Source organism: Balaenoptera musculus, chromosome 13, assembly GCF_009873245.2.
Source record: "Balaenoptera musculus isolate JJ_BM4_2016_0621 chromosome 13, mBalMus1.pri.v3, whole genome shotgun sequence".
NCBI lineage: Eukaryota > Metazoa > Chordata > Mammalia > Artiodactyla > Balaenopteridae > Balaenoptera > Balaenoptera musculus.
The window spans coordinates 75,316,601-75,386,019 of NC_045797.1; the positions used below are offsets into that span (position 1 = coordinate 75,316,601).

Here is a 69,419-nt window from a genome sequence, read left to right on the forward strand (position 1 = left end):
GCTGTTTAAAGTAAGGCCCCGCATTCCCAATACTGGCAGAAGGCGAGCGCATGTGGGAACCTGTGCTGGGGGGAGGGATGGGGGGCGCTGACAGCCCCATCCGCAGCCAGGGAAGGGTCCATCCGTTTAAGGCCCCATCACCTCGGGGCCCCGCACAGCCTCGAAGTGTTCCTGACCGGATCTGGGAGTCCCACGCACCTGGAGGGCGCTCGGTGTCCACTCCCAGAGGGCGCTGCAGACCGTCGCCCACAGTCGACAACCAACTGCCGCCCCTCCCGCCACTCTCCCGGGCAGAGCCTCAATACCCTGGGCCGGGGCGCAAAGGAGTGCGCTCGGCCCCCACCACCCGGGAACCTTGGAGCTGCTGAGCTGCAACGCCGGAACCGCGGCCAGCTGGGAAGGTGGCTCTGGAGGTAGGCGAGGCTCTGCCCACGCACCGCGGGCCGGGGGCGGGGCGCTCCTGAGGGGCCGGGCCACTCAGGGGGCGGGGTCCTAGGGGGTGGGGACTGGGGCTGGCTCCAGGACCTGGAGAGCTGGGGGTGGAGGGCTAGTTTTTGCAACGGCTAAGGGCCTACGGCTTTATTATAAGGCGGAGCTCGGCGGGAGAGGTGCAGGCGGGAGCCGAGCTGAGCGGGGAGGAATCCAGCCGTAGAAAGGATTGCAGCCGGCGGATCCCGCAGCCCTCACCTAGGACAGCCAGCCGCGCGCTGGACATCGCTCGAAGGAGCTGCGCGCAGCGCAACCCTCGGAGCCGACCCGGAGCCCCGTGCAGTCCGGGCAGCGCAGCGCAGCCCTGACCCGCGCAGCTCGCCGCGCTCCAGCCGCCGGTCCGGGCAGCATGAGGCGCCCGGCGCTCTGGCTCTGGCTCTGCGCGCTGGCGCTGCGCCTGCAGCCGGCCCTCCCGGTGAGTGCGGCCCGGGGCCGGGCTGGGAGGCGGCGGGAAGCCGGGGTTGGCAGAGCCGCCGATGTCGGCGGCTGCACGTGGAGGGGGAGGGGAAGCGGGGACTTGCCTTCTTCCCGCGCTAGCCCGGCGGGCCCCGGTACCCGGAGCCCCGAAATCAGGGCTCCCGCCCCAATTACCTCCGCCGTCGGGGGGCGCCGCACGGGTGCCGCCGCTCGGGGCGGGGACCCGGGGCCCGCGGCGCCCAGTGGAGCGGAACCTGCGCCGGGGCTCCGAGCTCAATTTGGTAAAACGGTTCCACAGGCGAAGGAGCCCGCCAGCCTGCGGCGGCGCCTGGGGTCGCCGGCTCCCACCCGGTCACCCCGGGCGCCGCGGCGGCCGGCTCCTCCGCCCGTGACCCGGGAGGATGCGGTGATCGCGGCAACTACGCCCCGTCCGCGGACCCTAATTCAAACCAGACTCGCCGAGCCCCGGCTCCTGGCCCCTCGGGCGGAGGCAAGTTTGGGCGCAGTGGTGTCGGCGCGGGAGCAGGCGGGCGTGTTCGCTAAGGAGCCCCAGCCAGGGCTGCGAGGGGGACTGGGGCGGGCGGGCGGGCGGAGGCGGGGTCCTCGGCTGTCCGTTGGCTGCCCGAGAGGAGCCGGGCCGAGCTGGTAGAGGGAGGTTCCGGGAAGTTGGCCCCGGAATGCTAGAGACCCGCAAGAACCCAACTTCTGGGCTGCTGAAGTTGTGCTGCCCGGGGAGGGACGCGAGCCGGCGCTGGGCACCGCCGCGGCGCGCGGGCTGCTTCCCCGAGAGTGGACCCGCGAATGGCTCTTCCCCTCCCCCGGCCTGGCTTTGTGCTGGAGCCGCGCCGAGGGAAGGCGGGTCCCTTGGCCCGCCCAGTGGAGCTGGAGGAAAAGGGGGACAAATGTGGAGCCCGAGGCTGGGGGGGAGGCCTTTGGGTAGGACTCCAGCATCCACCTTTGGCGAGGGGTGAGTCCTCTCTGAAGAGGGACCTGGCCGACAAAGAGCATCCCGAGGGTCCCCAGAAAGTGATCTCCCGCCTCAGCCGCAGTCCGCTGGCCCGCCTTCCCCAAAGGGGGCGCTTTGTTCTCGGCCCCTGTAACCCTTTCCTGGGAACCGCCCCGCAGCGCCGTCCCTAATATGGGCTGGGACCTGGGCTGCCGCCAGGTGTCACCCCTGGCCGCCGGGTGGTCATGTCCACCCCCGAGTCCCCACACCCATTGCTAGAGTCCCGGGGTCCTCCCCGCGGGCCGGGTCGGCCATCCCCCGGGATGGAGAGGGGAGGTGCGGACCGAGGGGCTCTTCCCGTGCCGGAAGTGGCAGTCTCTGGCCACCACATCTGGACGGCTCGACTTCCCTAGCTCTGGCAAAAGGAGGCACGTGGGAGGGGAAGGAGCGGCTGCCGGGAGTGGGTACTCCGGTCCTCCACTTATAATGTATTATCTGGACAAGTCCCTCAGCAACGCCAACCCTCTGAAAGCGGGTCCCTCCATAATAATAGTAGCTCCCAGTTATTGAGAGCCTTGCGGTATTTTGCAGGGTCTGGCTCAGGTGAGGTGCTTTTCAGGCTGATATGTGAAGTGCCCTCCTTGCTTCCCAGGTGACTGTTATGCTTGGAAACATTTTGGAGTCCAGGAAAGGGTCCCTAATGCCGCTTGAACTGCTGATGAGTTGGAGTGTTCATGTGGGGTGCCCTATCTGGGGGAGCCATGGGGAAGGACAGGATTTCTGAGCTGGGTCTCCATAGCACTCCTGGCTTTTAGGTCCCAGAAGTTGGCATCTGGCTTCTCCTTCACTCTTGAAGAGCATGGCTTCTGTGGGATTCAGACTGCACCTTGAACCAATAGTTAATACTCTGGAGAAGAGGGTGGAGGTGTTTGGCTTACCTCCCTGGCCCACCTGGCCTTTCCTGGCTGCCCCACTCTCTCCAGGCACAAGATGGGGCCTCAGCAGTACTCCACCTATTTCCAGCCAGAATCAGGAGTGCTGGTGGTGGTTCCTTTGCTTGCCTTAGGTGAGGCTGGCATTCCTGAGCGGGGATCCCAGAGCGCCTTTTAACACGGGGAGGCAGATGGGATTAGAGATTCTCTGTGGGCCACGTTTCCCGGACTTTTTCTGTGTGCTGGGAAGGAGCAGATGCTGCATTTTTTTTTTCTACCCTAGAAAATGTGATACATTATGGAAAGGCAGGGCAGTTGAGTTTCAAGGGGGAAACGAGGAAGGGAGGGAGGCTCTTTAGAGCTGCAGTGGTGGGAGGGCTTCCTGGAGGGGGTGGTTGAGCTGAGCCTGAAAGCACTAAGCTTTGGGGTCAGACACTGGCTCAGAACTTAGGTTTTTGTTTGTTTGATTGTTTGTTTATTAAGTGTAGTTTGTTTTCTCTTTCCCAGCCCTGTCCTCTCCCTTTTACAGTGGCTGTCTATATTTGGTTCAAAGTGGGGGCATAAAATACCTTCCCAGAGCCCTCTTCCTCTTCCTGCCTCTTCCTAAAAGAAATAAGGCAGTGGGATTTGCTGAAATAGGAGAAGGTGTCCACTGGTTGCAGAGATCTGGCTTCTCCCAGGGTTCACTTTGGCCCCAGTGGGAAGCAGGTCAGAATCCCCTGGGGATCAGTGAGGTAGGGTATGATCCTGGGCGCCTGACTTTGGACAAGGGAAGGCTGCTAGGGCAGGAGGTTGCTCAAAACCACTCCCAAGAGACGAGAACAGGTTTGTCTAAAGAAGTTTCCGTGTGGTTGTGTGTGTGTGAGATTCCCATGGTCTTTTGTTTTTGCCATGCAAGAAAAATTGCTTGTTCTGGAAAGTTATTTGCTGTTTCCTCTCTTTCTCTCTTCTCTTTCTTGAAAGGCAGAAAATCCCTTTTTGCCTTAATTATGGGGGCTAGTAGAGACATTTCCTGACGGCCTGGCGGAGTGGGTGGGGCTGGGGGAGGCATTAACTTCCTCCGCCTGGGCTCAGAGCCTTCTGGAGGTGATGTCACTCCTGGCTTGAGCTCCACAGGGAGGGTGGGGCTGGTTTAAGTCTCTACCTGTGGCTCATAGTGGGTTCCAATAAAACCTCATTAACCCAGATTGGTGGGGAGAGGGATAAGGAAGGGAGGGAGAGGAGCCTGGAAAGAATTAATGAAAAGCTTGAATTTTGGAGTAGTTTATAGAGGAATCTTTTTTTATTGCCGCAGAATTTTGGATTCTGAAGTCTCTTGAGAATGAGGTATCCTTGGTATCCAGGTTTTTTCAGGAAGCTAAGAATCCTTATTACCCTCAAAAATATTCTTACTTTGGGCGGGACTCTGAAATATTTCCCTTCCTTTATTAACAAAAGAGTACTAAGCATAGTTTAATCTCTGGATGCCAGGGTCCTCATAGCTGTCACCATGTTAGGTTATGGCGTTTGTCTCCCGGGTTTATTGAGCTGTGAAGAGCACTTTCCCCCTGGGCCTGGTGCCCTTCTGTTGGTGCACTTGGAATTCTGGTTTGCTCTTTTTCCCCTTCCATCCCTGTCTGATAGCAGCCAAAAGTGACATTTGTGGGCCTAAGTATAGCAAGTGGCTTTTCAGTTCAGTTCTAACTGGCACTTTTCTCCAGCTGTACTAAGAAACAAGTCAGATTTGTTAGAATTATTTCTAAGACAAGAGTTTTCAGCGCTGAGTAAGGGTCTCACCTGTGAGCAATGACCTCTGTGGTGTCCTGATAGTACCTAGAATAACAAAGAGGCTGTCAAGGGAGGTGCTTATGGGCTCCCTAGGGGAACAGATGTCAGTGACCTCTGGAGTAAGCACCTGATGATGACCCCATGTTCCAAGTTCTTCCACCTGGCTGAAGTTGTAAATGACTTGCCAGTCACGGGTAGCCTGGACCCAGTAAGGCTAACTCCGTCTAAATCCTGGTTGGCAAGGGCCCTCATTCCTTTTTTTTTTTTCTTAATTTATTTAATTAATTAATTTATTTTTGACCACGTTGGGTCTTCGTTGCTGTGCGCGGGCTTTCTCTAGTTGTGGCGAGCGGGGGCTACTCTTCGTTGTGGTGCACGGGCTTCTCATTGCAGTGGTTTCTCTTGTTGCGGAACACGGGCACTAGGCACGCAGGCTTCGTAGTTGTGGTATGTGGGCTCAGTAGTTGTGGCTCGTGGACTTTAGAGCGCAGGCTCAGTAGTTGTGGCGCATGGGCTTAGTTGCTCCACGGCATGTGGGATCTTCCCGGACCAGGGCTCGAACCCGTGTCCCCTGCATTGGCAGATGGATTCTCAACCACTGCGAAGGGCTCTCATTCTTAGCTTGGGCCCTGTCTCTAGTTTTCACACTGTGTTTTATTCGGGTGGCAGTGCACCCATACTGTTTGGCAGGCCAGAAACAGCTTTGGGTGAGGTAGAGCCCTGGTATTGGGTCTCTGCTCCACCACTAATTTACCACGTAGTCTCAGGCGAGTCACTTCACAGCCAAGTCTTGATGTCCTGTGTAAAGAGAACATCATACCTGTTCTCCTTGTCATTCTTATTTGCGTATTCATTTCATAATGAAGGTGTGAAAGTGTTTGCTAATGAAAACGCCAGAGGAATGTTAGCTGTCGATAGAATTAGGATCACCTTTTTTTTTTTTTTAAAGACACTTTAAAGCCTAGGTCTGACTTTTTTTTTTTTTTTAATTATTTATTTATTTATTTATTTAATTTTGGCTGTGTTGGGTCTCCGTTTCTGTGCGAGGGCTTTCTCCAGTTGCGGCAAGCGGGGGCCACTCTTCATCGCGGCGCGCGGGCCTCTCACTATCGGCGGCCTCTCTTGTTGAGGAGCACGGGCTCCAGACGCGCAGGCTCAGTAGTTGTGGCTCACGGACCTAGTTGCTCCGCGGCATGTGGGATCTTCCCAGACCAGGGCCGAACCCGTGTCCCCTGCATTGGCAGGCAGATTCTCAACCACTGCGCCACCAGGGAAGTCCAGGATCACCTTTAATTGAGTGCCTGCTATTGGGTGCTCGATGCTTTTCCTGCATCCCTATTTCATATTTACCCCAAACCTTTACCATGTATGTCATTGTCCCCATTTTGTGGATGAGGCCTGCAGAGGTGAGCCCCTACAAGGGGCCGACGTGGGAGAACCAGGATTTGTACATACGTGTGTGCATATGTGTATGGCGTGAAGAAATTGAAGGACTGGCAAGTCTCCCCCATGAACCCGGCATAGGAGACTGGCTGAAACCAGCAAGGTTTGCCCTTGTGCTTGTCCCCAGGGCAACAACCAGCCTGCACTGACTTTCATCATGGACACTGGGGAGACATTTGTGGAATTAGTAGATCTTTTTTTAAGCCTCGAAGCTGGGCACCGTGGCCCCAGTGGGGCGACCAGAACCCAGGACTCGTGGCTCCTGTACTGGGCTCACCTCCCGGCCCCTTCAATGCCAGGTCCCGCCGCCGCTGCAAGAGCAGCCATGAGGAATTGTCATTAAATGAGTTCTAGTCCTGGAACCCTGGGATTTTTACAGAACAAACGATTTCCTGATTTCCTCCTTCTTTTCAGCAACGAATTTTGGAGTCTTGGGTTGAAAGCCCCCCCCCTTGAGGGCCTGCGTAAGTGTGTCTAGAGAGAGGGAAGGGGATTAACAGAGTCTGTGGAAAGAGGGCTTTTGGCGCCAGGATCCTGCACCCTGGAACAGATTCAGTGCGGTGTCATTTCCCTCTCAGCTGTTCTGGCAGAGGTTGGACGTGCATTCTGGAACCTCCCTCTGAGCGGCCATGAGTGCCCCGGCAGTGCGGAGAGAGGGCAGGCGTGTGGGCATCCCCTCACCCACAGAGGCACGACCCTGCGCTCGGGGTCACTTCAGCAACTATGCAACTTCCAGCTCCAGGTGGACGTGGGGAGCCCCCTCCACTGCCCCCCCCAGAAGCGCTGGCTTTATCTGTGTGGTGTTACCACCTCTGCACCTCTGCCTGTCCTTGGGATGCTGACATTGGGTGGGGAGTCAGCCCTAGAAAGTCCCCTGCATTTCCAGGTCCAAGGCAGGGGCACCTGGTCAGCTCCCTGGGGCTTGGTACCCTGCAGGGGAGTGGTGCAGAGGAGGGGTGGCACGGGCCAGGGTGGGCTAAGCTTTTTCTGGAAAGGGTCCTGCTGCCTGTCATGCCGTTGTGGGTTTGGGGAGCCAGGGGGTCTGGCAGGGCCTCAAGGCTGTGGAGGCACTGGGCAGTCGTGGGGCTCGGGGCCGTCGGATCAGGAGGGGGGAGGCTTGAGGGTCTCTCTCCCGCGTTTATGGCTCTGTGGTGCTGCCTAATTATATGGAGAGGCTGCTCTTCCTCTGGCCTTCAGCCCTGGGAAGAAACTCCTCTGCCCCGTGACTCACCTGAGGGTTGCAGCCCCACGAGAGGCCGTGCGTGCGTGTGCACGCTGCATGGGTTGCAGCTATGGCTGGACTTTGCCTGGCCCGTCGATTTCCCCACTGGGCTTCCCCGCAGGTTAGGCTGCACTCTGGGATTTGGGGAAACCTGGTCACCACCTGTCTGCAACTTCCTCCTCAGAAACCAGGAAGCTGTCTTCCTCCCTCCCTCCCTTTTTAACTGCAGCTCTTCCTCTATCCCTGGCTTTAGAAGAGTGCGGAAGTTATTCCTACAGACAAGGGTGGCCAGGACCCCTGTCCCGCCTAGTCTCAGTTTAATTCTCCATGGTATGACTTGGGCAGGTCCGTGCCCCTCTGCGTCTCAGTTCCCCTGTGCACTCAAGGGGCCCCTCTTATCTGCTTCAGCTCTAACAGCCATGTGGTTGCAAAGAGACCTTGTCCTGGGGAGGGTGAACGTGGCCCTGGGGGGACCTAGCGGGGGCTCAGAATCCTCCAACATTATTCCTCTGGGGACTCGAGGGAAGCACTGCCTGCCCGAGGGCTCATCTGTGGGGTGGAAGTCGCGGCAGGCTGCTCTTGGAAGGGGTGGACTTAGGGCTCAGTGTGGGAACCAGAGGTGGATGGAGGCCCCTGGGCAAGGTCAGGCTGGGGGTGAGGGCCAGGTGGTGTTCCCTGCACACGCCCAGGCCTCCTGGCCACCTGCCCCAGGTCCGCTCATCCTCAGGAACGGAAGCCGCAGCGGGCAGGTTGTGGCAGCTGGGCGGGCAGGCGTGCTTATCGCTCCACTCCTCGGCTGAGTCATGGTGCCAGGCCCACAGATCCTCCCCTGAGACTCATCCAACCAGCTTGCCCCTGAGCGCACTGTGTGTGAGGCAAGACTAGGGCTCGGGGGCCTGGCTTCCAGCCCGACCCTTTTTACTGCTGAGTGACTCTGGGCACGGGCCTCTCTTGGGCTCAGTGAGTCCGCGTGTGCAATGGGAGTGCGGCTGAGAGGCAGAGGCGAGGTCACGCATTTGGATGTTGGTGACTGTCTCGTGGCTGTGTCACAGGGCTGGTGGCGTCTGGGTGGGGCCTGCCTCTGCTCCTGCTGCCTCAGGAGAGTTCTGCCGCAAGCGCGGGGGGTTGGGAAGCCTACCTGGCTTGACCAGATCTAAAGCCCAGAGCCTGGCTGCCTGCCGTGTGCACAGCCCTGAGCAGGTGGGGAAGGGTCCGCGCCTGGTCCGGGGCCGCGTGTAAGAGAGGGTGGCCGTCACTGGGACCAGACAGCAGGGTCGGTCTGTGCAGACAGGCCAGGGGGGCAGTGACCACCAACGGTCATTCAGCCTGAGAAAGGGTTCATCCCAGAGCCCCTCAAATCAGGAACTCAGGCCGTAAGGCAGGGCATTTTCTGTGTTAGGGCAGGGGGCCCCCCCGATGGAGGCAGCGGGAGGGCGGAGACTGCCCATGCTGCTCTGGGGCCCCTCTTGGGCTCCCTTCGTCTCCGGAGCAGTGCAGAGACTTGTCCCACCACGGAACGTTGAATTCACAACCTTTCCCGCTTGGGCTACCTGAGGCTTCCTGTGGCCATGCTGGGCCTCATTGGGTGCCTTCTGCCCCCCAGCAGGCTTAGGAGACGGGGTTCTGGGGCCTGGCCCAGGGTGGGTGGGGCGTGGGGAGGTGGGGGGGAACTTCTGGAGGGCCGAGGTGGCTCGTCCACCCCAGCTCCTAGCACGTGCTGGGTCCCAGGAGGCCTCAGGAGGACCTGAGGACTTGCACTGCTGTTTCCATGTCACGTCTGATGCCCTGGCCGCGTCTGACCTGTTTGGGGACTTGACTGTGTCAGTCCCGTGGCAGGGGCACAGAGTGCGTTGCCTCTTCTTTCTAGTAGCTTCTCAACATCCCTGCTGCCCACAACACTGTCCAGGGCCTTGGAGTCCCATCTCTGGGGAGTGTCCCGGATGGACATGTGGTCAAGTTTGGGCTCGCAGGGTGTTTCAGGAACCTCTGAGACTATAGTAGAGGCTGAGGTCACTCCAGCTTCTCCCGGAGAAAACCGCTGGGGGCCATACTGCTGTCCCTGGTGACCACACTCCTCCAGGATGCCGTGGGGGGAGGGCCTGGGCAGCACGACCTCCAGGCTGGCCAGGGCCTGCGGGCTGGGAGAATGGGCCCGCTGGGGCTGAGCTGAGATCCTCGGGTGCTGCCCCTGCCTCTCCTCCCTGCCCCCCACGGGCACTGGGGAGCAGGGGACAGGGGTCGGAGGGTGAGCATAGGTGCAGAGTTTCCCTGGGGCAGGCCTGGTTGTTGTAAAGTTCCGGGAGGGCTCAGGCCAGGAAGTCGGCCCTGAGGTCTTCATGGTGACTCTGAAGGAGTGGCTGAGGCCACCTGGGTTCTGGGAATCGTGTGAATAGCAGAAAGCCCCCAACCTAACCCCCTCTCCCTTCCACCCCTCTGTGGAACAAGATCATCCTTCCAGAGCCTCATCTAGGGGCTGGGCGTCCAGTGGATGCCCTGGTCCAGCTCTCCTCCCAGGGTAGTGGCGGCAGCCTGAGCCTGAATGTCTGAGTCTGCCTGCCTGTGGAGTGGATTTGGGGCCCCGTCTGGGGTCCTGAAACCTTGGACCTGGGCAGGCGAGGTGGGACCCAGAACTGACCGGTCAGTCTGCCTTGGTTAGTCCCACCTGGGGCTGGCGCAGAGAGAGGTGTTGTGCGGAGGCCGGAAGAGCACAGGACGTGGAGTCTGGGCGACCCACATCATTACCAGGCTCCACCGCTTCCTCCCTGGAGCATCCTGGGCAGGTTTCGTCACCTGCCTCGAAGCTTCAGTTTCTTTACACGTAAAATGGGATTTTTTAAGTCCTGCTTCGGAGGGCTTTTGAAAAGATCCTGTGGAATAACCTGTGTGGTGTGATTGGGAGCCTCTTCCTTGTCTGGGCTCAGAGGAGCAAGTCTGGGAGAGCTTTGGGGCTGACGCTGCTTAGGGAGTCCCCTGGGGAGAGCCCCCCGTGGCTGTGACTGGGGGGAGGGGCACAGTCTGACCTGACCTGTGTAGTCGTCACTCAGTGTGAATGGCCAGCTGGTCTTACCCCAGGGTGCTGATGTAGCAGGACCTACAAACACGGCTTTTGCCCCTTCTCAGAAATATGAGCCTTCCCTGTCAGGCCAGACTTTGCTCGCCTCTGCCTGAGCCTTTGCCAGGGGCCGGCTCCTGCCCCGAGGAGGTGTGGGCTAGGCTGGTAAAAAGTGGGAAGAGGCCCGGTGAAGCCAGATGCCGGGGCACCTGGCGGGGGGGGTCTCAGGCCAGCTGAGCAGGGCCCCCTGGCTGTAGGGGACCCATGGCCTGTGCCCAGAACTGCAGACTGAGGGGTGCCCTGGAGTGGGAGCGGGGCTAGGCTGCAGGGTGGAGGGGGGGCCCCACCCCACCCCAGGGTCCTCCTTCCTTCTGCACTTTCTCCTGTGCCACCTCCAGTGGAAATGATGGCTGTTTTCTCCCTGAGGGTCAGAGAGCCCGCAGTCCTCCCTGTGATGGAGTGGCTAACTGCATGCCTGCTGGAGCAAGACTTCCTGGCCCCAGACCCCCTCTCTAAGCACTTCAGTGGCTGTGTGCCCTGGGACAGATGACTCGTCCCCTTTGCCTCAATTTTCTCATCTGTAAGGTGGGTTTGGTACTGGAATCTAAGGTTATCATGAGGTGTAAATGAATTCATTCAGGTAAAGTGCCTAGACTAGTACCTGGCACATAGTACTCAAGACATATTAGCCGTGATTACTATTTTTCCCCCCAAGACCTAATTCCAATATTTCTAATTTTCAAGTGACCCCCACCCCACCCCCGCCCAGGTCAGATCCTTGGGTTCTTACTTCTGCCCCATGACTGTCCTGAGTCCTGGGCAGGTGTTAGGGCTTCTTCCCCTTTCTGGGGTTTCTCTGAGTTCATAAGACTGGGGCTGCATCCACAGTCCTCCTTTTAACTGCCTTAGCACCTACTGTGTGCAGAGGCTGCCAGGGCCTGGGAACTCAGTGCCGGACATTTGAAGCTGTGCGAACCTTCTAGCCATCAGGAAGCCACTGGAGGAGGGCAGGCTGACAGTGAAGGGGCCCAGGCTGCTTTGCTTCTTATTGGTGGGGGTCCCACCAGTAATCTGGGGAACAGGCCCAGCCTATTCAGACCTGGCCTTCACAGGAAATTCTGCCTTCCATCACTCAGGCCGGAAAGTACCAGCTCTGCTCTGCCGCTGGACCCCTTCAAGGACACTCTGACCTTCCTTTGTCTTTGTCTGGGCTCCAGCAGCCTCAGTGCCTACTTGGTCTGAATCGTACTTTATCCCAGAGGCAGGTTCCCAGACTAGCCCATTATTCTTCTGGACGTGGGAGGAGAAGCCATGTACACCTGTGGCTTAAGCAGGAGCAAAGGGAATTTCGTTGTTCTTTCTTGGGTATGGGGTTGGCTGGCAGCCACATTCTGACACAGGTTAAAAAATTTGCTCTTGGCATCTTTCAGCCTCCTTTTTGCAATCCTTTCCCATCTTCCAAAGCCCCTGCCCATCCCCAGTGCCCCAGTTCCGGAGCTTCCCTTCCCCCGTAGAGCTAGTTTCTGCTCTGGTGTCAGTGACTAGCACCCCTTAGCCCTCCCAGAGTCATTTTCATCTTAAAAGGGATGCTCTGTAATTTCACGGACACTGCTGGGGAGATCTGGAGGATAAAGTGCTCCCCTCCCTCCGCATACACACAGCTGGAGCCCTGACCAGCGGCTGCAGGTGTGTCAAAAGCTGCAAGTTTCTGCCTCCTTGAAACTTGAAGACACTTTATTTAGCCAGAGCAGGGGGAGGATGTCTCTAGAAGCCCCTATGCCAGACGTGTCAGGCCCCCAAGCCAGGAGGAGTTTGGGGATTAATCAGCTAGAGAGCAGCTCCAGGGGCCCTCGTGGGGTCCGACTGGGGGATCCTGCCATGAGCTTCTGGCCTTAGCTGTCTCGTTGGGACAGCCAGGGCGGGGGTGGGGGGGAAGAGGCTCTGGGGGCCTAGGCTGCTCATTCTGTCCCCGTGGGTTGACAGTTGCCACCTCCAGAGTCACTTTGATGTGGGACATCTCCAGCATCCTGCCTAGGCCATCATGCCCTTGGGAAGTGGAGAGTGGTGACTCCGAGTCACTGTGATCAAGTACCCCTCCCCCCACTTGCCACTGCGGGTCCTCCCCCTGCTGAGTGCCATGTTGGTGGTTGGCTGCCCTTCCCGGGCGGGCCGTGAGTCCCCACCCACAGACTTGGGACTCGGACCCCCCTTTCGACCTCTTGGCCAAGCCCCTGTCGTGCAGAAGGGCACCCTGAGGCAAGGTCTCTTCAAGATCATCCAGTAAGTTGGAAATAGAGCCCATGTTTTCCAGTACCAGGTCTGGTCACTCTCCCATGGCCAGCCCTTGTCTGGCTCCCAGGACAGTGCTGGGCACAGAGGCTGTATGGGCCGGGCCAGGCGGCTTTGCTCAGTGCCCAAGTGGAATCCTACCCTGCCTGGCCCAGGTTCTGGCAGGTGGGGAAAAGCAGAGGAACTGGTCTTCCAGCTCCTGGCCTCACACCCAGCCCTCAGCTGGGCCTGTTCTAAGACGAGCCTCGGCACGCGGGCAGTGAGGCAGGCGCCAGCTCTCCGGAGGGGTGGGTACGGGGGTGCTGGTGGCAGCTCTGACCTGGCTTGGGCATCGGGGCTGGAGCTGGCTGCCAGGATCACCCCTCCTTCAACACAAGCCTGACCCCTGGGGTACTCCAAGGGAGAAAGGCTCTATGACCTTGACCTCGGGTTTCCCTTGTGAAAGCCCTGACGTGCAGTGCCCTGGGAAATGCTACTGCAAAGGGTCTTTAAGCCAAGTGTGGATGGCGCCCTGCACCCCGGCCCTGCCCTGGAATCCCCCAGAGCAGTGAAGTCTGTCTCCTAGGGGCAGGGTGGGAACAGCTGAGGTTGGGTCGTGTGTGTGTGTGTGTGTGTGTGTGTGTGTGTGTGTGTGTGTGTGTGTGTGTGTGTATGGGGGGAAGGGTGCATGCCCAGGAGGTCCCCTGAAAGGTGCTCCTCCTCAGGGGCCCCTGTGGGTGCCCTCACTGATGCACGTTCTCAGGGCGAGGGCAGAGGAAGCCCCCTCTTCCCTGCCTGTCTGTTCCCGGGCCCCTCCCGCCTTGAGCTGTACCCATCACCCTTCTGCAGGTCCCAGCCTGACTTGGTTCTTGGTGAGCTGATAAATCACCATGCCTGTCAGGCCAGGAAATGCTGGTGCTGCCCCGAGGCACCGGTGGGGCCCCTCCCTCCCGGAAGTAGAGGGGGTGGGGGGAAGATTTCAGGGTCTTGAGGCCAAAGCCAGGAGATCCGGGCCTCCTCAGTGGCCTCGGCAGGCCTCCCTGGCAGCTCCCAAGTGAGGAAAGCAGCGTTCAGAGAGGAAGTGATTTCTCCGTGATCTCCTGGGCTAGGGGGAGCCCAGCGTCTTCCTGGGCCCTGGGCTGCGGTCCTGCCCTCCCACCCACCCCGCCATGACCATCTGTGGCCAGTTTATCACCCCCACGCCACTCTGGCCTCACTGGTAAGGAATTGGGGCCGCAGGGCCCAGCCTAGCCTGTCAGAACGCTGAGAGGGTTTAGGCTCTTCAGCCAAGCCTCTTGTGTCGTCCAGGCGGGAACCAGGTCCAGTGAGAGGCAGAGAGCTGCCCAGGTCCCCCAGCAAGGGAACAGTAGAGCAGGACCTCCGCCTGGGGTGGCCCCCCCTGGTCAGGACTCTCTTCCCCCGGCATCCTTAGCTCTGGTCCTTTCCCGGAGACCCTTGATCCAAGATGCTTTGGCCTGCTTGACCCCTCAGGTCCGTGCTTAGGCCGTGTTAGCAAGGGCTGAGGGAGGGAGTGCAAATGATCCCTCCGATGAGGGAAGGCAGAGTCACAAACCCCACTGCTGCCGGGCACCAGGGCGTTTGGTGGGCCACGGGAGGGGGCTGGGTATTTGTAACATTCTCTTCCCCCGCCACCCCTAGGCGGGCAGGCACCCCGGGACGATGGCACCGAGGCTCTGCAGCTCCCCATCCCCTCTCGGCTCCTTGGCCTCGTTGGTGGTGCCCCTCCCCACTCCCACCCCCGAGAGAGGGCATCAGCGGCTCTGCGCGGCTCCTGTTGGTTTCAGCCTGGTCACTGCATCAGGCCAGCTGACGGGATGAGAGTTGCCCGGAGAATCAAGGAGGTCCTGCTCAGCCCCGGGCAGGCAGGATGGAGGCTCAGCTCAGCTTCAGGACAGACGAGTGTTGCTTTTCTTTGTTTCCTGTTTCTAGCACTACTGGGAATTGAGGGGTTCTCCCAGCTCTGCGGTGAGGCCTCTTCCTCAGACCGGGCAGGCACTACGGTGTACTGACTATAGAGAATGGATGTATCAGAAATGTAGAGAGAATGTTCTAGAACTTTCTCGGATCACTTTGTCCCTAGGACTTGTTTTCGGGGCTACTTGGTACCTCTTCTTTGAACACTGGACTTGAGTGGGGCTGGGGGTGGGGTCTCGCCTCCCCCAGCCCCCAGGCCACTCTGGGTGAGGCCTTCTCCTGTCCAGACTGTCGTTCTCCACGTGCAGTCTGCAGACCACCTACAGGAGCTGGAGCTTGCAGCGTGCAGAGTCCTAGGCCTTTGCCCCAAACCCACTGAATCAGCCTCAGGGATGGAGCTTGGAAGACTTCATCTCCAACAGTCTCCTGGTGATGCTTAGGGACCCCAAAGAAGAGAGCCCCTGGCCTGGAGGCAGGTGATGGTGTGAATGTCACCTTGGCCAGTTTGGCATCTTGATACACAGGTCAGGGGCAAAGGCTGAGGTTCTGTAGCCCAGACACCTCAGCCCCCGAGAGTTGTGTGGGGTTGGGGGAATCAGCTCTTTTCCCTTAGATCCATACATCTGACCAGGAAACCGAGGGGGGTAAAAAAGATTTTAAAAAACCATGAATCTCATTTAAGCCTCCCGAGAATGCCTGCTGTTGGGTGGGATTTTGGTGGGATGGGAACGAGGAGTGTTTATCCTGGTGTGATTGTGCGGCCCACCTGCCTTTAGACTCCTCAGCCTGGGCTCATGGAACAACTTGGGCCCCTACCCTCCACCCGCTGTCTTCAGCCCCAGCGCGGGCACCAAGGCTGGCTGCTTGGGAAAGGCTGTGACCTGGGCACTGTGACAAGGGGCAGCTCTTTATCCTTGTGGATTCAGTGACTGAGCTCCCACCACGGCAGCCAGGGCTTCTGTCGCCACACCCAAGCCTTACAACCAACAGATACCTAAACCTCCCTTTCCCACTTTGCTGCAGAGGCTGCCACATCAGTGAGGCCCCAGTGTCACCGAAGTTGTGACTCAGGGCTGAACGTTGTCCTAACCTCTCCGGGGTCCGGCTGGAGGCTTCATCTGCTGGCCCTAGCGTCCCCAGTGGGGTGACCCTCTGTACCCCAGCCTGTGCAGCTCCCCCTTCCAGAAGCGTCCTGGAGTGGGGGCTATACCTGGGAGCTCACCAAGGCCAAGACGAGACCATTTCTTACCCTCTCTTCTCCCCAAAAACCCCTGGATGATGGTCCCCTGAGTTTTGAAGTTGAAGACTCTCTTTACTATCAAAGGACCTTGCGTGATATTGTACTTTTGGCATGTGACCTCAGTAATGCTTTTTTCTTTTTTTTTAATTTATTTATTTGGTTGTGCCAGGTCTTAGTTGCGGCAGGTGGTCTCCTTAGTTGTGGCATGTGAACTGTTAGTTGCGACATGCATGTGGGATCTAGTTCCCTGACCAGAGATCGAACCCAGGCCCCCCTGCATTGGAAGCGCGGACTGTTAACCACTTCGCCACCAGGGAAGTCCCTTCAGTAATGCTTTTTAAAGGATTTGTGTTTATCCATCACTTAGATCAAGCAGTGGGTAACACATTAGTGACTCAGGGTGTGGGTTGGAAACCACAGGTCTTTGGATCTGACGGCTGCGGGTGGATGGGGTGCTGGGGTCAGGGGTCAGACAGGCAACCTCTTCAGTCAGCCTGGAGTTAGAAGCCCTTCACCTGAACATCTCTGAGACGCCCACTTGGTATCCTGACTTGTGACCCTCCCAAGGAACTTTCATGCTTATGCCCAAGGTGTCTTGGAGGGATGCTGCAACACAGCCCCAGGCCTCCTGGGCCAGCCTGGGCAGAGGTCTGCTCAGATGGAGGTGGCCCTCCTATGGCCAGTGTGGGGTGAGCGATGGCAGGAGTGGGCTTGAGGCTGCCTTCTTGAAGCTTTCTCTGCCAGCCCTCTGCCCACAGACTCCCAACATGCTCTTGGGAATGGCTGACAACCTGGTGATGGAGACCCTTAGCCCCTAGTAGCCCTGACCCTGCTTGTCCATGCCATCCTCTCTCCACCTCTGAAGCTGGGCTGGCATCTTGGTCTCAGCTGCTGGCAGGGGTCAGGAACTCTTTTTTTTTTTTTTTTTTTTAATGGTTTGCCTTTTTAAAAAATTTATTTATTTTATTTATTTATTTTGGGCTTCATTGGGTCTTCGTTGCTGTGCACGGGCCTTTCTCGAGTTGCGCTGAGTGGGGACCACCCTTCGTTGTGGTGCGTGGGTGGCTTCTCATTGTAGAGCACGGGCTCTAGGCGCACGGGCTTCAGTAGTTGTGGCTCGCGGGCTCTAGAGCACAGGCTCAGTAGTTGTGGCGCATGGGCTTAGTTGCTCCGCGGCATGTGAGATCTTCCCGGACCAGGGCTCGAACCCGTGTCCCCTGCATTGGCAGGCGGATTCTTAACCACCGCGCCACCAGGGAAGCCCAGGAACTCTTACTTGTTGAGGATGACATGCTCATCCCATGGCTCCTGGGGCCTGCAGTGCATTGAGGAGATTTAGGCAAGTTTCCCTTAAAACAGCTGGACCATCAGGGAAGGTGGTCCTTCGGGGCAGGGGAGGGAGAGAAATGGCAGGTGAAGGGAGCAAACACTGCCTGCAAGTCTGCAGATACTTCACTGCCCGGTGACCATTGGCAAGACCTTCACCCTTATCTCCGGGAGATGCTGATCTCAGCCCTGCCTGCCTCAAATCAAAGGATAATGGTAGGAAAGGGATGGAAAATGTTTCCAGTGTCAGAGAAGGCCTCCCTCCTTTCACACTCCCTTTCCTGCTCCGCCAGACCCCTGACCCCAGGTCCTCTCTCGGGGTGTCCTCCTCACGCCGCCCCAGGTGTGGCCCGGAGACCAGTGTGGCTGAGATGAGATGGGCTGGCCGTTCCACTCGTGTTCCTTGTCCCCCAGGCTCCACGTGTCTGCCCCCCGACCTGAGCGAAAGATGCCGGCAAAACCAGGGAGACCCAGCCTCTCACCTACACAGAGAGGCCCCAACAGGTTAGCAGTTTCCCAAGAGAAGGGCTTCTCTCAGGACTAGATAAGACTTTGGATCTGCCCAGGCCCTAGAAACAATTTGGGACCATTTGGCTTTGGCCTTTCAGGCCCTGGGCTTCCAGGGTCTGTGCTGCGTGTGGGAAGGACCAAATTGGCCTTTGCCTTGAGCAGACCAAAGGTGTGAACATCTAGACCTTCTCATACGGCTTTTGATTTGTTGTACAAAAAACTGATTTTCCTGGGCCTTACAGAGGTTAAAGGGCCCCATTAAAGGCACAGCTGGCTCGCCTTTGTCTTCCCAGGCTGTTTGAAGTGGGTTCCAAACTGGGCCAACCCACCCCTGGCATCCCTGAGTTGTGGCCGTGTGGTCTCAGAACAGTGTCAGAGGCCGTGCCGAGGAGAGCCCCATATGGGGCTTTGGAGGCAGCTGACCACAGGCTCGTAGCACAGCAGGCCTGCTGGTGAAACCGGAAGTCTCACCCCAAACTCCAGAGTCAGCTGGCACCTGGTGATCCAAGTTCAACCTCAGCAGTTTCTGCGAACTTCCTCCCCAAGGAGCTGAGGCTGCCACTGGAGGTTCAAGCTGGAGGTCTGGGAGATCACTACAGCCTCTCCCCTTGGTGGAGACCCAGCCCCAAAGGGGAGAGGCTGCCCTGAGGCCTGGGAGCTGGTTTCAGGGGAGAAGGTGTTTGCTTAAGAGCTTGTTGTATAAACAAGACTGCGATAAGGTGAGGGAACAAATGGTTTCTAGGGCCTGGGCAGATCCAAAGTCTTATCTAGTCCTGAGAGAAGCCCTTCTCTCGGGAAACTGCTAACCTGTTGGGGCCTCTCTGTGTAGGTGAGAGGCTGGGCCTCCCTGGTTTTGCCTGCATCTTGGGCGGTGCCTCCAAGGTGGACGGGGTCCTGGTGCATTGTGTTCTCTGCAGGCCTCAGTGCCCCCGTCTGTGAAACAGGGCCTGGGCCCGGGGACCCTGGCTTCTGCTTCACAGTGTGCAGCCAAGGCTGATATGGCTGCGGCCCTGGCCCCCTGCTCCAGGTCCAGCTTTCTGCCCAAGGCTGGGAATTGGAGCACTGCTGCCTAGGGTCTCCTCCAGAGCTGCGAGGGTGTTGGGCGAAGTGAAGGGGGGTCTCGGTGAGTGTGGGTGGGGCGTGTCCCCTGAATGCTTGTCCCCCTCAAGCTGCCCTGTTGGGAGCATCTGCCGGGGCCTGGGGCGGGGGTATGTTAGGGTGCGGGTACCCACTCTGCGCCTGCCTGGGGGACGGTGTTCTTTGTTACTGGAGGGGGTAGGCTTTGGGGAGGCGAGGGTCAGCTTCGATCGAAGCTCCATGGAGGCAGGACAGGTGTTTGAAGTGCCACCTGGGGACAGTACAGACAGGATGTGGCCTGAGGCGCAGCTGGAGGCCAGGGGCTGTGACTGTGCATGGTGGATGGGCCGTGGCAGCTCATACAGGCCCTGCTGCGGCCAAAACTTTTCTCTTTCGGGGCGGGGGGGGGGGCGGTGGAGAGGGGAGGAGGTACAGTGTGCGTTTTGTACTTTCAAAGGAAGCTCAGTGGTATTTCAAGCCTCACGGTTTCTACACGTTTCTGAAGCTTCCCTCTGACCTGGGCCCTTGGGTGGAGCCTCCACCTGATCCAGCTCTGCCTCAGGAGACCAAAGGTCTTGCCTGTCCCTCCCTGCTCTGCTCCACTCAAGAGGGAGGCCCCGTGGCCCGTGGCCAGGACCTGGCAAGGCCTCTTGGGCTGAGGAGGCCCATTCCCTGGAGCCCAGCCTTGGGCAGGGCTTGCCCTCTGACAAGTCTGCACAGAGCTACCCATGAATTGGCTCCCTTCTGCCCCCTCTTCTCCTGAAACCCTACCAACCTCCACTCCCCCTCTTCCTAGACAGGCCCCAGAATCCTCTTCCCCAGGCTGAGTGGCTCTTGCTTCCCCAGCTTAGAGCAGCCACCACTGTTGGTGGGACCCTTACTGCGAACCAGGCTCTGTTAGGTTCTTTTCATGCATAACCTCATTAAACTTCTGCAACAGTCCTGGGATGTAGATATTACTGCCGTCCCCATTTTACAGATGGGAAGACTGAGGCCGTAAGAGGTTTAATGATGTCCTCAGGGCCATTCAGCTAGTAAGTGGCAGAGGTCAGGGGGGCTTGTGGAGCCCATGTGCTCTGAACTATGCTGTCCTGCTTCTTCATTCGTTCTTTGTTCTGGCCCTTGACATTGGGACTGCAGCACGGGGTCATTTGGGTCAAAGTCTTGTTGCTGAACAGGATACTTAGGGCTACTCTTCCTGCCACCTGGCTGCTGGGTCCTCCCTTCCCCATCTGCTGTCCTGGAGCCAGTGTTAGGGGTGGGGGTGGTCCCCCCGGCCGCCGGGTTTCCGCGCAGGCCAGCTCGGCTGTGTGTGGTGTGTGCTGCCTCCGCCTGGTCCCACTGCCTGGCCCTGCTGGCACAGCCCCTGCTTCAGGGCCTGGGTATATGTTTGCAGTCTGGCACCTGCAGCCTCTTAGGCTCGGCCAGGCAGGCAGCATCCCTGGGGCGGCTCTTTGCACACAGGGCCCATCCCAGGCTCACAGACCATTTGCCTCCTTAGTGCAGGGTCCCTTCTAGATCAGCCTCATCTATCCCCAGGCTGATGGATGTCCTGTCCTTCCTTCCCCAAGTGGGTCTGGACCCAGTTTTTCCAGTGGATGAGAAAACAGGCTGAGTGTGGGAAGGAGCATCGTGGCCAGGCCTGCCTCAGCACAGGCAACTCACCCTGCGCTCATCCCTGCCCCTCCCTGCCATGGGGCCCTCGGTGTCCCCGCACCCTGGTGCTCAGCATGCCTGGAGGTGGCCTCCCTGGAGCCAGGTGGTTGTGATGTTGTTCCGGGGTGCCCTTGAAAGCCCCACTCTTGGACCCTGAAGCTCCCTGGTCAGTGGCCCCCAGGACCTGATTCTCAGTGTAGGGTGGGCTTTGGTCCCAGGGGGGCCACAGTCTCTGTTCCCACCAGTGGTGTTGTCTGTCTGCTCCTCTGAGAGGTGTGGGGCGCCCTGAGCAGACTGAGCTTCTAGGGGGTGTGTGTGTGTTGGCAGGGAACCAAGGAGCAGCCCGGAACCGAGGGTTCCAGAGCCACACACGAGGGCTTCCTTCCTGTGCTGTGTGTAGTGGTGTGTGTGTTTGGGGAGCAGGGGGGGTGCATGATTTACTCAGCTACCTAGGATGGGGACCCCAGAATAGCAGGGCCCCAGCCAAACCTCCACTCATATTCTTTTCTGATCATTTTCCAGCAAACTGTGGCTATAAATGTGCCCCCCGAAGATCAGGATGGCTCTGGAGATGACTCGGACAACTTCTCTGGCTCGGGCGCAGGTGAGTGGGCATGAGGGCTCCGCCCCAAGACGGCAGCAGGCCGTGGGCTGGGGGTGGCGGTCAGACAGCGCCCATAGCTGGGCCAGAAGGGTGAGGCTAAGGAAGAGAATGGGCACCCTGCTGCAAGGAGAAAACGTGTGTGGGTTGAGGTGGGAAGGGTGTGGATTCCACGAGGTCCTGGGGGCTGCCTGCTGCAAACACACTTTGGCTCGTGTTCTCCTTTTTAACTCACTGGGCAATCTTTGGAAGGTGATTTGACTTCTCCAAGCCTCTGTTTCCTCATCTGTACAATGGGAATAACATCTTGACTTCATAAGGTTGTTGGGAGCTGTTAGGCTGCGTAGAGCCTAGTGGGGTATAAATGTTTCTTTATCTTCCCTATTTCCCCTTTCCCTGGGGGAATGAAATCCTTGAGCCTAGAGGTGGTCAGGGAGGCTCTCTGAGGAGGTGCTCTTGAACTAGACCTCAGAAGAGGGCTATGGTCATCCCTGGGGAAAGTGGCCTAGGCAGGGGCCTGGGAGCTAGGACATAAGACACAGGCCTCTGTACTTGGGAGGCTGGGGAGAGGGCAGGTGGATCAGGGAGGGGGCCAGAGAGGTGTGTGTACGGGGATATGGCGTTCAGGCCCCTAAGGATGCCCCCACCCAGGGAGCGGGCTTCGGCGGTCGCAGGAAAGATCCCTTCCCAGATGGCTCCAGAGACCAGGCTGTCCCCAGGCACGTGCAGCAGAAAAGGGCAGCTTTCCTAGTTCATTTTCCAAAGTTGAGTTTCGCCTTAGCCAGCTCTACCCCAGGAAACACAGCTTCTCACGGGAGGAGGGGTTTGCTGTGCTGGCCTGGAAGTCAGAGCCTCGGGTCCTTGGCCAGGCCTTCCTCATGGCCTGAGCTTGGCTGGTCTTGATGTTCAGGGGCCTCCCTCAGCTCACACGCTTTGCTTCTGGTCCTGCAGGTGCTCTGCCAGATATCACCTTGTCACAGCAGACCCCCTCCACCTGGAAGGACAAGGGGCTCCTGACGGCCATGCCCACGGCTCCAGAGCCCAGCCGCCCGGACACCACCGCCACCTCCACCTCCACCTCCACCTCCATCCTGCCGACTGGAGAACAGCCTGAGGAGGGAGGGGTGGTGCTCCTGGCAGAGGTGGAACCTGGCCTCACCGCCCAGGAGAAGGAGGCCACCCACCCACCCAGTGAGACCACGCTGCACCCAACCACCCACCGGGCATCAACAGCCAGAGCCACCACGGCCCAGGGGCCTGCCACCTCCCAGGGGCCTGCCACCTCCCATCCCCACAGGGACGTGCAGCCTGACCACCACGAGACCTCAGCTCCCACAGGTCACGGTCAGCCCGAGCCTCAGGCTCCCAGCGTGGAGGATGGAGGTTCTTCTGCCACTGAGAAGGCTGCTGAGGATGAAGCCTCCACCCAGCTCCCGGGAGGGGAGGACTCTGAGGAGCAGGTGGGTGTCGGCCCGCTGTCGTCCTCTGCATTTCCTGGGACGTTGGGTGGCCAGTGGGTAGGGTGGCCCTTAGTGCCTGGCGGGGCACAGTGCATTGGGTGGGGGGCACTGGCCTGGACACCTGGCACGGCCAACCCCCTACGCCCTGTGAGCACGTCGTAATCCCACAGTGAAGGCAGAGTCCTGAGGTCCCATCCTCCCCTGCCCCCAGGGCTGAGCCCAGGGCGGGACAGACTAAGTACGAGACCAGTGCAAAAGAGCCCTTCAAGATCCCCAAAGAGAGGGCTTCCTAAAACGTACGCCTCTGCGGCGAGTGTGAAAGTTCTACCAGGTCTTATTTTTCGTCTTATAGCATCATGGTAATGTTACACTTTACACTAAAATGAGCCTATTTATTTTCACATAAAAACGTGGGCTTTATATCACTTGATGGGATACCTTTGCCACAGTCCAGCAGGGTCCAGTGTGATGTGGCGAGAGGGACCTGGGTTTGGGTGTGTCTGAGCTGGTGGCAGAGGTGACCAGGGAAGCTGGAAGTGGACCTGGATGCAGCTTTAGCTGTGGTCGCCCAAACCTGATCCCATACCTGCCCTCCCCTAGGACTTCACCTTTGACGTGTCCGCGGAGAACTCAGCCGGGGCGACTGTGGAACCTGGCCAGCGGAATGGGCCCCCAGGGGATCCTGGGGCCACGGGAGCCTCGCAGGGCCTCCTGGACAGGAAGGAAGTGCTGGGAGGTGAGTTTTCTCTCCGGTGGGTAGGATGGGGGACAAACTGCTGCTCTGGGGGCGGGGGGCTGTCTTTAGCCCTGGCGGGGCCGCCACTCAGCCCAAGGAGCAGCCGAGCTCAGCTCTGTCCTCCCCGCCCGCCCCAGGGGTCATTGCCGGAGGCCTCGTGGGACTCATCTTTGCTGTGTGCCTGGTGGGTTTCATGCTGTACCGGATGAAGAAGAAGGACGAGGGCAGCTACTCCTTGGAGGAGCCGAAACAAGCCAATGGTGGGGCCTACCAGAAGCCCAGCAAGCAGGAGGAGTTCTACGCCTGATGGGGGGATGCCTCCCCCTCCCCCTGCCACTCGCTAGGCCCCCACTTGCCTTTTCTGTGAAGAACTGCAGACCCTGCGCTCCTCCACCACGCCACCCTCCTGGCGCACCCAGCCCCGCCGGCGGCTCCCTTCCCGCGGAGTCCTGGGCGTGCCGGGGAGAGGGCTCGTCTCCGCTTCTCTGACTTCTGCCTGGAGACTTGGGCACAAGGGCTTTCTTGCATATGACTGACCTTTCCATCACAGCCGGCACCTGGCAGCCCACCACGCTGACTCAGTTTCTCCAAACCGGAGCAGCCCGTCCCCAGGCCCAGCTCTGGAGAGAAGGGGACCCCGCTGCCCGGGACCCGGATGGCTGGAAGATGCTGTGGGAGGGCTGACATGTCTGTAGCACTTACTGGTAGAGACCAGCGGGCCTGGCTGGGGGTGTGTCCCGCTGAGTGGTGGGGACAGGAGGTCAGGGCTCTGTCGGAATTCACTTTGTTTTGTGGAGAGGTCTAATTTAGATGTCAAATTGTTTTTGCACATGTTTCCTCTAGTTTCTTTGTTTATAGCCCAGTAGACTTTGTTACTTCAGAGGTAAGTTAAGTAAGTTGATTTGGTTATCCCCCATCCTGCTTCCCTAATCTGTGGTCAGGAGATAGCATCAGGGTTAAGAAGACTTTTTTTTTTTTTTTTTGACTAGGAGAACCAAATCCAGAAGCCAACATATAGGCTTAGTTCGTGTGTTGTCTCTTGAGTTTGTCGCTCACGTGTGCAACAGGGTATGGAATGTCTGTTGGGTGGCCCTGTTGGTGGGCTGGCCCATCCCGGCTGCCGTGGGTGGTCACCTCTTTGAGCAGTCATGCCTGTGTCCATGAACTCGGGGCCAGGGCCATGGCCCAAGTGGCTGGGATGCTGGGAAGCCTGTGTGAGAATTGAATCCTGGAGCCTCAGGCTTGGGGATCGAGGAGAGAGGACCAAGCCCTTCCTTTGATGCCATCTCTGGGGGACACTTTCTCCTGGAAGGTGACGAGAGGGGTCTTGGCCCTACCTGCCACTGAGCTGCCCCACGAAGGACCAGGTTCACTTTGATTAGCTCCTGTGGCCCGACTCTGGGCTGGAATCAGGAATATTCCAAAGAGTTGATAGTCTTTTGCTTTTGGCAAAACTCTGCTTAATCCAATGGGTTTTTCCCTGTACAGTAGATTTTCCAGATGTAATAAACTTTAATATAAAGTAGTCATGTGAACTCTACCGCCTTTGCTTCTTTCTGTGCTGGTCTTGTGGCCGTGACCAGCCTTTTCTCTAAACGCCAATGATATTGGGAAACTTGGCTAAAAGCTCTGTGCCTTCATCTTTCCCGTGGGGAGGGATTCTGGGGCCAGAGTCCCTCTGGTTTGTTTGTTTTTTTGTTTTTTGTCTTTGCTGAAATTATTCTGGAGATTGGTAGGTTCATTCAAGGTCATACAAGGCCTGATGTACATTTCTGCGTTGCCAAGTTCGAAGGACAGTCTCCTAAATGGTGACGAAGCTGTGTCAGCCCCAGTCCAGTTTGATCCGAGGCCACGTGCCCCATGGAGGCCTGGAGCCAAGGCCTGCCTCTCAGACACCTTTGCTGGGACCAGAGACCCCCAGCCCTGGCTCCTGGGAACTCCTGTGGTTGCTTATTTAATTTGACAACGTTCCAGCTACTCTGTTGGCCGCTCCGAGAGGGGACCGTCTGTGATTCGGAGAGACGCCCTGCCCAACGAAGGGAACTTGTGCCCTGTGTTCCATACAGAGACTTTCTACCAGAGTGTATGACTGGACATGACTCCGGGGTGGAGAAGGGGCTGTGACCGTGCTCATCTCTGCTGGTCCATGGGACGGCGCTCAACCCATGGCTGGGCCCATTCATGTAGCTAATAAACGGTACTTGTCATTCGGGCTGTGGTGGTGGTTGAATCTCCTCTTGGCCTGGTGATGTCCTTGCCTGTCACCTTCTTGTGGGGAGCCTGGCTCTGTGCTGTGGCAGGATGGGAGCCAGTCCCGTTTGCTGTTAGGGAATCCGTGTCCACCCCTGCCCCCCTCCCCCAAGCCCTGTGTCAGATCTTCATCTCACCTCCTCCTAGGCCTTACTCTCTGCCTTACTCTGTCCTGCCCAGCCTCTCCTTCTAGATCATTCCCTTCCCCAAGGACACAAGGCTCCCTGCTGACTCAAAGTTTGCTACCTATTCTGTTTGCTCATTGTTGTACAACTCCTGGAAACTCACGAGCAAACGGTCTCAGTGCCAAAGGTCTAAAAAAGTCTGCATGTTAGGGGAAAACTATAATGAAAATTTGGGGGGTTGAAAAAACGCAGTGCGCTGCAGGAACCCTAGTGTTCTAAGGGCATCTAGCCACCCTCCCCTTGATTCTCGTCCAGACTGCTGACCCCCTCCCAGCCCCTCAGGTGCCCCTCCATGGCAGGTCCCCCCACCTGGGGCCCTTGGCACCAGACCTGCTCTCTGGCCCTGGGTGCAGGCCAGCCCCTGACACCAGAGCCCGAGTGTGTCCTGGGAACACAGAGCGGGAGGGACTATTGCTCCCAGGGCCCTGCACCTGCTGGTGGGGTGGGCACTGCGGGTTCAGGGCGGCTTTGCAGAGTGAGTTCTGTTCTCCCTGACACATTGTGCTTGAACCGACACATTGTGCTTGAAGGGTTCAGAGGCAGAGACGAAGTCCTCAGATCATTCATTCAACAAACACTGTCTATTTTCTGCCTGTCCCCAGACTGGACAGTAAGGGCACAGTTGCAGAACTGGCCACCTGGATATTAATACTTTCACTGTGGGCTGGACACTGCTAGACATAGCACCTGGGTGATTTCATTCACTAGGAAAAACTTCAGCCGTGTTGGAGACACACTTCTATGACTTATCCTCGCTTTGCAGGCAAAACCTGCAGTATGGAGGGTAAGTACCCTGCCCGTGATTGCATGCCAGAGAGCAGTGGAGCTCACAACGACCCCTGAGCCCGCAATGGTGACCCTGGGTGACAGTAGGACTGGGGAGGACGTCCCCGCAATGTGGGACCTGCACAGTCCCAAGACCCCAGCCTCCTGGGCCACTTGCTTTCCTCGTATTCAAATGGGCTAAACCGCGCCCCGCCTACCACTCTCCTCTCACTCACTCTGCTGATACCCCTACTGCTCTGTGCTTGCCCCGGATCCCCCCAATCCCAGGGCACCGCCAGCACAGCGTGGTGCCATAAAACAGGCTTTCCTGAGTGTTTGAGACGAACAGTGAAGAAATGAAAATGTGAAGGGGTTCCTCTAGCGTCCTGGCCTCAAGCAATTTCTCTCTGCCCATCTATCCTCAGATGTCAGCTTGCTGCCCTACTTCCCACGACCTTGACCCCCTTCTCCTTCTCTCTTTTCTGCTTTCCCAAGATTCTGCCCTCCCGCCCCGCCATGCCCAAGAATGGAGCAATTGAGCACTATTTCATTTTCCCCTCACCTTTAGATCACACCCATATGGCCTGTGTGTGTGTGTGTGTGTGTGTCCATGTCCGCGTATGCCAGTTTGTACATTGTATGGGGATGGGGGACTTGCTGCATTTCCACTGAGTTCTTTCAAGTTATTTTCTAAACTAATGAGCCATCTTCTCTTAGATTGATTGTGTTGCCTTCTTAATTTGCAGCCAGTTTCTGCTTGAAATTGCGTTTTCTGCCTTGCTTGCCTCTTGGGTTTTGCTCTGGAGAGCAAGCACTGTGTTTTCACTTATAGAACAAAGATGCGCAGCCCTGCTCTCAGGGAGGTTGCGGTCCAGGGGCAGACGGACACCGAGAGAGTGGCGTCAGTGATAGAGCTCGGTGCGGGCTGGAGGGGGAGTCAGGGCACCTCGGTTCCCAGAGGTGGCACTTGATCTGAGTCTTGAAGGACAGATTCAAATCAGCCTCTCAGACAAGGGGGAGAAGGCATTCCAGGCAGAAGGCACAGCTTCAGCAAAAATAAGGACTCGAGGTGCTTCGTGCTGGATGTGGATTGAAAGCAGGTGTGAGAAGAGAGGGGGCTGGAATGTGGTGAGAAGGTGGCAGTGACCTCTTTGAGGGCTGCAGGAGAGGCTCAGAGCGAGCGGATGCAGGAGAGATTAGGAATTGCAGAGGGATGGGGGTTGGGTGGGGACGGAAGCCCGGGGACCGAGGAGGGCTGAGGTGGGGAAGGCTGGGGAGGAGGGGCTGGACTGGAGAGCTTGTTAAGAGGTAAAACTGGCAGGACCTGCGAGGCGTGTCTCCACCTCACCGGGCGTCACCTTGCTCTTCCACTTTCACATGGAGCCCGAGGGAAAAGGCACCTGTGATGAGGTGGTCCTCGGAGCTGGCGGTCAAGGGTGGGGTCTAACAGGGGCAGAAGGGACAGTAGTCCTAGAGCTGGGCCTCGAGGAGGCTGGTCTCACCCCTCTTAGGTTAGACACTGCTGGTAGACCTCAAAACAGCATCTGGGAGAGAAGGCAGTTTTGAACAGATGCAGGGAACTCCTGCACGGAGAGGCGCCCCGGGGCCACGCTCCCACCTCTCTCCCCATCAACCCCACCCACCCCCTGTCCCTGGAGCCTGGCAGAGGAGAAAGTCAGACTGAGTTGACCTCGGGAGGAGGGGAGCTCCTGGTTCCTGGAGCTACAGGGGCTGGGGAGGCCCCAGCCCAGGGAGCCTAGAGGGGCTTGGGATTCTGCCAGCTCCGCCGGGCCGTGGGCACAGCCCTCGCCTCGCTTTCTGTCTTCCTCCCCCTCCCTAACAGCTGCACTCCCTCACCCCCAGTACTGATCCTTGAGCCATGCCAGCTTTGCACCCACTCATGGTGTGTAGGTGTGAGAGTGAGTGTGAGGGTGCCCCCAAATCAGGCCCTCGGCTGTGCTACCCCAGTGCCTGCACGACTTCAAGGCTCGGCTCAAAGCTCCTCCAGGGAGAGGCCTTGCATCCCCTGTGTCCCTGCATCCTCTGTGCCCCTGCATCCCCTGTGCCCCTGCATCCTCTGTGCCCCCATAACTTCTGGGTCACTGCTCTCGGCACCTCTCGCCCCATTACCGCAGGTGTCCGTTTCCATGCTGGCTGCCTGTTACCTCGGGTGCTTCTTAAGGGTAGATGCGTTATTATGAGCACAGCATGAGGCGTGGCATGGGGGAGCTCGCTGCAGATATGGGAGCCTCTGCTTTTGGGTTTTCCTTGTGGACGCCTGGTGCTGCTGTCCTGTTCTGCAAGTCAGGTGGTTGTTAGAAGCTTACTAACGGTGCAAGACACTACCACACACCCCCCAGAGAGGCTGACGTTAAAATTGGACGATTGTTGAAGGGCCCGTGGAGCCACCGGGAAGCTCCTGTGCTGCTGGAAAATGTGCCAATTGTATGAGCACTTGGGAAACTAAAGCCAAACCTATGCCTATGCTATGCTCCAGGCAGAAGGAGAGCACGTGTCTGCGGAAAGGGGTGTGTGAAAAGGTCCACAGCAGCCTCACGCCATCACAGCCCAAATGTGGAAACAACCCAAGTCTCCACCAACAGGAGAACAGATAAATAAATTGTGCTACGGCCCTACAATGGAGTACTACTCAGCGATGAAAAAGAACCAACGACTGCTACGCATCCAACATAGATGACATCGCAGGCTATATATTAAGCACAAGAAGCCAGACACAAAAGAGCCCAGACTGTGTGATTCCATTTATATAAAGTTCAGGAACAGGCAAAACTAATTGGTGATAGAAGCCTGTGGTACTTCTGCTGGGGGTGTGGTACTGACAAGGCGGGGGCATGAAGGACCCTTCTCTGAAAGGTTCCCTGGCTTGTTGTAGGTGGTGATTACAAGGGTGTATGTATCTATAAATAAATCATCAAACTATACACTTAAGATGCGTGTACTCTGTTTTATTCTGCAATAAGAAAGTTAAAGGGAGGGGGAAAACAGCTTATAAAAGGGCTTCTGAGATTCTAATTAGTTCCTTTAAACCCACTGTAGCTTTTTCAGCAAAAATGAGGGAGGCCCGCATGACCCACGTTTTCTTCAGGATCCCAGAGGATTCTAATTTATGGGCGGAGAGGCCCAGGACAAAAGCCTTCCAGGGCTGCTTCCCGACCAGGAGGGTGGGCACCGCCCAGAGGGCAGCCCTGATGACCCCCTCCTCCCCCAGCTGCAGCCAGACCCCGCTCTTCCTCTGGTTCCTGGAACCTGCCCGACCCAGCGGTGTTTCCAGCACTTAAGGCTGGGAGCTCAGCCGCTCCTCCACTCCAGGAAAATATTTGCTCAGGGACTTGGCACCCGTAGAGGAGGAAATAAAAGCCACCTTGGAGTCGAGCAGGCGGCCCTGCTGCGGTTGCTTTGTCTGCCCCTCCAGGTTGCCTCGCAGGCTCTCAGACCCGCCGTCCGGGGCCAGGCCCAGGAATCCCACTCCACAGACGGGCCTGCTTCAGGGGTGGGCCTGGGGTGCCAGCTTCTCCTGCCTTCCTCATTCCGTTCAGGCAGTCATCTGTCAGTCTCGTCAGCAGACGGTTATGAAACCTACTATGTGCCTGGCACAGTGCAGGGCCCTGGACGCTGTCGGTGAACCAGGCCCTGCCCTTGCCTCAAGGCTCTTGCAAGCTAGCGAGGCAGGCTGACCGGTGGGGAGGCCGTGACAGCCTAGGGGGAGCTGTGGAGTGATGGAGTTGGGGCCAGGGTAGGCAGGCAAGGCTGTCAGTCAGGGGAGGATGGGCGGGCACCTGGCGTCAGGCTGAGGGGTGAGGAAGCAAAGGTTAGGGGCGATCAGACGGAGTAGCATGGTCAGAGGCCCAGAAGCGGGAGAGAGCGAGGGGCTTTGGGGTGTGGACGGGGGATGGGGTTGGCCGTGGCCGAGACCCAGGAGTCAGGAGACCGAAGGCGGAAGCTGCCCCTGGCGCCGTGGGACCTCCCAGCGTGAGTTCAGGAGCGTGGACTTTATCCCAGGGCAGTGAAAGTTTTTGTTTGTTTTGCAACATTTAAACACATTGATTTCGATTCTTTTTGATATAGCAAAGTGTAAAGAAGAAACCGAAATTGGCCTCAAATCCCCCACCGCCCCAGATCTTTCCTGACGACATTTTAAACATTAAAATACTCTGTGCACACGATTCGAAATCCAAGAAGAACAGAAGAGTACACCATGTAAAGTTAAAGCCTCCTTCTCCCCACCTGTCTCTCTCTCCAAAGGCAATTTCACTTAACAGATTTTTGGTGTGTGCTTCCAGAAACTTTTTCCATGCATATACTTGTTAGGATAAGTCTACACTTTTGCAGAGCTACACCAAAGGGATGGTGCTATATGCCGAGACTGCAGCTCCCTTTTCTGACCTGGTTTCATTTCAGCACGTGCATTCGGTCCTACCCCGTTGTTCTCTTTTTTTTTTTTTTGGGCTGAGCCGCATGGCTCGGCCTGCAGGATCTTAGGTCCCCGACCAGGGATCGAACCCATGCTCCCTGCATTGGGAGCGCGGAGTCCTAACCACTGGACCGCCAGGGAAGTCTCTACCCCATTGTTCTTAACATCTGCGGAGCATTTGCTTGTACGGATGCAGTAGATGAACACTACCGACTCTTCCCCCTGGGTGGGCGTCTTATTTCCAGGCGTTTGCTGTTATAAACCTTGCTGGAGGAAACCTTCCCTGACAGCCGTCAGAGTATCACGTGGTCCAGACACAGGCAACTGCTGGAAGGATATACCACGGGCACCTCTCTTGCAGTGGGTTCTGGATGGAAGGGGCCGTTCTTTATGATCATCTTCCAAAAGTTCCACCAGTTTGCCACACCTGTCACCACACCCAGCCTGTGTGGGAAAGGCCCTGAGACCACCCCCTCCCATGTCACCACACATATCATCAAATGGTTCTATTTTCTTTTCTCCACTGGGATGGGGGATGGAGGTGGTATCCCATGGTTGTTTTGATTTTCATTTATTTAACTATAAACGAAGTTAGGAATCTCTTCATATGTTTTTGCCATTTGCATTTTTTTTTTTCCATAGGCGAACTGCTTCTTCATATTATTTGGCCCATTTTTCTAACGGGCCCTTTGTCTTTTCCTCATTGATTGGCACGGGTTTCTTGCGCGCTAATGATTTTGAGCGAGAGTGGCCTGTCAAGCTTTGGTCTTGAAAATATCCCTCTGGCTGCGATGTGAGGGGAATGGGGGACTGGTCTGCTGGGAGGCCTGTGCGGGGGTCCCTGTGAGAGGTGCCTGGCCTGGAGCAAGTGGGGGCCTTGGGGACGGGGGCTGTGAAAACATTCAGGAAGGAGCACCTACAGGACTCGCCAGGGGATTGATTTTTTGCACAATAGTCCAGGCACTCTTGGGTCAGTGAGAAAAAAACATCACCAGCTGCCCTCCCCAAACGTAGTAACACTGGATTCGTATTGATAAGACACAGTTGGGCCAGAGCCCCTGCCTGGTAGCTTATGCCACCCCCTGCTCGTCTTCCCCGACTGTGTCGGGCACCAGAGGGGTGAGGTGACAAGGAGGACGGAGGTGTCGAGGACGGTTCCCAGGTTCCCACTTCATATATTATGGTCCCATAAACCATGGAAATGTCTCAGAAATTCCAGTGTTTCAGCACATAGATATCGATTGACCCACATTAGGCAGAAGTGATCCAGAGTCCCCCAAAAGGGAAATAGGGGTGCACTGGGCCTGAGCCCGTGTGTTGGGAGGTGTAGGGGGAGGTATGGGCTGACGACACAGCTGAGGAGGGGCGGGAGTCCCACTCCCATCTCCGTGCAGAGCAGAGGGCCTGGCACACAGGAGGCACTTCAGAAATATCCACCAAGTGAAATTCGTTAATATTCAAATTTAGGTTAAGGTCAAAATGAATGGGAAAGGGACTGAAAAGGAAATGTAATTTTTTTCTGTTTTTAAAAAATTAAGTTCTGTTTTATGTACAGTAATTCATTCTTTTTTTAATTTAAAAAATCAAAATCCAGTATTTTTTGTTTTTTTAAGTCGAAGTATAGTTGATTTACAATCAGTAATTCATTCTTATTGTTGTACAGTTCTTCTACAAACACGTACAGTTGTGTAACTACACCACAATTATGATATAGAGCAGTGTCAGCACCCCTAAAACTCCCTCCCATCCCTTTGTGGTCGAACCTCCCGCCCCACTCCCCAGACCCAGCAACCCCGGATCTGTTTCTGTCCTGGTAGTATTGTCTTTTCCAGGTGTCCTATAAATGGAATCATACAGCATGGACCCTTCTGAGTCTGGCTTTTTTCATTTAGAAGACTCCATTTGCGCTTCATCCGAGCTCTTGTACCAGGATCTGCTCCTTTGTGTCGCTGAGTAGTGTTCCATGGTACCGATATGGCGACTTTATTTGTCATCACCCCAAACTAGAAAAACCCAAGTGCTCTTCAACTATAAGGATTTCCTTATTTCTAGATTCATAAGTCAGAACACTTCCTTTGTCCAAGTACAAATCCTGATTTAGGATGCAGAAAGCATGGTGCCTATTGCCTGAGGGTGAGAAGTTAATTTCAAGACCCTGCAGAGGTTAACAGGCCCCTTGTGAAGAGGGGGACCAGGGCCGGAGGACGGGACACCTGCTGCAGGACTGTGGGACTGACTGCCCTACCTCCTTAGGGGGAGGCCCACCCCCAGACTGCACAGCGTGTCTGGTGAGTCGGAAAAAGTTCCCCATTTGGGGCCCAGCTCATTTGGCGGATGGCGCCTTTATCCGTTAAGAGAAAGGCACTGTTCCCTCTAGGCCGGTGAGCCTCACAGCAGGACAACAGGATTTCAGCCCCGACTTGCTCCTTGACCCAGACAAAGCCCACGGGACAGCCCAGATTGGGACGTCCCACCCTCAAAGGCTGCGAAGTGCTGAGACTGCAGACCCAGGAGGCAAGCAAGCATGAGACCCTGTGTGAGCCTCAGAGCTGGCCTGTGCGGTGTCCCCCGCGTTGCCTCAGGGCCCCAGTGGGCAGTCGGGATCCCAGAGACCTTGCCAGGGGAGCATCTTGACCGGTCAGGAGGCTAACCTGTCAGGACCCACATTGGCCTCCCCTTGGCACACCTGTTCCAGCAGCCCCAGATCTAAGGGCTTCCCCCGATGGGGGCTCTTGGCCCCCATGTTAGCCCCCAAAGTGAAGGTGGTGTGCGGGAGCAGGAGGTGTGGTCACCTCTTCAGAGCTCGTGGGGAAGGCAGGCTAGCATGGTGGTTAAGAAAAAGCCCAGAGCCAGTGGCCTGTGCTCAGATCCTGGTTGCTCCATCTGCCAATCACGTGACCGCCCTCACGGGGTGTCCTGAGGACTACTAGGTATCATACAGACAGCATTTGATCATTGCTTCCTCTCAGCAAGTGGCAGACTTTGGGGTTAAACCAGTGACAGCAGCACCTGCTGACAAGGTGTCAGGAGCCCCAGGTGGACATTCTCTTGCTAGGGTTCTCTCCCTCTGCCCTGTTCCCCGGTGGGATGTGGCTGTAGGTGAGATGACCCCTCCCACCTCTCAGGATTCTGCCAGAGCAGGCTGACCAGACCCCATGAGGACCAGGTCCAGGGGCTTCAGTGATGCCACCCCAGCACCCGCCCTTCTGGGAGGCGTTCCTGCAGCCTGAGGGTCCACACAGGGCTCCAGGCGTCCCCAGGGCAGAAGCGGCCTGAGCCTCCCCGATGGGTCCAGCCTGGCGGCTCTGAGCCACGACAGAACCTGCGTGGGCTCGTCCAAGTTCCAGCTGATGGCTGCCTAGCCATAGTCCACAGAAGGAGGAAGAATTTTACCAACCACTTTTCTCTATACCACCAGGTTCTCAAGGCCACATAAAATATGTATCTGTTTTCTCTTCTTTAATTAAGACGTTTTGCCGTATCAGTTGTGCTACCGCTCGAAACTATGAAAGAAGTCTTTCCTGGTGTGACAGACAAGCAGCTTTCAGGCCTGAGAATGCAGACAAGAAGCAAAGCCTCCTTCCTTCTATCACAGGGACCTCGTTATGCTCTGTGCACCTAAGTGCCCACATAATCACTGTTCCCAAGGTGAGCTTAGCTGTCCCTGAGATGTGCTTTTCCGCTACAGTTCAGTGCGAGGCTGGCTACCCAAGGCTCATAGGACACCCTTCCCCAGACAGGGCTCCTTCCCCAGACAGGGCTCCTTCCCCCGCTACAAGGTTTACGGGGTGTCATCAATCATCAGCTCCTCGCGTTCTCACAGACTCCTGGGGCCTCACAGTGGTGCAGGTATCGGTATTGTTCCCATTCTACAGATGAGGAAACAGAGGTCTGGAGAGGAGAAAAATTTGCTGAAGGTCACCCCTCCCCCCACTCAGTTCTGTGGCCCACGGTGGGGGGCAGAGGAGGGGGCCGGTGGGGAGCAGAGGGTCTCTCTGCCCAGACACGCCCGGTCCAGACCCAAAGGTCAGCCCTTCTACTCAGCCCTGTCTTTCCAGCCCCCTTCCTCACCGCACCCACAGACAGAGCAGGTTTCTCCGATGAGCCAGGAGCAGCTGCTCACCCTGCAGAGGGCAGCCTGGGAGCCTGGACCCGGTGCTCAGCCAGGGTCTGCCAGGACTATATGTGGGACCAAAGCCTGAACCTCCTTAGGCCTCATTTTCCTCGTTTGAAAGCTAGGAAAGCTGGTGCCTACCTTTAGGTTCAGGTTCAGAGACTTTGGAAGAGATTTTTTTTTTTTTGGCCACACCGCGAGGCTTGCGGGATCTTAGTTCCCTGGCCAGGGATCGAACCCGGGCCCCCTGCAGTAGAAGCGTGGAGTCTTAACGACTGGACCGCCAGGGAGTTCCCTGGAAGAGATTTTTTTAAAACTCCATGTCCTGACACATGCCAGTCAGCAGGATTGGCGACAATTACTAATAATAGCCCGACACACACCTACCCTCTAAATTCAGGGGCTCTGCAGTTTGACCCCACTTTACTTGCTACGTGACTCCCTTAGAACCTCGGTTTTCTCGTCCATGAAATGGGGCTAACAGCTCTTATCTCATAGGGTGGTGCGGGGATTAAATAAGATAATGTGAGTAAACCGCATCACAAAAACTGAATTTTGCTGTGGCACTTTGTAAGCACTCCATAAATAGTGGCCATTACTCTTATGTTGACGAGAACCCTGAGAGGCAGGCATGACTAGCCCGTTTTACAGATGAGGAAACTGAGGTCCCAAGCCATGACTTCATACAGCTGCTGAGTGACCAAGCTGACACGTAAACCCAGGTCTTTTTCACTCGGAAGCACATGGCACTCCCTTGAACACTGCTGCTTCCTGTTTCATCCATTTTGGTCACACAGGACCACCTGGACAGGTGCAGGAGGCTCTTCTAGGCGGGGGCTGCCCCCAGCAAGCCCTGAGGCTATTTCCAGGTACAGGATAAGATGCTCCCCCACCCCCGAAATGCCTGGGTGCCAAAGTCAACAATGATAACCTGCCCTGCAGGACACCACGGTCACAAGGATACGAACAACAGCTCCCTTCTGCCCCAGCCCCTGCCAGCTCTGTGCCCCTGGGGGTGGGCTGGGGGTGACACCTGGCATATCTCAGATCCAGGAGCTGAGGGATGGCCCCCTCCCCCAATCCCTGTCCTGTAGCTCTCCTAGGAAGCTAGCCAAGAAGGTGGCGCTGGGATCTGCCGGGAAACATCCAAAATCTCGGCTCGGGCCCCTGGGGCAGCTCTCCCCCTGGAGCCCTGAACATGCAACTTCATGCATCTCACGCCCTCAACACAATCACTGAGGCTTTTCCTGGGTCAGAGCCTCTGCAGAGCCCACAGTTTCGTGATATGGACAGACCCGCATTATTGAACAATATAGATGTCCAAGGCAGTATCCTAGGGACACAGATGAAGGGCACCTAGTCCAGCCTGGGGAGTCTGAGAAACGGCCTGGAGGGGGAAACATCTGAGCAGGGTATTATTAAAGGAGCTGGCCAGGCCGAGCAGGAGAGGGGTGTTTGGGGCACGCGCTAGGTGCACTCAGCGACCCGCAGGTCCTATCTAGTGGGCGGTATCTGTAGGGGGGCAGGCAGGAAAGCAGTGGGAGATGAGGCAGGAGGGACAACAGGGGCTGGTAAAGGAGGGCTTGCACCCTAGGCCGGGGTAAAGCGAAGAGGTGTGAGGAGCCGGCTCCTCCGGGCTTGTGGGAGCTCGAGTTCAGTGACCTCACGTTGGTGGTTTGAAATTGGCCACGGTGGGCATTGGCAAGCGCTACAAATCAGAGTCAGTCGTTTAAAAAATACAAAAGGGCAGACTTTGGCGGATTTAAAAGTCAGGGCACAGGATGATTAACTTTGTTCCTCAGAAGGATGCTCTGTCTGGCGTGAAGGATGGGTGGAAAGCAACGCACTTGGAGACTGGAGCTTGGCCTTGGGTGACCTCCCGGCAAGGGAAAGGGGGAGGGAGGGAGTGGAGACGACTGGCCCATGGGTCACCTGACGCCGCTGTGTCGGCGCAGCCTGGGGGTGGGGAGGAGGCTTGGGTAACCCCTCAGCCTTTCTCAGCCGGATCCTGAGAATCTGCAACAAAACCCTTAACGAGAAACACCTGGGCTCTGCCCCAGCCCAGGCTGTGAGCTGGGACCCGAGGGGATTAGGGGATTGGAAGTGAGGTGGTCCATGCATTCACTGGCTGGTTCATCAGCTCCTGGGGCCTGGGCCTGGGGGAGGAGAATGGGGTGCTGGGGGAAGAGGGGCAAAAGAAGCCACAGTGATGGGATCACTGCACACGGGCCCCCGGGGATCATCTGAGGCAAGGTGCTGATTGCGTGGGTGCTGATTCTATGGAAGCTTCTGGTCAAGGTCACAGCGTGTCAGAGCCGCAACAGGCAGGGTCCCGGGTCTCCCACGACTTCCCCAGCGAGTCCTGCGTGGGGCTAAGGGGTTGATCGGTGAGAACGCAGGGAGGGTGCAGGCTGAGTGTCACTCCCCCGTCCCCCCCACCCTCTCCCCCACTGCCCGGGATGCACAGGGCAGAGAGTGTCTCAGACCCCAAAGGGGAGACTGGCTGATCCCCAAGCCCACTGGGGCCTGGCCTGGCCTAGCCTGGCCTTCATATCTGAACTGCCCCATGGGCTTTGGTGCCTGGAGAACCAAGGTGGCCACTGGGGAGGCTGTGCCCCAGTCCTCCGCCCACCCTTCTCTTGAAGGAGGTGCTGACAGGGCAAGACTTGCCTTGGGTGGGAGGGCACTTCCAACTGGGCAGCGTTTCTCTTGGCTTCTCGAGACCATCCAGGGCCGGCGCAGAAGCATCCACGGGGCTCCCGGTCCCCGTGCCCACTGGCAGAGCTGAGGCTCCCAGTTGGAAGTGCCAGTGGTCAACAACCGGGTGGGTCAGAAATTGGAAAAAGGCTGTTCTGTCACTGGGGGATGCCAGCTTGTGAACTGAGTTCCCACCGGTTATGCACCTTCAGAGCCCTCCTCCCCATCCATATTCTGCCCAGGGATGGGTGACTCCCAGGCACCGTCTCAGGGCCTCAGGGGCACACAGATCACCTTGGTGTACATTAGAAACAGCAGCCCCTCTGGGGAGACCCAGCCCTCTGGGCACATGGCTTGGTGAGGAGACACGACCTTGATTGCAACTAGGAAGGAGGATACTTTCTTCAAGCAGACACAGCCCTTCCGAGGTGACCAGCGGGCACACGGTGGCCCCAAGCACACGCTCCAGAGGCTAGAGAAGAGGCTCTGTGTGCATACACACAACTAGGGCTGCCATGCCCGCCCTGCCCTGCCGCCAACCATGGGCCACCCCAGCCCTTGTCATGAACAGCCCTGGAAAGGATCGGAGGGACCTGAAGGGTGGGGAGGGGTGCCTTGAATGCAGAAAGCGTCACCCACTCTGCACCCCACTCGGACCACCCACCCACTACTGACAGTCCTGCTGCGGCCGCCTCCAGGAGAGGAAGGCCCGCGCTCCTTCTGGGCACCAGGTGGGGAGGGAGGCCCAGGCATCTGGAGATGAAAGGCACAGGACCAGCTGCAGCCCTGCCACCCCTCCAGGGCTTCCCTCCGGTGCCATGTGGTCCCATCTGGCCCCCACCCCACCTCCAGACAGGCGGCGTCGGGGGCGGAGCCACAGACCCTCCTGGGCAGAGGAACTGGTCTTGCCGGCTGGGCTCTGAGAGGTGGCTCCTTCAGCTCAGCCCTTGCAAGTTAAACACCCTTCCCAGCACGCGGGCCCTCTTCTGACGGTCCACCCTTTAGGGCAAATCCTCTGGGAAAAGAGGGGAAGAACACAGAGCTGCAAGCCGGCAGGCCCAGGGACCGGCCCTAGATCATGGGCACATTCTTCCCTCCGTGTGTGTGTTGGGGGACCCTCCGGTCTCCCCCTCTGTAAAAGCAGGTCAGAAAGTTACATAATGTGTAAGTGAGAGACAGAGCTGGGGTCAGACCCACAGCTGCTGGTTTCAGAGCTTCCTCGCGTCACCGCAGCGCCACTCTGCCAGCCGGGGCGGACGGTGCCAGCTGGGACATGCCCCTAACGGGCTCCTTTAGGACATGGCCTGCTCCTGAGTGCTTCTTCTCAGATGTGGACTTCTGGAAGTCCCAGAGTTGTGAAGATTCTTAGGGTTCTTGCAGCCACACCTTGAAACTGAGGTTCAAAGAAGCGAAGTGATTTGCCAGGCAGAGGGGGAACCAAGACTCCCTGGGTCTCCTTGCTCCCAGCCCAGTTCTCTTTGCGCTGCTCTGGGTGGGCTCTAGAAACCCATGCTGGTTAGGCTGCAGGTACATCGAGCCCATGTTGTGCCTGGGGGCCTCCTTCCAACGGGAGGAGCCGTCCCCCGGGAGAAGCAGAAGCGATGCGCCTCCCTCCGTGACTGTAGCTGTCACATGAGACCACCCTCTGCCTTTGCCTCCAGTTACTGACTCACGGACGGCACTTAGTTCCTCGAAGGGAGAGGAGCAGAGGCCAGTGACCGGAGGAAAGAAGTTGTTGAGAGCTCCCTGGGCGGTCAGTTGCTAAGACCAGGCCCCAGGTTTGTGCAGGCTGCAAGAAGCTGGGCTGCGGCCCGCATTCCTGGAGCAGGGCTGAGCCTGCAGGCAGGAATTCCGGTGGCTCTTACAGGCGGGCCAGCGCTGGCCTCGGAGAGTGGCGAGAGGGTGTAGACCAGAAGGGGCTGGAGCTGGGGAATCAGTCCATCAGAGTCCCCACTGAGCACCCAAAGAGGCCCAGCCCGGGGTCCCCTCTGGGATAGGTACCCTGCCCTTAGGGACCCTATGATCCTGCTGGGAAAACACACATCAGGGGACCTGGCAAACTGTGAGCTGGACCCTAAGTCCTGCAGAAGTGCAGGAAGGAGGCAGAAGCCTGCTGAGGGTGGGGGAGGGGGAGGGAGGAGGGGGGAGGGGGGTTGTCAAGGAGGGGGCCTCGGCCTGGCCTGCAAGGATGGGTAGGAATTCCCCATGGGAAAAGTCTAGAGAGATGAAAAAATCGGAAACTAAAGTCCAGGCTGGGGAAGTAAGTTGGCCTGGACCCCAGCCTCTCGGGTGGTGCTGGTGACGGCACTGGCTCTCCGGGAGCAGCCCCCTGCAGCAGCCACAGCAGCGGTCAGAGCAGGCCACCCCCCAGGGGCATGATGTCTCGTGGAACTGTGATGACGTGGGTTCCAGTGAGTCAGGGGCCGCCCCCTGACCCCTGATTCCCAGCACTCCCTCCCTGCTCGAGGACCACTTCCTGTGCCGGTTAGTCAGCTCTGTGGGTGCCCCCAGGCGGGGAGCTCAGACAGCACGGTTAATAAGTGTGTCCCCCATCCGCCCAGCGCCTCCTCTTGGTGGGGGGGAGGGGCTTCTCTTGGGCCTCCTGGACGCTCCCTTTGTCCTGTCCAGAGAGCTTCCCTCTCGCTGCTGCCTCTCCGCACAGCTCCCCTTGTGCCATGGGCGGCCACCTGGAGGAGGGGTCTTCAGGAGCTGGGTCCCCAAACCCACAGAGCCAGCCTCCCGGGGAGCAAGAGCCCAGGATGCACCTTGTGGCTTCTTCTCCCTCTCCTTCCTCCTTCTTCCTCCTCCTCCTCCTCCTCCCTCCTCCCCACCTCTCCCACCAAGTGTACTCCCCTGGCCTCTTCTTTTCCTTATTACTTTCTCAGCAGCTGCTCTGATTCTAAGGCCATCCACACTCACAGGGAGGACTTCCAGGAGGGCGTGTTCACTCAGCTGGGTCCTTGAGCACAAGGACAATCTGTCTGTGACTTTAGAAACTTCTGGGAGTTCCTAGGAGCTTCCAGGGGAGGGCCGAGACTGTGAGGGGAAGCAGCTGGGCCCCTCATTCCCCACCCTCACTCTGACGGACAGATCCTCTTCCGGCACAAGTGGGAGTGGGGGGTTGAGCAATGGGAAGAAGGTAGGACTAGACTGAGGAGTTCTCAGGGTACGGGACAAAGAATTCTGTCTGTCTGGTGGGGTCCTCAGGTCCGGGGCTGCCTGGGGACACAGCAGGATTTAGAACCCAGAGAGAGAGGGAAGGGGGTGAGGCTGTCCCTCGTCAGTGCCCCTACATCCTGAACACAGGAGCGCTTCTGACTCTCACATCAGCGTCCTGGCATCTCTGTCGCCAGGCAGCCCCTCCTCGGCTTTTCCCTGGAGCCCCTGGTGATCTTAGGATGGTTCCATGGTGCCCTTCCCCAGAGAGGCCCTTCTCCCTGTGCTGTGCTGTTGTGCAGATTGCTGTGGAACCCAGCCTGGGTGCCCAGCGCAGAGAGCCCATGCTTTAGCCAGGTGCCCTGACGGTGGCTGGACGCTGGACTCGTGACAGTTACAATACCATGCCCCTCCTCCACCCTGCCAGGGAGACTGATGACTTCCTGAAAAGGGGTTAAGTGGAAGGGGTTTGTGACATGGAACATCTGATGTGACCTGAGAACTTCCTGTTCAAATGACCCCTGGGGCTCCTGACCTCAGAAAGTGTCCCGTGCACAGTTAGAACGAGCCCCGAGAGTCACGCTTCTCTAAGCAGAGATGCTTACAGGCTGGGCCCGCCCTGGGCAGCGGAATCCAGGCTCCTCTATCCCCACAGGCTCATCTGAGCTGCTGCCACAGAGGCCTTGAGGCTCCGAAAGTCACCAGGGGAATCCCAGGAGGAAGAGGACGTTATCACATTCCATCCTCCACCCTCACAACTGGAACCCTAGAGTTACAGTTTAATTCCTTCATGCCCAATAAGGTGTAGGCCCACTAGCTGATCACCTAATGGGTCTTCTGGAAATCCCGAGACCTCAGCAGGTTCTGGGATGGCAGAGAAAAAAGACCCAGACAGCAGTCCTCAGCCGACTAACACCCCCTACACTGTGCACTGACCAAAAGCGATTGCTGGGCTACACTAAGGAGCGGTCCCAGGCCTGATGGCAGAGCCGGGAAGGCTCTCTGGGAAAAAAGCCCTTCTGAGTTTTTCAAGGTTTCAAGGCATCACCTGGTGAGTCAGGGCAAGGGGCTGTTCCGTGGGCCCTGTCTTAGCCTCCCAAGGCTGAAGTACACCCAGCTGTTCCTGTGAGCTGCGTAGACCAGCAGTCAGTCAGACCTGGGCTGCCCACAGCATCAGCTGTCTGCTCACTGGGCTGCCTGTGAAGCAATGTGGCTGAATCAGGCCTTGACTAGACATGAAAGGACTGGGGCTCAAAGCGGTGGTGGCGGGGGCTTGAGGGCGCCTTTCAGGAGAAGACGATGTGGTAATTCACGGTGGGCAAAGGGAGAAAAACATTGTGCAAACTACCGCCCCCTCAGGGGCATTGAGTGTAAGATAAAGACTCTAGCTGCCTGGTGTTCGGTGGGTGAGAGCCAGCAGAGAAGCCTGGAAGCGGTCCCAGGAGAGGGTAAAGCATGAGTGTGGTCAGCACGATGGAGAGGCAAAACCAGAGTGTGTTTGATTTCCTGGGAGAAGGCAAACTGAACAGTGACTCAGTTGAGAAATATTCAATCAAGTGTTTGTTTTTGGAAGGACGATGTAATCAGAAGGCAGTCCAGCTATGAAGGGGATGAAGCCCTGGAGAGGTCTAATAGAGTTATCCCCACGCCCCCTTCACCCCATGTAGTATTGTCCTAACACAAGGACCCACCCTGGAGGAAAGGCTGGACCTGACCTCCTGCCTCCTGCAAGCCACAAAAGATGAGTGGTTAAAGGGAAGATTTAAACCAAATATCCCCCAAATAGAGGTGCCTCATGGTGTTCCACATCCCTGGCTGGTGAGCAAAAGCATCTCCTGTCAGCTGGCTGCTCCGGCTTTATTTAACCCTCAGCCCCGCTGGGGATGGAGTTCCCTTAGACCTCTCCTGGAGACCCCAGCATCCTCCCATCACTCCTCCCAGCTAAGTTCACGCATCTGAGAGCCTTTTCCCTGCCTCAGAAAGAGAAGGAAAAGTCCAGCAAATATTTATTCACGGACTGTTCTCCAGGGCTCCCAGGTCATTCCCAGTGTGGTGGCTCATCTGGGAGAACTGAGTGGGTCATGGCTAAAGGTCGGGAAGAGAATCAGGGCTGCAGGAAGGCGGGGTACACCAGTGCATTTAGCCACCTGGATATCCTTCAGGCACCACCACAAACTCATCGTTTCCATGCCAAATCCCTGACTCTCTCCCTGGGGATCCTCTCTCAGCATCTCCGTCCTCCCAGCTACCCCCGCCAGCAAGGCCACTCATCCTGGAGCTTCTTCCCGCTCCCTCATGTTCCTCCTTCGGCCTGTTCAGCTTCTAAATATGTCTCCGTTCCAGCTCTTCCTTCCTCTCACCAGCACTGTTCCATTTTGCTGCTTCATCTTCCTTTATCAAAATCGCAGCAACGGTCTCCTAACTGGTGTCTCTCTCCAGTCTCTCTCTCTTTGAATCAATCAGCCAAGTTGCACTCAGGATAAATTGAGAAGAGTTGGCAAAGATGTGGGCAAGGGTAGTGAGACCCCTAGAACTGGTGAGGTAAGTCAGGCCTCCGGCTGTGGCTTTCCCTAAGGGAGGCAGCCGGCTTGCAGACACCCCACAGGGAGGGGTTGGGGAGTTAACCTCACTCTCCTCTCTCTCCCACTTCCTGCTGGGCTCCCCATCGTCTGAGCCCATCAGGCAGTAGGAGAGCAGAGGAGCCCATGACTCTGTCCACACAGGTTGGTCTTCCCAGCACAGGGCAGTGGGGAGGATGGTGGAGAAGGGTTCTGGAGGGCAAACCGGTGTTCACACAGATGCCCAACCGTTCTCCACGTAACCACCAGGGCAGTGCCGCCAAAACCCATACCTGAGCAGGTTCCTGCCTATGAAGCACGTGAATTAATAACCGTCACCCTCTCACCCTAGGTGGCCCCTTGCACAGGACTTTCAAGGTCAATGCCAGGTTCCCATTTTACAGCTGAAGCTCAGAGAAACAAACGCCTGGGTCTCACAGCCAGGGCCTGGTGACACTGGAGCCTGAGGCTGGGCTGACCCCGCTGTGACAACACCTCCTCTCTGGGTCCTCAAGGCCCCCTCCCATCTTGGCCAGTCCCGCTCCTCACTCCTGGGGCCCCTGGGCTCTGGTCCATCTGCGTAACTAGTTCTCTGCCGCCTCCATACACTCTCACTTCTCCGAGCCTGGAGGACGGGGGTCAGCAAACTGTGGCCCGCGGCCCAATCACTCTTCCGGGCCTGCTTTTGTACAGCCTGAGACCTAAAAACACTTTCTACATTTTAAACGATGGAGAAATGTACAAGAAAAATATTTTGTGGCCTGTGAGAATCACGTGACATCCAATGTCTGTTAATAAAGTTTTATTGGCATATGGCCAGGCCCATTTGTTCATATACTATCTGGGACTGCTCTGGGGCTCCATGGGCTGAGCTGAGTAGTTGTGACAGGAAAGGCATGACCTGCAAAGCCTCAACTATTTACCATCTGGCCCTTTATGGGAAAAGTTTGCCAACTCCTGCTTCAGAGTGTCGCTTTTTGATGTGCTACTGTCTTCATTGTGTTGGCGTGTGTGTTTATGTTGCGCCTGTAATCCAGGCCTAGCTCTGCCGCCATCCCGTCTGGGAAGCTTCCCTGGCCCTCCCTTTCTTATCTACCTTGCTTTGTAGGCAGCGTAGCATGGTGGCTAAGAGCACAGGTACCAGGGTTTGAATCCTGGTCCTGCTACTTATGTCCTTGGGCAAGTTACTCAACGTCTCTGTACCTTGGTTTTTCCGTTATCCTGCAATGAGGGTCATGAATTTATCTCCTTCATATCTTGCCGTGAAGCTCATGTGATGAAAACAAGTAAATACCTGTGACCCGCTTAGAACAGGGCCTGGTATACAGAAGGTGTTGCTTAGGAGCCGCAGCTCATGTCACAGCAGCCGGACTGGCCTCCGTCACGGAACTTCTCACTCGTTCTCTGCCATTTGTTCACGTGCCCTGAGGGCAGTCAGCGTATTCTATTCTCTTCACCAGAGCAGGTGTTCAGTAAACACACAGACTTCCCGTAAGGAGGCAGGTGCGAGGGGTCAGGGCAGGGGTCTCACGTGGCCCTGAGAAGTTGAGACCCGGGTCTTCCCAGTCCAGGTTGGAGAGGGGGTCCTCCTATGAGGGAATAAACAGCATATGGTACCCCTGAGTACGTAGCCCAGAACTTGGGGTCCCGGAGAGGCTGGGCAGGTGAATCTGGGGCAAAACAGGGCCTAACCTGTCGGTCAGGAGGAGCCCACCCTGTGTTGCCGCAAAGTTTCTGGAAATCCTCGAGGTCACAACGTCCCTGTGTTGTGAGGGAGGGCCGGGCAGCCCAGTCAGGCCCAAACTCGTGGGCACCATTGGGCCTGGGGGATGGTCTGCTGAGGGGCCTTTCCAGAATATCGAGGAACCCAAGTGGGGCTGGGGAGAGGGGCAACCTCGTCCGAGGCGCCCTCCACCCCCTCCCACCTTCAGAGAAAATTCTCTCTCACTGCCCACTCCCCACCCACCTACCCACACATCCCAGCCTTCTCCAGACTCTGGAGTGGCGAAGCTGGACCTGAAACGGGCACAGAGTTTATTGAGGACAAAGGACTTCAGTGCTTCGTTCAACAAACAAACGGAGGCCCAGCTTCAGGCGAGGCTGGGGTGCGAGGGTACGGGTGTGGCAGTGAGTCTCCAGGCAGATTTTGGCCCAGTCTGAGTGTGAGTGCGCCCCCACCAGCACTCTGGGAACAAGGTGCTCCCGGGGAAGGGGCCCCGGGGGCTGGCGCGTGCGTGGGTGCACCAGGCCTGGGACCCGCATGCGCCTGTGTTCTTCGACCGGCAAGGAGCAGAGAGGGAGGTGCAGAGGAGCAGTGTGCGGGGCTCGCTCGCTGTCCCGGGCCCGGAGCCGGGGTGGAGGGCCCAGGGTGAGCTCCTGCCTCCTCCGGGCCAATCTGGTGCGTGCTGCTCTGTCACTGGAGCCAAGGGGGCTGTTTCAGGTGACATTGTTTGAGGAACATCTTCATCAAGGCGGACCCCGTGAGCACTGGGGCTGGAGTCTGCTCCCGTGGTGCACAGGAACCCCCAGAAGAGGCTCCACGAGCTTGGGGGCTTGGGAGGCGCGGAATGTGGTGGTGATCACGTCTGCAAGTCCAGCCAGGGTGTCCCTTGTCCTTCCCAGGGCCGTTTCCCCAGCTTCTGGGAGCCTGCCCGGCCCTGCCCCCTGGGTCACCCCCCGAGCTGGGCAGGCGGGTGCGGCAGCCGTTGTGCAAGGGGTGAGCTCACCCGCCGTGCCCGCCCTGGCCTGCCCCGGCCTGCCCGCTGCAGTTAATCATTGTTCAAACACCCTGGCAGGCGAGCGGGCTGCGGAGGAAGGGCAGGCCCCCCCGCCCCGGCCAGCTCTCAGCAAAGCTCGAGCCACTCCCCAGGACCCCACATCCTACAGTGGGGCTGAGACCACCTCTCCTAGTTCTTTCGTAGGAACTCGGCAAACATCTTCTATCCCATCAAAGAGCGTCCCTTTGTCGGTTTCCTCTCTTAGGGTGAACTCAGAGAAGTTCAGTGGCAGGGCTAGGAGGGCGGCCCAAAGCCAAGAGGCTTTGGTTCAAACCACAGCTCTGCCACTTACCAGCTGTGTGACGCTGGCCAAGAATCACAGTCTCTCTGTGCTTCAGTTTCCTGGGCTATAAAAAGCTGTTGCTGCTGCTGCTGCTACTTTCCTCAAAGGACCATTGTGAGGATTACGATACACATATACAAAGTGCTTTTACAGTGTCAACAACACAGAAACCCCAGTGCCCAGAACCAGGCCTAAAACAACTCGTCACTGGGCTCTGCTAACTCCCAAGAGGAAGCCAAGGGGCTTGGCTGGGCTGGGCTGTTGGTGCACGTTGTGTAATCACCCTTCATGTGGTTCGTTATGAGTCAGGTACAACTGTCTCCATTTCCCTGATGAGGACACCCAGCTCTGGGAGTGAAGTGACTGCCCATGGGCACATGGTGTAAGTGACAAAGCTGGGATTCAAGCCCAGGTGCATCTGTGCCCCAATCCCGAGTTCTCTCAGCTACCCAGCGCTGCCAGGTTTGCAGATCAAAGACGTGAATCTGAAGTTGTCAGGCGCTTAAGTTCTGCCCACACTCACTGACATCCTTGGAGCATGGGGGCGGGGGTGGGAATGGGGCGAGGGGTTCTGGGCTGGGTTCTGCTGTGAGAAAGACAGAGATGAAAAAAGCCCAGCCCAGTTCGTATGCTCAGAGAACCCCAGACAGACGAGGAGACAGGAAGAGCCGTGCACAGGCCTGCAGAACCCCAGCGCCACTGTGGGCTGAGATCTGGGGGCCCCAGGACCCCAAGACAGGCCGGGCTTGGGTCGTAGCTGGAGGGACAAGGGCTTTGAGGCCCGCTGGGGTTTTTCGGCAGTCTGTGTTGACATGGCACAGCTTGGGGAAGGGGAGCCGTGAGAGGGGACTGTGAGAGGCCTAGAACCCCTTCTCCAGCCCACCCCAAGCCTCCCCAAGGCGCAGCAGGAGGCAAAGACAGTCACAGCGGGCTTGTGCCAGAGATTCCAGCTGAATGACCCGGGCAGAGGAGCACACACCTCCAGGGAGGGACTCTGCCCCCTGCAGGGGCTCCTCTGCTATTTCAGAGGCATACCTTGAGGGAGAGTCCTGGGACTTGGGTAGCCTGCCCCTGGGCCAGGGGGAGCATTTGGGGGCCCCATGGGAGCCAGCACACCGTGGGATTAGCAGCTAGGAAAATCCCTGTCCGACATGTGATCTGAGACCTTGGGAAAGAAAGGGCCATGAGGGCAACAAATGCAGCCCGGAGACCTCAGGGGGCTGTGTGTGTGTGCGTGTGCGCGTGCCTGTGTTGAGAGCTGGCTAGGGCATCAGTGCTCCTCCTCAGAATTCTGCAGTTCATTTCATGACAGCTCTAGAAAGCTCCCTCTGCATCCTCCTGCCACCCTCCCTGCGTCCATCTGTTGGCATGGACGCCCACCCCTTTCCTCCCTCCCCCACCCCCTTCAAACACTCAGCGCCCTCAACCCACTGCACCTCTCTCCAGCCAAGCAGGCCCTCAGAATACGCTCTGGTAAACTCGCTTCCCCTGAGCTGTTGATGGCTGAGAATAAGGCTTCCTGCGGGGCCCCTCCCAGCCCCTCCCGCCATCCACGACTGTCGCCCTGCCTCTAAGTGCGTGGCTACTACCTGTGACCAGGGAGCCCAGGGAGCGTGGCTCTGAGCAGCCAGGCCCCTGGCTTCATAGGACAGTGAGGCAGGCTGTTCCCGCCTGGCTACAGCTGGAAGCAGATGAAAGGGAGCCGAAAACCAGGCTTGGCCACCATGATGAATCCCAGGCCCAGAGGCCAGATTCTGGCCCCGGAGCGCTTCTGCACGTTTACTGTCGTGCCTCGGAGGCCTTGAGCACAAGGACACCTTTCCCGGCCGTGGTTGAAGCCACAGATGTAGGCGTTGGGAGCATGGGTGAGACCATGGCGGGGTGGGAAGAGGTGTGATACGCGGTGCTGGTGCCAAGGAGGTACGTGAAAGATGTTAGAAAATTCCTGAAGGAAGTGACAGGGGTCTAATCTCCCCTCTAATCTACCCCCTCCACACACCACCAGCATTATCCTCCTGATCTCAGCCAATCTGGCTGTTCAATGGCTATCAGGGGCTTAGGTAAACACTGGTGTCCCCAAGGATTAGGCTGGGACTCTGAGTCTTTAGGCGATGCCCTAAAGGAGCATATGTTACATAAAAGCACATTTCAGACCAGATTCTGCCACAGTGACATATTTTTAATAGCAAGTAAGCACCGAAACAGTCATTTGACCCCTCACTAAGCTTGGGGGCGTCCCCTCTCTTTGTCAAGCACTTGCATGAAAAGTTCAGTGCCCCCAAAATAAGCCTATGCTCTGTCATCAGGACCAACCCACCTTCTAGCTGGACCAGGAGACAGAGACGTCTATCAGAACTGGGGATGGTTGGGCCCAGAGGAGAGCCCAGAACCAAATGGGAATAGACCCGGAGCACTGGTCCATGGGCGTGAGGCAACGGGTTTGCTGGATCCTTCTGTCTTGTTTAAGCAAAGACAAAGTTGCTTGCACAATCATTCCAGCCAAACACATTTCTTTTCTTTTCTTTTTTTCCTTTCTGCCCACGCTGTGTGGCATGTGGGATCCTAGTTCCTCGACCAGGGATCGAACCCGTGCCCCCTGCCTTGGAAGCACGGAGTTTTAACCACTGGACCGTCAAGGAAGTCCCCAAACACATTTCTTGAACATCACTTATTTCTTCAGTAACAAATTATCTAGAACACCTTTTGTTTTTGTTTTTGTTTTGGCCGTGCTGTGTGGCTTGTGGGATCTTATTTCCCCGACCAGGCCCCCAGCAGTGGAAGCACGGAGTCCTAACTACTGGACCGCCAGGGAATTCCCTAGAACACCTTTTATGCTAACTAATGAATTCTGGGGAGCAGATTTAGATGACTATATTGGAAGCCCTGGCTAGCCACTTCTAGAGTGTGAATTCCTTTCAGTGTTAACTAATCATCCCTAGAGCATAAATTACCGTGAACTCACACATGGATACACATTCCTCCTGTTCATACAGCAGTGCTTTAAGGTAAATTGCAGGCAATTCCACATGCCTAGGTTCCTCAGCCTCAGCGCAACTGATACTTTGCACCGAGTAATGCTTTGCTGTGGGGCTGCCTGAGCACCTAGCAGCATCTCTGGCCTGTACCACGAGATGACAATCACCACCCCCCCAGCTGTGACTCATCCCTCCTGATGAGTGAACTAGAGTGACCATATTTCTGTTCAGTCTGGGACACTTTTTAAAAACTTTTTATATCAGAAAATTTCAAACAAATATAAAAATAGAGACGAGTTAACGAACACCCATGTATCCACACCAAACCCCAGCGATGATGAACTCAGCCAGTTTTGTTTCTGCTCCCACCCACTCCCTCCCACCAGCCCTCCCCTCAGATTTTTTGGAAGCAAATCTCAGACAACATTAATCTATAAATATTGAGGTATATATCTCTAAAAGACAAGAACTCTTTTTTAAACATAACCACAAGGCTCTTATCCTATCTTTAAAAATTAAAACTAATTCCTTAATATCATAAAATATCCAGTAAGTAAAACTAGGATACTTTTGAGAGTGTCACGGGGAGTGGACGGGGATGGCGGGCATAAATCAAGACTGTCCAGGAGAACCAGGACTGAGCCAGGCACACTGGAACATTTGGCTTCCCTAAACAGAACCCTCCTAATGCACATGTCCTAAGAGTCATTCCCCAGCTCAAAAACCTCCAAAGGCTCCCCAGTGCCAAAATACAAAATCCCGACCCAAGCTGACCCTCAAGGCCCCCTATGATATGGTTCCCCTTGCTTCTGCCTTATCCTCTGATGGTCCCTCTCCTGCCGCTGCTGAGGTTACATCTGGTGACCAAATCTCCCAAGGAGGCCATCCGCCTGCTTCCTGCTGCCCAAAGACAATGCTGGCACATGGGGCAGGGTGTGTGTATGTGCAGCGAGGCACTGGGAGAGCCCTGGACGTGGTTTCTTCGTTCACTTAAGTTCTAGCTCTCCCTTCCAGGCACATGAATTTGACAGCTGGCAGAAGTAGGATGTTTTGGTGTTTGCTGTAAAAGACATGTTCTGGGCTAGTGAGGGCTCAGCCTGGTCTGACGGGTTTTTTTGTCCCTTTCCTCCCTCCCTTGTTTCTTTCTTTTTTTTTTTTTTTTTAACTTTTTGGCCACGCTGCTCGGCTTGTGGGATCTTAGCTCCCCAACCAAGGATGGAACCTGGGCCCGGGCACTGAAAGCACCAAGTCCTAACCACTGGACTGCCAGGGAATTCCCATTTTATTTTTTATTTTATCTTATTTATTAAAAAATTTTGTTTTCTTCCCTCCTTTCTTTTTTTTTCAAACACATACCCTACTTTGCTTTTGCAGGACTGAAAACACTTACTCCCAAATGCAGGCTCTCATCCATCCTCAGCCATGCCCGGGGAAGGGTGCAGAGCTGGGGCTCGGCCGAGGTGTGTAGCCAGAGCTGCCAGCAGTGGAGGGGCCATCACCCCCGCACAGATGGACAGACAGACATACACAGACGTCAGCTTGTTTCTCCAGTCAGTACTGCTGCTTCCCAGGAGGGTCTCCTCAGAGCCCAGGGCTCCCAGTAAAGGAGTCTTGCCCTCTCTGCCTAGAAAAGGCAGAATCTCTTTCCTCTCTGGCAACCCCAGCTCCACAGCCAGGCTTGCTGGGGGAGCTTCTATCTCTGTACATCTCTACAAACCTCCTGATCTGGGAGGCTTCTTGCCGAGCCACAACTCTGAAGAATGAAAGCAAGCCATACTGCCTGAGATGAAATTTAAAAATAACCAGAAAATTGTTCCAGATCCCACAAGGCCATACTCCTCAGCTCTGTCTCATGCCACATGCCCAGGACAGGCTGGAGACTGGCCTGTTCAGGTCCTGGCCACCTACCACCAGGATGCCATCAAGACAGACCTTGCCCTGGTGCTTGCAGAACCCCGTTCCTTGGCTTTCCCCACCCTAGACAGGTCTCCCTCTGTCTGCCCAGTAGGGAGGACTCGTTTGTCCAGATCTCTAGCCAGTCCTCTCTAGTACCCAGTGCCTGGCCCAGGCCTTGAGTTGGCCTCATGTTTGCCCTGTCTTCCTGGCGGGTACCCTTCTGGGCCCTTAGAGTCCTTTCCTGCCAGCACAGCTTCATTCATTTATTCATGAAACAAATACTGAGGACCTACCACGTGCCAGGCACAGGACTAGGTGCTGGAACACATTGAAACAATACAAACCAAACCTGCATTGTGGCGCTCTTATTCCAGGGGCCATTGCACCCAGGTCACCATGATGAGTTTTCATACAGGGGTTGGGGTCCCTTCTTTTTTTGGAAGCCCTGGGATTCTTATGCAAATGATTCTCCGCTTCCCAAGGGACCAGGATTGCAGGTCAAAGGCCCTGAAGAGAGGCCTGCCCTGGTCAGGCCACAAAAGGTCGCATTACCCCCTTACCCTGCACACTGGGGGACTCCAGCCCCTACCTTTACATAAGAGATAGATCTGTCAAGTGGCCTCTCTCTGAGGAAAGAAAGCGCAGCTCAAGGTGACTTTCTCTTTCCCTTGGCGAGGACAGAAGTGTGTGTGTGTGGGGTGGGCAGTGGGGATTTAGGCTACTAGAAACAGTCTGGTGAATTCTATGTGTATTTTATGTGGCTTCTAAAAGGATTCTATGAATCTTCTACGTGGATTCCGTTAAGATCTCCTAAGGATTTTAGGTTCATCCACAAGAAGTCTGCACGGATTCTGTAAAGATTCTGAGAGATTTCACTGTGTCGAGCGCTGAAGCCCTGGCGTGTGAGCTGGGTGAGCAGCCTCTGCTTTCGGCTGCGCCCCGCCCACCACAACTGGCCGCCCACCTCCCCTTCCCCTATGAATTATATAGCATTTCTTTTCCGCTGAGTTCCTTCTTTTGCCCTTTACAGAACCAATCAAGATGAGTTTATAAACGAATAAAAGGAAAACCCCAGAGCAAACAGCACGTGGCTGGCTTCGCTAGGGACATCCTCCGACATCAAAGGCTCCGAGGAGCATCAAAGATGCCGCAGAACAAACACTCAGTGTCCGCCCCCTCCTGGGGCCCCTCGTTAGGACCAAGGCAAGCGGCTTCCAAAAGGCACACAGAATCAGCTCTCTTCCCGGTGCTGGGTTTCCGGACGCCAGAGCCTGGGATGCAGGCAGGTGGGCGGCGGCCCTCACAGGCCCCAGTCCCCTGGGCCGCAGGAGGCTCAGCTGCTCCCATGACTGCTGGCTCCTGGTTAGCTGCCTGCAGGTTCCCGCAAGCCGCATTCCTCGCCCCTGGGTGGGTGTGGGCAGCAGCAGACAGGCGTCCGGTCAGGTTAGGCAGCCCAAGAAAGGGGCTCAGGCCTGGGCCCTGGGTGGGGCCCTTCCCCAGCTAGCTGGTCCTTCAAGGTCTTCTCCCTCCAAGAAACACACCTCCGCATCTGGCTCAATTCCAGCGTTTTTCATTTCACCTGGCTTCCTTCTAGGGCCAGTGCTGTCAGTAGAATTTTCTTTTTTTTTTTTTAAATAAATTTCTTTTATTTATTTATTTATTTATTTATTTATTTATTTATTTATTTATGGCTGCGTTGGTCTTCGTTGCTGCTCTCAGGCTTTCTCTAGTTGTGGCGAGCGGGGGCTACTCTTCGTTGCGGTGCGCGGGCTTCTCATTGCGGTGGCTTCTCTTGTTGCGGAGCACAGTCTCTAGGCGCGTGGGCTTCAGTAGTTGCGGCACGTGGGCTCAGTAGTTGTGGCTCGCCGGCTCTAGAGCACAGGCTCAGTAGTTGTGGCGCACGGGCTTAGTTGCTCCGCGGCATGTGGGATCTTCTCGGGCCAGGGATCGAACCCATGTCCCCTGCATTGGCAGGTGGATTCTTAACCACTGCGCCACCAGGGAAGCCCATAATTTTCTGTGACAGTGGAAATGTCCTGTATCTGACTATCCAATCCAATAACCTCTAACCAAATGTGGCTCTTGGACCTAAGGAACTGAATTTTAACTTTTACTTAATTTTAATTAATTTAAATATAACTTTTGAAACGTGGCTAGTGGCAGTGGAACTGGATGGTGCCACTGTGAGCAGGGCCTCCTTTGGCCCGTGGCTGCTCTCCTCCCACGTGCTGTCTACACAGAGGGCCTGGCACAGGCCTGGGCACACCGCAGGCCTCAGGCTGACTCGCCTCTGTGTGTCTCATGCAGCTTCTTCCCAGTTCACGCCTGCCTGCAGTGGTGGTTCCTGTTGCCCAGTCCCCACTGGGCCCAGGTCACAGGGGCTGTGGACTTGCCTCGGCCTGGGGATGATGGAGGAGGCCTGGGTTCTGGTCCCAACTCACTGCAGACTTTGTGGTGCCCTGGGCTTCTCTGCCTCTCCACCGTGGCCGAACAGGGCTTGACGGTGCCTGAGTTCCATGGCTCTCCCGTGGCCTGGGGTCCAGAGAGGTACAGTTCAGCTAGACATCCTTCCTTGTTTCTCCTCCTCTTCCCCATCAGGCCCACCAGTGGCTAATGGGATGGCTTTCCAGAGCCAAAGAAAAATATTGGAGACAATTATCCCAGTGGTAGTGGTTAAGAACGTGGCTTTGGAGCCAGACTGGTTTCAAATCTCAACTCTGCTACTTACTACCTGTGGACCTCTGGTACATTTAGCTGTGTCGAGTAGGATTAAGAGCGTGGGCTTCCGTGTCAGAGGTCCTGGGTTTGAATCAGTCTGTGCTGTACCCGGCTTAGACACTTCACAAGAATGATTGTGGAATTTTTGGAGATTTTGCAAGCCAGTTAATAAACGTGGCCATTGTTAATAATTAACTTAAACTTGAATAAATCATATGAAAAACAAAAAGATAACAAACACTCAGAACTCACTACTCCCCAATTATTTCACTATTGTCTACACTCTGAGGTCATTTACAACTACTGTGTCTGCAGATGGAAATCCTACATAACAGCTAGCATCCCGCTTTACATTTCCTACCAACTCTTTTCCCATAACGTCACTTTGGTAGCTTGAAATCAGCCACAGTGAGAATATTTACACCGTGGAAAGTGGCAAAAACTATAAATCATGGCTTGATTTATTGTTTAGTTGGTTGTCTAGATGTAAGAAAGCACTGGAGAAAATGTTAATAATGCAGGTAAAATGTGTGTCGTGTCTGTAGTTATTACATTGTGAATAGCATAAGAGACTAAGGAAATATCCAATTCAGCAAAGCAGACACTTGTGTCAGTGATGAAAGAGTGAAGTTCCAATATATGTCTTTGTTGTTTCACTTCTGTTTTATTCATTACCAGAAAGAAAAATATCAACCAACATTCCTGTTGGAACGACACGTGGAGAACTGGTTTTCAAAACTTTGCCAGCTCTCTACTGGCTTAAGTCCTTTAAGTCCTGGTTTTGCCAGTTGCTAGCAGGGTGACTAATTCAAATGCTTCTCCTCTCTAAGCCCCAGCGTCACCATCTGTAAAATGGGAATTTAACACGTCAAATATGCCAGCAGCCTGATGGACTGTCGGCATCCATTTTCCCTGCCTAATGTGCCTTCCCGTTCTCTAGAGGTGAGAAAGATCAAACTACAGTTATACATTCCCTTGCAGCTAGGGTTCTGGGGGTGAATTGGTCCCCCCATACAGATGCACTCACAAAAGACCTGGAAAGCAGAGGGGAGGCAGAGCTACGGTTCTGGTGCTTCCAGCAATGTTGTGCAGATGTGGGATTGTCTGGCAGCAGTGCCTCGGCGCTCCACCAATTCTTTAGTGTCATGAGGAAGTCGAGGTAGGCTTTCCTCGGGCTCTTCTTAGTAGCAGTGTCAGGCTGAGGCTCCCAGGCCCTCTCCGAGCCCCAAGGGAGAACCCCAGGGACACAGTACATGGAAGACAGGTGCAGAGGTATGCACAGGTGAGCTCTCACTGCTCGAACCGGTGCCCAGGGCTCCCGGGTCAGCCCAGGCCATACCCGGTCTGACATGGACCCACTCTCTCCCCAGAGGGCTGCATGCCCTCCCAAGCCCCGGCCTCTCTTCCATGGGCCTTTGATAGCCCCTCAGCCCAGGCTGAGGCTGACTCGCTTTCTGCCCACTTGAACCTCTCTGGGCTACGTTGGATCCAAGGACAAACTTCCCCATTTCTGACACCAGGAATAAAGTCACACTTTGGAGGATGTCCACGTCAGCCAGGAAATGTTTAGGTGCATTTCCTATGCTCAGAAGAAGGCCAACAGTAATCCAGCACCTCAACATGACAGTGACACCACAGCAACCCCAGAGAAGCCCTACAAAACCTCCTTTCAGAGATCTGTACCCTTCCTGTAGGAACTTTACCATGACCACACTCAGAATGGTGCATTTTCATTTCCCCAAATCAGGTGTTTCCTTCTCCTGGAATGACCTGACTTCTGTATATCTCTGTGTGTCTCAGCCCTTCTGGTCCTTCAAGGCCAAGTTCACTGTTACTTTCCCAACTGAATGTGATGTTTTACTACCTCGATCTTCCCAACTTCACTTGCTCCCTGTATATCCCTCTATTAAACTTCTGTCAAAGACCCCAGTGAGATGAAACTTCTCAGCTCCCACCGTCCTGTGGGCACAAAGGAGGCCACGTGACCATGGCTCCCCCTTCCACTGTAGGGCTGCAGGGCACCCCACCCCACGACGGCTCAGGTCTGTTCAAGAACGAGCCACACCTGCTGGGCGCCGCGGCCTTCTCTCCCAGCAGGCCTGGGGGCATTTACCTGCCCACTGAAACCTGTGTCACCTGCTCCTTCCACTTTTGCTGCTCCTCGTTCCAAAGCATCAAATGCTTGAGCCACCAACCCAGGGCAGCGGTCCCTTCAGGCCCCCTTGGGATGGGCCACACCTCCAGGTCTGCTCTCCTTCCAAACTTTTGTGTCACATTTTGTCACCTGGGCCTTAAGGTAGTAAGCTGCTGATGTCCAGGCTCTCAGAAAGCTCTTTATTTCAAGAAAATGAAAGGAAACAAAACTATTTTCAGTTTTTGTCTATAACCCCTCTCTCCATACAGCCTCAAAAACTAGCCCAAGGGGTGGGCAGGGGACCGGATGGGGTCACATCCCTCCATGGTCCTATGCGTTATCGAACACAAGTTTGTGTGCACGACACAGTGAGGCCAAACAAACTGAAACATCAGCATTTGGAGCAGAGAAAGGTTTATTGCAGGGCTATGCAAGGAAAATGGGTGGCTCGTGCTCAAAGAACCCTGGACTCCTCGAAGGGTTTCAGCAAAGGATTTTTAGAGGCCAGGTGAGAGGGGGGCGTCCCATGGTGTGTGATCAGCTCGTGCACAATTCTTTCTGATTGGTTGATGGTGAGGTCACAGGGTGGTTGACGTTATCAATCCTTAGGCGCCAGTAGGTCTGGGGGATACGGCTCATGATCATCAAGTATTTAATTTCTTCCATTTGGTGGTGGTTTTTAGCATCTGAAAAACTCAGGAAATATGCATGAGATACTATTATCTGGGCACTTCAGAGAGGAGCTACAGCAGAGGATATGGGGGAGGGGTCTGTCCCCGGAAGGCCCCATAGGTCCTGCTCGGCCACATATGCTCCCCCGCACTCTTTAGACAACTGTCTCTTGCACCTGAGGTTTCCTTTCTTTTTCATCACCACCCCCATCCCCCAAATAAATGAAAGGGCAAAAGAAAACCCATGGGTAAACCTACTTGCCTAAAAGGATACCCAGGAAACTCCTTGTCAATCTGACCAGCACATCTGCTTAGGTGGGTCCTTCCCTTCCCCATCCTGCACATGTGGGTCCCATGTCACTCCAACTGTAAGTACAGATCAGGGGAACATTGCCAGAGGGGGACTTGTTGAAAGTCATTGGTCAGTGCCAGGGAGTGTACCCCACTTTTCCACGTATAAAGCCTCTACGTCTTCCTCTCACATGCTCTCTCTACCTCAGGGATGGGTGGGCATCATTTATGCCAATCACCCAAAGGACTTTTCAACCCCCCTCCCTCCTGCAGAGTCTGATGCACCTGTTCCTCCCTCAGGTGTAAACAGAAGGAAAGGAGGGTGGGGACCCACTGTGCTACCCCTCATCGTGTCAAGTGCAGAACTTGAAACCTCCCCTAGGAAGCCTCCTGGAGGGTGGGGACCCACTGTGCTACCCCTCATCGTGTCAAGTGCAGAACTTGAAACCTCCCCTAGGAAGCCTCCTGTTCTGTCGTGTGGCTGCCCTGGGGCTGCCACGAGGGGAGTCTGGGTTCTGGTTCCCTCCTTCCAGACCGCTGGAGTCCGCCTGTTGCAGGAGTGGGGACTCCTTCGGGGCTCGAGAGTGGGCTCTTGTCTAACACTCGGAAATGAATTCTCTGAGGAGACACACGTGCTGACAAAGCAAGAGACTTTATTGGGAGGGGGCGCCCGGGTGGAGAGCAGCAGGGTAAGGGAACCCAGGAGAACTGCTCTGCCACGTGGCTCGCAGTCTTGGGTTTTACGGTAATAGAGTTAGTTTCCGGGTTGTCTCTGGCTAATCATTCTGGCTCAGGGTCCTTCCTGGTGGTACGTGCATTGCTCAGACAAGACTGATTCTAGCAAGAAGGATGCTAGGAGGTTGGTAGGACATAGGGACTGGCATCTCCTCTCTCCTTTTTTTTTTTTTTTAATAGTTTTATTTATTTTTGGCTGCGTTGGGTCTTCGTTGCTGCGTGCGGGCTTTCTCTAGTTGCGGCGAGTGGGTGCTACTCTTCGTTGCGGTGCGCGGGCTTCTTATTGCGGTGGCTTCTCTTGTTGCGGAGCACGGGCTCTAGGCACGTGGGCTTCAGTAGTTGCGGCTCAAGGGCTCAGTAGTTGTGGCTCGTGGCCTCTAGAGCGCAGGCTCAGTAGTTGTGGCACACGGGTTTAGTTGCTGCGCAGCATGTAGGATTTTCCAGGACCAGGGCTCGAACCCGTGTCCCCTGCATTGGCAGGCGGATTCTTAACCACTGCGCCACCAGGGAAGCCCCTCCTCTCTCCTTTTGACCTTTCTCGAATTCTTCCGGTTGGTGGTAGCTTGTCAGTTCTGTGTTCCTTACCAGGACCTCCTGCTGTAAGATAACTCATGCAGGTGGCGACCATCATCCCTGGCCAGGGCGGGCAGTTTCGGTCAGTGGCTCCCCTAACACACCCGCATCAGGAGCAGGAAGGGACTTCTGGTCTTCGTCCATGAGGTGTGTATGGGAAGGAGGTCTCGGCTGACACAGCACTACAGCGGCACTTGCACAGCAAGCCTCAGGGCACGACCACAAGCAAGGCCTTCCTCAGACCCCAAGGCTGGGTGCTGGGAGAGGCCTGCAGTCTGCCAGACAGGTGTAGCGGCAGGAACCTGCTCTTGGCGCTGGCTGCCCTGGGTGTGGAGGCTGTACTGGAAGCAGGCTGAGGTCAGAATTGTTTTCGCCCAGCCTTGTATTTTTGGACACTGTTCTGCAACACCACAAATTTCCTGAGATACAGTCAAGCTCAGAGATTCTTCCCTCAGCCGTGTCCAGTCTATTCATAAGCCCATCAAAGGCATTCCTCATTTCTGTTAGTGTTTTTGATCTCTAGCATATTTCTTTTGGTTCTTTCTTAGAATTTCCATTTCCCTGCTTACATTGCCCATCTGTTCTTGAATGCTGTCTACTTTATCCATTCGAGCCGCAGCATCTCAATCACAGCTGTTTTAAACACCTGCTCTGAAAATTCCAACATCCCATCCGTGTCTGGTTCTGACGCTCTTGCTCTGTCTCGTCAAATTGTGGGGTTTTTTTGCCCTTTAGTATGTTTTATAATTTTTCCTGCTAGCCAGGCATGATGTACTGGGCAAAAAGTATTGCTGTAAGTAGGTGTTTAGTGATGTGGCAGTGAGGTGTGGGGATGGGAAAGTGTTCTATAGCCTGTGACTAGGTGTCAGTTTTTTAGAGAGCCTAGGCCTCTGGACTCTGTTTCTTAGTCTTTTTCTCCTCTCTTAAGTGGGGCAGGACGGCTAGAGTGCACTGGAGATGGGTGTTTCCCTTCCCCCAGATCAGTTAGGTTCTGATGTAAACCCCAGCAAGTTAGGCTCTGGTTAACCAGTTTCCCCTGAGGGCAAGGCTTGTTAAGAAGAACCTTTAGAAGGGTTCCTTTTCCATCCTCCTGCCGGAAGCCCGAGGGGATTTTTCTCTGCTACTTTACTGGAGAGCTCTTGGAGATAAATCTCACAAAAGTGTGGCCCTGCCCCCATGACTGGTCCCCCTGCAGATTTTCTACTGAGCCTCTAGCAATTTGTCAATTACAGTTCAATTTCCCTACTCAGCACTGCTTCCAGCCCAGGGGAGGTTTCTGCTCTGCTCCCACATTTGCAGTAATTCCTGGATTTGCTTGTCAGTCTCTCCAACTTTGGGGAAGGTGGCTTGTTCAGTGACCCCACTGCTCTGAAAAATCTAAGAAGAGTTGATTTTTCACTTTGTCCAGCTTTTCACTTGTTAGGATGAAGTGGCATCCTACTAGGGTTAGATTCTTGTGTGCTGGATGGAAAACAGGAGGTGACCCCATAAATTTATAGACACACTTTTTTATGTATGTGCATTTTTAATCTACAGAAAAGTGTCTGTAGATTTTGTCAGATACTCCAAGGTATTCTGAGCCCTTTGTCACAGAGCCAGGTGGTGGATAGAAGAAGGGCTTGGGCTTGGAGCCAGGGGATGTGGCTTAGGATCCTCACCTGGTTCCAAATTACTTCGTGAACTAGAGGAGCCACTTTATCCTAGGCCCTCTCTAAAATGGGACAATAGCCTTTGTCTTGTGTGGTGAGTTAAAAACACATTCACAGTCATGTTCACACATCTTTGACATGCTTCCCATCAACAGGTGGAATCTGTCTTCCCCTTCTGTATGGGCCGGCTTTGCTGAGATGCTTCTAATGAATAGAGGCCGGAATGAGGCGGTGTAACGCCAGATGTTAGGTTTGAAAAGGGGGTATAGCGTCTGCCTGGCTTTCTCTCACCCAGGATACACGCCCCAGGAGCCCCTGAGCCCGCATGTCAGAAGGCTGGCTGCCCAGAAGTGGCCATGCTGGAGAGATAGGAGGCATGACTCTGGGGTGAGAGGGAGGAGCCCCAGCTGTCCTGCCCCCAGCCATCAGGTATTCCCGGGCCGGAAGCCAGGCAGGTGAGTGAGCGGCTTCAGATGACTGTTCCCTGCAGCCCTGGAGCTGCCCCAGCTGATGGCAAGGGGAGCAGAGACAAGCTGGCCTTGCTGAGCCCTGCTCACTTTGCACATTCACAAGCAAAATACATGTTGCCGTTGTTTTAAGCCACTAAGTTTTGAGGTGGTTAGTTATGTAGCATTAGATGATAACCCAGCACCCTGCCTACCTTCAAAGGAAGTCGTAAGCATCACCTAGCAGGATACCTTCCACATGGTAGGTACTCAATAAAACCGAATACCTGTGACCTAAAATCGGGCCAGTGTGAGCAACTGTCGGTCATGTTGCAGAATAATCTGGTCACTACCACGTCTGTTTAACTAAGCTAAGTCACTCGGGGTTTCTAGAGGTGCAAAGGCTTAGTCACTCCAGGCCAGCCAATCAGCTGGTTCCTTGGGGGAGGGGTGGTGTGTGTGCCTCTGGACCAGACACAGGCCCTATGGGGAAAGCGCACAGAGGGAGGGTGTTCTTTTTTTTTTTTTTTTTTTTTTTTTTTTTTTTTTTATTCACACACACACACACTGTATTTTATTTTTACAAGACATAAATAGACTGACACCAAGCATTGTACATGGATGACCACAACAAAAGCAACAATGATTGCAATTACCAAACATGAAACACACTCATACTATGTCATAATATTGACATTCAGTCCAGTAATCCTCCACTGTAACAGCTCCTTTACTTTGCAGTGAAAATTGATTTGTATATTCTTTGCCTCTGAGTCCTTGTGGGATTTTTTTTTTTTTTTTAAATTCAGACAGAAAGTCACAAAATTATACTCATCCTCATCAGTTCACTCAGTCCCATGTAATTAATTTTTTTCATCTTGATCTTTTGTTAGCACTTTTATGAGTTCATCAGTTTTTCATTAGAGTTCTGAAAATGCTTATTCATTCAGTTCAGCAGTACAGTCAGTTACCAGAAACCTGTACTTGTCAGAGTCTTTTCCATGAATTTCTTGAAGATGAAACCCTTTTATAGGAACATATTTGCAAAATCATCAGAGTACACCCAGAACTGTCTGTAAATGACAAAAGACTTAAAAATGACCACGGTTAAAGATTTGATGAAAGTTCATAATAATGCAGTTGACAAGAAAATTAGTTATTTCTGAGATATACATTTTAAAGTAATAACTAGGATTATTACTTATAACATTATACCAGAACATATAAGATTTTTAGAAATTTCATGTAATGTCTGAAACATTTATATTAACATATTTCCATACATATTTCCATACAAATACAAATATAAGATTTTTAGAAATTTCATGTAATGTCTGAAACATTTATATTAACATATTTCCATACATATTTCCATACAAATACAAATATAAGATTTTTAGAAATTTCATGTAATGTCTGAAACATTTATATTAACATATTTCCATACAAATAACCCAATGAAAGTTTAGTATTAGTTGTTTTGTTTGTTTTTTTATACTGCAGGTTCTTATTAGGCATCAGTTTCATACACATCAGTGTATACATGTCAATCCCAATTGCCCAATCCAGCACACCACCATCCCCACCTCACCGCAGTTTTCCCCCCTTGGTGTCCATATGACCATTCTCTACATTTGTGTCTCAACTTCTGCCCTGCAAACTGGCTCATCTGTACCATTTTTCTAGGTTCCGCATACATGCATTAATATACGATATTTGTTTTTCTCTTTCTGACTTACTTCACTCTGTATGACAGTCTCTAGATCCATCCATGTCTCAACAAATGACTCAATTTCGTTCCTTTTTATGGCTGAGTAATATTCCATTGTATATATGTACCACATCTTCTTTATCCATTCGTCTGTTGATGGGCATTTAGGTTGCTTCCATGACCTGGCTATTGTAAATAGTGCTGCAATGAACATTCGGGTGCATGTGTCTTTTTGAATTACGGTTTTCTCTGGGTATATGCCCAGTAGTGGGATTGCTGGGTCATATGGTAATTCTATTTTTAGTTTTTTAAGGAACCTCCATACTGTTCTCCATAGTGGCTGTATCAATTTACATTCCCACCAACAGTGCAAGAGGGTTCCCTTTTCTCCACACCCGAGGGAGGGTGTTCTTTTTCCTACTGGCTGTTGGTCACCACGCGGTTCCCAGGAAGGGGTGGGGACAGTGAGGAGGGTCTGGGAGCAACGCGCTGAGGCTGGGCTGGGTGGTGGTGGTCCCTTTGGGATCCACAGCCTGCCCTGCCGCCATCTGGGCTCTGTGCCCTCACCCCAAGGCCGGGGGCCTCTCCTCTGTGCCTCCAGGACCGGCTGTGCGTTCTGTTACGCCTGTACCATCATACATCTATTTGCTGCTCTCGCTCCCTCACAACCAGGAGGTCCTTCAGGGAAGGCCTTCTACTTTATTTTGTTAGCCCAGAACTCAATACACAGGCTGGCACGAGTTAAGTGTCCAATAAATGTGTGCTGAAGGTCTCTGAGCATCTCGTTGAGTAGCCAGAACCAGGGCAGGGGGTGGCCATGAGCTGAAGTGGCACCCCGAACGCTTGCTGTGCTGGTGGCTGAGGGACCAGAGTGGGAGCACCCCCCTCCCCCCGCCCTCCCTGCTAGGAGAAGAGGCCGGGGGAGGGGGGCAGCACCCTCCCTTCAGGCCGAGTTTGGAGGTCCTGTCCTGCTTTGTGCCCCATGTTCCATGGCCAACCCCCTGGCAATAACCTGCCCAGTCCTGGGAGTCCCCCAGGATGGGGTCCCATGGCTGGAGCTCCCGCCGGCTCCCCGCGCACTGCCTGCTTGGCGGCCAGCCTCCTCCAGCCCCCACCCGGTCACAGCTGATGGGTGAGGCTCTCCGTCTTCCTGCCCAACTGGTCGTACAAGCCACAGTCTGATATCAGCTCTGACTGCTGTTTTCCCAGAAGAAGGTTTGCCCAGACCCAGAACTTAAAATCCATGTGAAGACCCTTTCCAAGAAAAGGCTGCGTCCTCCGAGGCTCTGAGACCATAAGGAAGCAACCCAGGCTGCCCTGAGCCCCACCCCCAGCCTGCGCTTCCTATTAGACACAGAGCTCTGCAGCAGGAAGGCCTGCCCACCAGAGCCTCAGGGCCCAGCTGCTCCATCCGCCTGCCTGCCCTGGGCCTGGATGTCTGCCCGAGCATATGCGATGTAACTTGCTGCTGGAGAAATATCTATAAAACATTAACTATCAACATAAAACAGCCTGTCAGACCCAGGGCTGGGCTGATGGAGGGGCGCCCAGCAGCCGGGGGAGTCCCCACCATGGAGGCCATGACACACGCACCCTCTCTTTCTTTATCCCCCCAATTCCTGACCCCAGAAGATGTCTTGACCCCTGACACCACGGAGCTACCCTGATGGAAAGACAGGTCAGCCTTGTGCGGCGTGTCACAGCCGCGTCTCAGTGTCCACGCCCACGCTGGTAGGGCCCTGGAACCCCGTGCTCCTGAGACAGGGACTGCTTCTGTCCCTGTGTGTGGGACAGGGTGTGGCCCGTACCTGGTGCAGCCCAAGTGCAAGTTGATTGCCTGAAATCAGCCTTCACTCTGGGATCTTTTAGTTGCAAAGGAAGTGAGGGAGCAAGGAGGACGACATCCCCTGGCCGCGTGGCTGAGAGCCCTCCCAGCGCGCCCTCCACAGCAGGCGTGCCCAGAGATGGTGAACATCGGCCCCCTGGCGCCCCCGAGGGGCGTGGGCTCGATGGTGGGAACTGGGGTCATCTCAGGAGAACAGCTCCCTAGGGGGCTTTCTTGGTTCCTCCGGACCCTCTGCTCCTGGCCCACCTGCTGCTTGGAATTGCCACAGAGCTTTCAGGGGGGTGAGGGGGCTTTATAAGCTGGGAAGGGCTTTACCTCTCTGTCTAATGCCGGCCACAAAGCACAGCGCTCCTGCCTCCCTCCTCCCCCCGCAGTGCTGGGGCACAAGTGCTCTCAGAGCAGCCCCCAACCCCCATCAGCTGGAACAGTAACTCATGCTCAGACCCAGGAGACCCAGCAAGACGAGCCGGGCAGGCTTCTGGGGGCCACTGTGCCCACGTGTCCCCACGTCGTGAGATGGGATTTTTTTCTTTCTTCCCACATTGCCCACATCCTCCGTTCTGGGCCTGGCAAACACCGGTATCCCTGGCACATAGCAATGCCAGGGTAATGAATAGAGCATTGAACTCAAGGCGAAGAGAGAGAGAGAGACTCTGAGCATAATTCCACACTGGCTGTATGCAGATAGGTGGCCCACGGTGGCAAGGTGAGTGGACCATTTATCTTGGAGACCTACATCTGGGATCTGAAGTCAATTCCCTCCCTCTGGGCACATTTCGAGTGAGAACAGATGGAGCAAAATAGCTGACAACACAAGCCATTGGTTGGGGGTCAAAGGGTCAGCGTCCAGCCAGAAAGGAGAAGGGAGAAGGACCTTAGTGGTTTCGGGAGGGGACAGAAGAGAGAGGCCAAGAGGGAGGGGCTTACTCCCTGTGACCTGCAAGAGTAGGGTCCTGTGAGGCGCCCCCAAGCACAAGGGGGTGAATGAAATGGAGCAGAGGTGCCCCAGCAGAACCTCCTTTCCTGCGGGGCCTCTGCCTGGGCTGGTAGACGTGACCTTGAAATAAAGGACTGCTTGGGTTTGCTCCGGGGCTCCCTGTATGAGCCTGATGGACAGAGGGTAAGGTGTGCAATAATAATAAGACTGCTAACAGCAGATGTGTGGACTAGACAGGGGGGTGTGTGTACGTCTGTGCATGTGCACTTGTGCGTGCACACGCACCCTTCCAGGAACGAGGTATGCTCAGACAGAAGCTCCCAGCAGGGCAGGCAGCTAGCACTGTGCACTTACTGTGTCTCCATGGAGCCGCAAAGGAAGAAGAGGACCTCTCTGCCGGAGAGGGGTTCCAATCTGTCTGGGAAAGACACACCCTGCCCACACCCCGACCCCAGACACCGAAGGGATAATCAGAGTGTGAGTAAGCACTAGACAGTGGCTGTGTCACCCTGGTCTGCGGTGTGAGTAATGGGGCTAAGCAATGCCATGGGACACGCAGAAGACACCCCGGGCTCATGAATCTCTTTCTTCTTGGCTTGGTGTGAATCACAGCTGCCATTTGCCAGGCGCGAGCATCCACGGAGTTTTGAGGCTCTCCGCCCTGGAGATTGTGATACTCTCCTGCCATCTGGAGTGAATCCCACTTAAATCCAACTCATCCTCACCGTAACTGGCAGGCGGCATCAGGAGATCTGGAGAGTTCAAGTGGGGTCTGCTATGAAATACAGAGGTGCTGGACTCATGTATCCAGGCTTTTGTAGTTGACAACATCTCCCTGCTGGGTATATTTCTGGGAATGACCAATGAGCTGGCCTGTCAACCCAGAGATGTAGACGATTGCTTGAAAGTCTTGGGTTGAAGGACACCCGCCCACACACACAGCCGCCCCAAAAGAGCTGAGTCAGCAAATTGAGGTGAAGAGGCATGCTTTGTGTAGTTGCCCCTGTGTGTGTGTGTGTGTGCGCGTGCGCACGTGTGTGTGGGGATCCTGCTCAGCATGGCCAGAAAGGATGGAGAAAGGATGGGACACATCCCGAGGCCCCTGTGCTTCCAGAGCACATGGACCAGGCTCCTGCCCTTCTCTGGACAGAAGAGGTTCCCTGGCCCGGCTCAGCGCAGACAGGGAGAGCGAGGTGGCGGGGGGGGAGGAAGGGATGGGTGTAGCCCCAACACTCATAAAACCTCTTCATCTGAGTGTTTATGGGCCCAGGTCCCTGCGTTAAGCCTTTAAAGTCACATAGCAGACTCCTGTGTGTTCATAAGTTCCTTTCTGTCTGTAATATGTTGCCCCAGCAACACTTGCTGGTCCCCTCCCACGTCACAGCCACTGGGAGATGGGGAAGTCGGGGTGCGGGGGGGATGGGAAGATGGGGGAGATGGGGGTGGGGAGGTGGCTGGAGAGTCCAGGTGGCTGTCTCAGGGTTGGGGGAAGAGTGGAGGTGGCCACTGGGCAGGGCTTCTCCAGCCTCCCAAGGAACTGCCACTTTCCCTGATTAGCTTCTGCCCAACTCCCTGGTGGTGGAGGGTCCCAGCATCTCCAAGCTATGTCCCAGCTCTTCCTCATTCCAGGGAAAGTATGTGTAAAGCAGGGTTGCCAGATCAAACACAGGTGGCTCCGTTAAATTTGAATTTCTGTTAAACAAAGAGTAATTTTTTTAGTATAATTATGTCCCAAATATTGCACAGGGCATACTTGTACTAAATAAAAAAAAAATCATTCATTGTTTATCTGAAATTCAGATTTAACTTAGCATCCTATGATTTTATTTGTTGAATCTGGCAACCTTAACTTGAAGGGAACCACAGCTATTGTCGAAAGTCATTGAGAGAGTCTTTTCTGTGTTCCAGGCACTGGGCTGAGCCTTTGAATGTGTTCTTTCATTTAAACCTCCCCATTACCCCGTATCCCAAACTTGGATGATTTTCCTAATACCTTTAAGATGTTTGCCATACCTTTTGCACAACACCTGTACTATTTTTTTTTTTAATTTTTATTTATTTATTTATGGCTGTGTTGGGTCTTCGTTTCTGTGCGAGGGCTTTCTCTAGTTGTGGCAAGTGGGGCCACTCTTCATCGCGGTGCGCGGGCCTCTCACTGTCGCGGCCTCTCTTGTTGCGGAGCACAAGCTCCAGACGTGCAGGCTCAGTAATTGTGGCTCACGGGCCTAGTTGCTCCACGGTATGTGGGATCTTCGCAGACCAGGGGTCGAACCCGTGTTCCCTGCACTGGCAGGCAGATTCTCAACCACTGCACCACCAGGGAAGCCCTGTACTATTTTTTTTTTTTAATTTTTATTGGAGTATAGTTGATTTATAGTACCTGTACTATTTTTTAAATTTAATTCTTTTCTTTAGTTAATTTACTTAAAAAAAAAACCCTTAAATCCATTTATTTTTAAAGGAAAATTTACATCCACTATCACCTGTCATAAATAGATGCAAAATTAAATACAATGTTATCATTGTATTCCCTGCTGTAGGCTGAGGTGTTGGGGAGGTATTTTAACCACTTATGGTAGGTTCCAGACTCTCACTGTGGCTACACTGTTGACTTCAGCACTCTTACACCTTCTTCCTGGCTGGAAGGAAAAGCCTACCCCCTCCTAAAGAGGCTAGAAATGCTATGTCCCCTTCCCCAGCCTCCCTTCAGCTAGGACATGGGATTATGGCCCATCTGTGGCCACTGTGACCTGAGTGAAGTCCGCTGGAAACTTCTAAGGAAGATTTGCTTCCCCTTTATGTGAAACAAACACTGGAAGCAACCGAAATGCTTACCGAAGGATAAATGGGTAAAGATGTGGTATATACATACGATGGAACATTATTCAGCCTTAAAAAAGAAGGAAATCTTGTCATATGCTACAATATGGATGAACCTCAATGGATGACATCATGCTAAGTGAAATAAGTCAGTCACAAAAAGACATACTGCATAGTTTCATTTATATTTATATGACGTATCTAAAACAAACTCTTAGAAACAGAAAGTAGAGTGGTGGTTGTCAGGGGCTGGGGAAAGGGGAAAATGGGTAGTTGTTCATTGGGTACAGTGTTTCAGTTTTGCAAAAAAATTTAAGAAGTTCTAGAGATAGTAATACATAGTTACTATTGTATTGCGCACCCCAAAATGCTTAAGATGATAAATTTTATGTTATATATTTTTTACCATAGTAAAAAAAAGTTTTGGAATTAAATAGTGGTGATGGCTATACAATATTGTGAACTGCTGAATGGTTCACTCTAAGATGGTTATTTTATGTGAATTTCACTTAAATAAAATTTATTTTGTGTTTATCTTAAACGAACAAATCCTGATTTAAGCTACTCTTAATGTCTTTAAATAAGGTCATAGATGCATACGAATCCTGGTGCAGGTGCAGCCATTTTGTAGCTATGAGGGAACATGCCTAAGAACCAAGCCAATAAGATGAAAAGGACAAGGAAAGATGGAAAGGACCTGGGTCTTTCATGACTTCTTTGAGCTGTTGAACTTCCCTGAAAGTGCCTTCCCCTGAAAAGTTATGTGAAATAATACATTTTCCTCATTGTTTTATTCACTTTTAATTTGAGTGTACTATTATTGCACTCAAAGCATCCCAACTTGTACAGGTATCAGAGACTTTCTTCTTATATAATCAGAAGATTTGCAGGGGAAGGAAGGAAAAAGGAATAAATTTCCCACCATGTAATTCATCATCATTTAAACGTATGTCAACATACTACATAAAATAATCTATTATACCATTTAAAATCTCCAGTGATAAGCATTCTACAATTTAGGAAACTCTGTAGAATTATTACCACTATTTTTCAGGTGAGAAAATAGCTATGGTGACATAGTAAGAAGCTGAATAACCTTCTTCACTTCCTAATGAAGCCCTGAATTTGCATGGTGCCACTGAAACCAAGTATTTCAGGGGAGGAAGAGCAGGTGGATTCCAGCCCAGGGCCTTCCTTCCCTCTGTAGCATTCTCTTTTTGCATTCTACTGACCCCGTCTACACTGGCCCCCAGGATATAGATCCTGTATCCTCTTAGGTGCTCCTTCTCTTGGAGCATGGTGGCTACTTCACAAGCTTCTGGCCAGGCCTCCCCCTCAATTCCTGCTGCAGGCCTGCCTCCCCATAAAGGGTACCATCCTGTGCCCTGGTATGTGCAGGCTGGTCTCCTTATTCCTGGACCCGTTGATGCCCAAGCCAGGGATTTGGTTCTAACCCTGCCCAGCAGGTTCCTCCGTACTCACCTTGAACCTCTCATCTTGTCCTCAGGGACCAGTCAGCTGCCAGGCCCCCATTATCCATCCCATCGAGTAATGACCCTTTAACCTTTTAATGATCATGGCTTTGGTCACAGATCCAGGTAGAAGTGCAGGCCTGGCCTCTGAGAGACAAGTTGCAAAGCAACAGGGAACAAGGGAAGTAGGGGGTGGTGGAGAGGAGGCTGTGTGCTGTCTTTCGGGATCTGCTATCTGCTGGGTCCCCACT

The 69,419-nt window shown here is 55.0% G+C and overlaps 2 protein-coding genes across 2 annotated transcripts; both read left to right on the forward strand.

The window, feature by feature from the left end:
* The first annotated feature begins 560 nt into the window (after positions 1-560).
* On the forward strand, positions 561-25,289 carry SDC1 (syndecan 1). Its single transcript, XM_036872752.1, has 5 exons — positions 561-904; positions 20,803-20,884; positions 21,833-22,341; positions 22,942-23,077; positions 23,215-25,289. The coding sequence occupies exons 1-5, from the start codon at positions 839-841 to the stop codon at positions 23,382-23,384; spliced, it is 963 nt and encodes a 320-aa protein (XP_036728647.1). The 5' UTR covers positions 561-838; the 3' UTR covers positions 23,385-25,289.
* On the forward strand, positions 5,728-15,942 carry LOC118905858. The gene is made up of 2 exons (XM_036872751.1): positions 5,728-8,416; positions 14,487-15,942. Exon 1 carries the CDS (start codon positions 6,718-6,720, stop codon positions 8,014-8,016), a length of 1,299 nt encoding a protein of 432 aa, XP_036728646.1. The 5' UTR covers positions 5,728-6,717; the 3' UTR covers positions 8,017-8,416; positions 14,487-15,942.
* Positions 25,290-69,419: the final 44,130 nt, after the last annotated feature.

Bases quoted from the DNA above. Each gene is read 5' to 3' on its own strand.
- SDC1 (XM_036872752.1), top strand. From the start codon at position 839: ATGAGGCGCCCGGCGCTCTGGCTCTGGCTCTGCGCGCTGGCGCTGCGC. The intron at 22,342-22,941 runs GTGGGTGTCGGC...GCCCTCCCCTAG, and splicing joins GGGAGGACTCTGAGGAGCAG to GACTTCACCTTTGACGTGTC. The intron at 23,078-23,214 runs GTGAGTTTTCTC...CGCCCGCCCCAG, and splicing joins CAGGAAGGAAGTGCTGGGAG to GGGTCATTGCCGGAGGCCTC.
- LOC118905858 (XM_036872751.1), top strand. From the start codon at position 6,718: ATGCAACTTCCAGCTCCAGGTGGACGTGGGGAGCCCCCTCCACTGCCC.